This window comes from Gossypium hirsutum, chromosome D10 (assembly GCF_007990345.1).
Source record: "Gossypium hirsutum isolate 1008001.06 chromosome D10, Gossypium_hirsutum_v2.1, whole genome shotgun sequence".
In the NCBI taxonomy this organism is placed as follows: Eukaryota; Viridiplantae; Streptophyta; class Magnoliopsida; order Malvales; family Malvaceae; genus Gossypium; species Gossypium hirsutum.
Genome location: NC_053446.1, coordinates 16408020 through 16480108, shown reverse-complemented (window position 1 = coordinate 16480108; position 72089 = coordinate 16408020). Strand labels below are relative to the sequence as shown.

General features: G+C 32.4%; 2 protein-coding genes and 1 non-coding gene across 3 annotated transcripts; 2 read left to right on the top strand and 1 right to left on the bottom strand.

Annotated features, from left to right (window-relative positions):
• Positions 1 to 24148: 24148 nt before the first annotated feature.
• LOC121222916 (small nucleolar RNA R71) lies at positions 24149 to 24255 on the top strand. The gene has a single exon (XR_005920286.1). It is a non-coding gene; the product is annotated as a small nucleolar RNA R71 (small nucleolar RNA).
• An 8607-nt stretch (positions 24256 to 32862) lies between these two features.
• Positions 32863 to 43561, top strand: LOC107915359 (pre-mRNA-splicing factor CWC22 homolog). Its single transcript, XM_016844521.1, has 10 exons — positions 32863 to 32955; positions 33056 to 33190; positions 33305 to 33494; positions 34425 to 34447; positions 41808 to 41910; positions 42140 to 42336; positions 42553 to 42616; positions 42731 to 42822; positions 43215 to 43239; positions 43371 to 43561. Exons 1-10 carry the CDS (start codon positions 32863 to 32865, stop codon positions 43559 to 43561), a joined length of 1113 nt encoding a protein of 370 aa, XP_016700010.1.
• A 20963-nt stretch (positions 43562 to 64524) lies between these two features.
• Positions 64525 to 66379, bottom strand: LOC107914453 (aspartic proteinase nepenthesin-1). Its single transcript, XM_016843373.2, has one exon. It carries the CDS (start codon positions 65983 to 65985, stop codon positions 64651 to 64653), a length of 1335 nt encoding a protein of 444 aa, XP_016698862.1. The 5' UTR covers positions 65986 to 66379; the 3' UTR covers positions 64525 to 64650.
• Between the last annotated feature and the right edge of the window lie 5710 nt (positions 66380 to 72089).

The following is a 72089-nucleotide window of genomic DNA, read 5'->3' as shown; positions in this document are numbered from 1 at the left end:
CATTTACATTATAAGATAATGATCAAATTTCAATTTCAGTTCTTGTAGTATGCATAAACTTGAGATTTAATATATATGCTTTAATTTTTTTATGTAATTTGATTCTTTTACTTTTTAACATCATTAGTTAGTCTAAATAGTTAATATTGTTAATTATTTCAATCGAATATTGATGTCAATTTTTTATAAGAACACTACAAAAAAGTTATCATGATGGATTCAAATAAGTGTTTTTAAGAAAAAAAATTATGATTAATATTTTCAACCTTATTTTTATCATTGCATGACTTACCAAGTGAATATATATATTTTTAATTTTAAAATGTCACTTCAGTAAATTTAATAGAAGAATTTTAATAGTGATAACAGTTGGACTTGAATTTTTAAATTAAAAAAGTAGAGGGATTAAATTCCTGAAAATAAAAGTAAGAATTAAATTCCAAATGTACAAAATGTATAAAGACTTAGGGTGGGTTTGGATTGGCGGTGCGTTACCTGCGGTTAGTGTAAAAACAGCGATGGCAATGAGATTCGATACTGTAGCATAAGACAAAAAATAAACTAAACCCACCACAACGCACCCTACCGCCCATCCAAACCCACTCTTAAATTATATTTTAATCTTTAAAATTTTACTCTATAATTTAACATAAACAAATAATCAACCCAAGGCGAAAGATGAAAAGATGATAATTAATGTGGATGGATTTATCAAACATTATGACTCCACTCTCTAAATGTAAGATTAATTAATTAGAGAATCAATGATATAAACTATTGGTTCATGAATCCAGTTTTTTTTATTTAAAAAAGGATTATTATGTCTATTATATCGGTTGTGAACATGTTAAGGATTATAAGGAATCATAGACGATTAAATTTGGTTGAAATGAAGTGAAATAAAGAATGGGTTTAAGGACCAAACTGAATTAAATTAATTGGATTTGGATTGTAGAAAGACGTACCAAATACAGTTTCATTCATTGAATAATCTTTCATCTTTTGAGAAAGAACAAATTAGAGGGCAATGATTTCGACGGCTGTTTAACTTTTAGAATTTGTTTTTTCGTGTAGGCTACCGTTAACGTGTGGATATTTGAATAACAAGGTTTTCCCATTTTCTTCAAATAAATAGCTTTAAAAGGAAATTATAATATACTTAGGGCTATAAAACAATTTTGGAAGATTTGGATATTATGCAAGTTTAATATATATCATTTTATATATTTATACTATTATTTAAGAGTCTCGCGCAGATAATGTTACTCATCAATAGCATCTAAACTTAGTTTAAGAAAATATCCAAAAAAAAAAATTTCTTTTACAAAGTAATAAATATTATTATGAGAATCATTTTGTTATTTTTTATATTTTATATAAAAATGTACATGGATTTAAATTTAATTTTTCATCATAATCTTTAATATTTTAACATTATCATTTCTAACTTAAACTTTATTTGAATTTTATATTAATTTTTTATAAATATATTTGTTATATAAATTTTATTGTCCAGAATGTACCATAATCTAGAATTTGTATAGTTCATATAAATTATTTGTCGTAATTTTACAAATATGCAAAACAATTATTGCGAACAAAAATGAAGTATTAATGAGTTTTATAGTTTTATTACCTTTAAATTCTTTCCTTTTTTGGTAGTCATCTAATTATTGATAATTTTTTCTGTTACTCAATTATAACTTTCTTTTTTGGTAGTCATCTAATTATTGGTAAATTTTTTCTGTTATTCAATTATAAAGAAAGTTACAAAATGGTCATTCAAATATTTGATTTTATTTATTTATTTATTTGTTACTGAATGGCTAAGGAAAAGATGATGTTACAGCTTTTGAAATTGGCATGATACAACATTAACCCCTAACATTTATGCATTATGTCTATTTAGTCTCTATTCTAAAAAAATTTAGGTTTCTTTTGTGACCTTTCACTTGAAAAGCTTAAAAAGAACAAATTCATCAGTTAAATTTGATTAAAAATATACAAAAAAATAGAAACACCCAAAAATCCAATATAATAAGTTCAAAATTTTCTCATTGTTTTACATTTTATCTTCAATATCACAAAGAAACAAAACTAGAAAAAATACCAAATTTCAAAAGTATAAATGTTGATGGTTAATTTTTTTTAGAATCTAGACTAAATTGACACAATGGACAAATGTTGAGGATTAAAGTTGCTCTTATATCAACTTTAAAAGCTGCCACATTATCTTTTCATTAGCTATTTAACAGCCGACGACCAAAAAAGATAAAATCAAATAGTTGAGTAATCATTTTTGTAATGTTTTATAATTCTGTAACCAAAAAAAATTTACAGATAATTAAATGACTAGTAGTGTAATTTAAGCATTTCTCTTATAATTTTATCTATACTTCTTTCCCTCAAATTCTATCAATATATCAATATTTTATTTTATTTTATTAAAAAAATAATAAAATTTGTTTTATCATATAATTATAGGATAGCAGTTAAAATTGTGGCTTTTTATTTTTTAAATTTAATATTAATTTTAAATGGATAATTCTATTTATTAAAATATTTTGAATATAAATAAACTAAAACAATTTTTTTAGTATAATCAATGTATTAAGGAGATTAATCTTTTTGAGATTTGTGTTTGTCTCTCCTAAAAATGTCGTCTTTAAAATTTTAATTTAAATTTTATAAAAAGCAAATTTGATAAAGTAAAACTAAAAGTTATTAAAAAATCAAGTTAAAAATATTGTTTAAATTGGAACCAAAGAATGTTGGAAATTGATTAAAAAACAATTAATTAATGATGTTAGGTTTTTATTTTAAAACTAGAATTTTTTGTCAATTTTTTAATTATAATAATGATAATATTATAATCATTTATTAAATGTTTATTAAAATTCTAATATACGTTTATTAAAATAATTAATATAGACTAAATCCTAGGCTTTAGCAAAGTAGAGGGTTCAATATTAAATTTTTACCGTCATCTTATAGGAAAAAAAACACACGTGATTATAGAATCGCTTAGAACTTCTTTTTATATAAATAATTAATGAAATTATAAACATTGAGGTACCAAATAATGTAAAAAAATAAAGTATGAAGATTAAATCTTAAATTCCAGCGTAGTATAGGAACCAAAACTGAAATTTGAACATTTTTATATAATTTAAATAAAATAAAAGGACCAAAATTGAAATTTAACCATTTTATGTTTACAATGAAAAAAAAGAAACGTAAAAAAAGTAGAGGGATCAATATTAAAATTTTACAGTTATCTTATAGGGTAAAAAAAAGGACACGCATTTAGTACCTTCTTTTTATATAAACAATTAACAAAATTATAAACATTGAGGTATTAAATTATGTAAAAAATTAAAGTATAAAGATTAAATCTTAAATTTTAACATAGTATAGGGACCAAAATTGAAATTAGACATTTTTATGTAATCTAAATAAAATAAAAAGACCATAATTGAAATTAACCATTTTATGTTTACAACCAAAAAAAGGAAAGAAAAAGACTTGTACAAGTGGCAAAGAAGAAAGGCCCCCGGACCTTCATTTATATATAGTAGTATAGGGATTGCTCAAAAACAAAAAAAAGTAGTATAGGGGTAAATTACACATAAAAGCCCTATTTTTTAAAAATTTACAGAAATGGGCCTGATATTTTATTATTTACCGGAATGGGCCATTTTTCCCGAAATTGCGTCCACGTAGCGCGATGTCAGGGGATGTGTCAGCAAATCGCGTCCACGTCAGCGCGATTACTTACATAGCAACAAATCGCATCCACGTAAGCGCGATTTGCTGACGTGGAAGCAATAATTCATGAACAGTTTATATTTTTTAGCTTGGAAAACTTTGAAAGGCCATAACTTTTGGCTCGGTTGTCCGATTGAGATGATTTTTTTTGATTTCGAATAAATTTTCGAGATCTACGCGCTGACAAACAGCCGAAGGCGGTTTGCCGCAGTTTTCGTCGAAAAAGATCCTTTTTTGTCTCTAAATTTTGATTTTTTCGGTTTAAAATTGAATTTTGAAACATTCAAATCATTATTTTCCTTATTTATTTGAAGTAAACACCGGATTTTTTTTACAGAATTGTTATATTATTTTTTCTGATTTGACACGTGTATGGAATAGGTCCGATAAATCATTAGAATGTAAGTAATATAATTAAGATAATAACAGTATTTTTATAATATGTCAATTAATTAGTTTAGCTTAGTTGATTATGATGCTTGCTCTTTTCCCTTAATACTTTGGTTCAAATCTTGTTGGTAATAATTTTGAATCTTTTTTGTACTTGTTGCATTTATTTTTTTAATCAATTAACTCTTCAATATTACATTAATATATATTATTAGTACAATAGTATAGACGGATTGACAATTTGAGCTACAATATTATGAATATTAACTACAATACATAATTTGAGCTACATATTACAGTAATACATTAATATGTATTATTAGGGACAAAATACCAAAAAAAGGGGCAAATTACACATAAAAGCCCTATTTTTTTAAAATTTACCAAAATAGGCCCTGTATTTTATTATTTACCGGAATGAGCCATTTTCCTCAAAATCGCGTCCACATCAGCGCGATGTCAGGGGACGTGTCAGCAAATCGCGTCCTCGTAGGCGCGATTTGTGTCCACATAAGCAAATCGCACTGACGTGGACGCGATTTGCTGACACGTCCCCTGACATCGCGCTGATGTGGACGCGATTTTGGGAAAAATGGCCCATTCCGGTAAATAATAAAATACCGGGCCCATTTCGGTAAATTTTTAAAAAATAGGGCTTTTTTTGGTATTTTACTCGTAGTATAGATTTTAAAATTTTAAAATTTGATTGTGTGTATATATAAATGATGTAAAAAATATCTATATTGTGCGTCTCTCTTCAATCAATCAGATCCTAATTTAATTATTAAATTATTTAAAAATTATTATTTTAACAAAACAATAAAAATTAATATTTTGTTTAAATGTTTTTAACGAGATTTGGACTCCAACTTAACCATTTCTTTATATATGGATTTCAAAAACATGATTTGTTAAATCTAAAAATATTTTAAGAATTTTATATTCATCACTAAATAAGTCTCTAACAAAAAAAATTATCCTTCTCAATTTACATTATTTTTTAAATTTATATCTAAATTTTTAAAATGTATAAATAAATAATAAAATAATTTAATTTATACATACCATCAACTCATGGTATATACAAACTAATTTAAATAATAATGTTAAGATTAATGAAGGATAATCATATAAATAAAATCATTCAAAATATTGTTTTAAAATGAAACAATCTGTATATCCACTTTAAAATGATAAAATATATTATATTATATTTCATTTATGAATGATACAAAATATTAATTTATTAATTTATATAATAATGTTAAGATAAATAAAGGATAATCCCCATAAATAAAAATAACTTAAAATATTGATTTAAAATGAAACCAATTATAGATTCACACTAAATTGATAAAAGAAAATTTTATATTATAGTTCACTTTTAAATTTTCAATTTTGATGGTGCTTTTGAAAGATAAATAAAAGAAATTCATTTTTTTAGAATTTTTTATTTTGTTTTTAATTACGTGTCATATCCGCGTAAGCATTTTACTTATTATATAATATATTATCTTATGTAAAACTGAGTTATTTTTTAGAAGGTGTTTGAAATTAATTTTTATTAGAATTCAGTTTTAGAAATATGCTTTTAAGTCTCTCAAAATATAAAATTTAAATTTATTTAGCCCAATCAATTTTGAAATCTTTCATCCTGAAGCCCATATAAACCATCCCAGTTTTAGGCTGAAGCCCAAATGAAACATTAGATTCCTTTTCTTTTTGAAATTGAAAATGACCAAACCTATCATCTTATCCCTTAATCATGTAATCGAGAGTTTAATTATTACTTATAGGAATAAAATATATCTTGTGACCAACCATTTATCTCTCGAAAATCTCTTGCAGTAGAAATATTAGTCATCGTTATTGATAATAAATACTTTATTTTTCTTTTTTAGATTATTTAGAAAATGAGGACACCATTTTTTTTAAAAAATAAATCCATTATGTTGGGAAATGAGTTGAATATTGAAATGAGACCCTCATTTTAGAAATATAAAAATAATATAATTGAAAAGAAAATTAAATTAATCACTTCAAACAATATATTTATTGAACTTACGATATGTGACAAGAATATGCAAATGCTTCACTTTCCCCTCTCACAGTAACACCTCAACCCCCCCTTTATAAAATTTTGAACTCTCTTAATAACATTTTTTAAAATATTCAGTCATATGTCAAGATATTATTGAACACGCCATCTAATACGATAGGTTAAATTTTTTTTTATAAATTAAAAGAGTGTCGCATGCCATTTATACATTAAATCACATAACGTGTTCACTTTTCAGAAATAAAAGATGTTATATTTTTCTAAATAATCTAAAAAAGTAATAAATTTAAAAATAAAATTTTTCTTTAGGTATATATATGTCTAAAAAACCCATTAACATAATTCCCTAATTTTGTTTTGCCAACAAAATATAACTTTTATATTTGTAATGTTAAGCATGACTCTTATTTCAGTCAAATTTGAAAAATAATCTTTTAGTTAAACTCTGTTTATTTGTTTCAATCAAACACTGATTAGTTTAGATTATTTTATTATTATTTAACATATGAATTTAACCTATAAATAGGCTCTTTTACAATCTTAGAAAACACACCCATTAGATATTAGAACTCATAACACATTTAGAGAATTTTGTGTTTACGTTTTGAGGGTTCTTTGTTTTCAGGTTTTCGGGGTTTAATTTTTATCTCCATCTTTTTGTACTATTCGTTTCTTTTGCCATTATAGTAAAATTATCTTTACCCGTGATTTTTCATCCTCTTTGGAGGAGTTTTTCCACGTTAAATTTGTGTGTTCAATTTCTCAATTTCTTCCGCTATTTTTTGTTACTTGTTGCTTAATCGAGTCGATCCCTAACAAGTGGTATCAGAGCTAGTTTAAAGATCAGCCCATTCAGATATGGCAACAATAAGGTTTGAAATTGAGAAGTTCGATGGTGAGACAAATTTCAATCTGTGGCAAGTTCAGATGATGGCAATTTTAGTTCAATCCGGTTTGAAAAAGGTTGTTACCGGGAAAAAGCCTGAGAATCTAAATAAAACAGAATGGGAAGAGCTTGATGAAAAGGCTTTATCTACAATCCAGTTGTGCCTTGCGAATACGGTATTGCAGGAGGTATTGATGAAGAAGACCTCATCCGCCTTGTGGAAAAGGTTAGAAACTCTTTATGCGACTAAGTCTCTGGCTAACAGTTTAGTGTTGAAACAACGTCTATTTACGTTTCGCATGAACGAAAGTGAGCTTCTTAGAGATCACATCAGTCAATTCATTACTCTTTTAAATGATTTAAAGAACGTTGAGGTTCATATTGATGATGAAGATCAAGCTATGCTATTATTGTGCTATTTACCCCATTTATTCAAGTTTTTCAGGGAAACCCTGATTTATGACAGAGACAAACTCTCGTTCGAAGATGTGAAGGGTCATTTGTTGAGTAGAGACAAACTCGACAATGAGCTTCATTTGGATAGCAAGGAAGATAGGCAAGCTTCCGTTTTGATAGCATCAAAGAAACGAGACAAAAGGTGTCGCTATTATAAAAAGTTAGGTCACGTCAAAGCAGGTTGTTATAAATTGCGAAATAAAAGAGTTTGTGATAGTAATGAGAAAGATGTAGCTGGTGCTAATTTGGCCGATAAAAGCGGTGATGATTTCTTGTTAGTGTCAACGAGCGATAAATCTAAGCTCATGTCCAAGTGGATCCTAGATTCAGTATGTTCTTTCCACATGTGTCCCAATAGAGAATGGTTCTCCACATACAGTTTGGTTGAAGGTGGAGTTGTGCGCATGGAAAACGATTCATCTAGTAAGGTAATTGGTATTGGTACTGTTAAAATGAGGACACACGATGGGACGATTAGGACACTCTCAGATGTCAGGTATGTACCTGATTTACGAAAGAATCTCATCTCCTTGAGTATTTTAGACCTGAAAGAAAGTAGAATCAACATCGAGTCGAGCGGAATTAAAGTATCTTATGGAGCTCTCGTTTTGTTAAAAGGTAAAAGAACTGACAGTCTTTATATTCTGGAAGGTTCTACAGTGACTGGTGAAATCGAACGTCCTTCGTCCGTTATAGGGTCGAAGTCAACTCGTTTGGAGCGGAGGCAACTTGATCATAGGAGGGAAAAATGTATGATCGTTTCGTTGAATAAAGGTTCTCTTTTGGATACAGGTTTTGAAAAGTTAGGATACTGTGTTCATGAAAATCAAACTCGGGTTAGTTTTGATTTGGCAGTGTACAAGTCGAAGGCTAGAAGTCTTCCAGTTCTTAAGCACAGATTCGACTCAGTTAATTCCCTGTATAGTTCAAGATAGGCTCGTGGCGAGCTGTGGAAAAGATGGCGTTGTAGAAATATGAGTCAAGGTGGAGATTTGTTAAGTATGACTCCCATTTCAGTCAAATTTGAGAAATAATCTTCTAGTTAAACTCTGTTTATTTGTTTCAATCAAACACTGATTAGTTTAGATTATTTTATTATTATTTGACATATGAATTTAGCCTATAAATAGGCTCTTTTACAACCTTAGAAAACACACCCATTAGATAGTAGAATTCATAACACATTTAGAGAATTTTGTGTTTACGTTTTGAGGGTTTTTTGTTTTCGAGTTTTCGGGGTTTAGTTTTTATCTCCATCTTTTTGTACTCTTTGTTTCTTTTGCCATTATAGTAAAATTATCTTTATCTTTGGTTTTTTATCCTCTTTGGAAGAGTTTTTACACATTAAATTTGCGTGTTCAATTTCTCAATTTCTTCTGCTATTTTTATTTGTTCCTTGCTTAATCGGGTCAATCTCTAACATGTAATTTATTAATCCAATCTTTCTTATATTAATTTTTATATTTTAAAAATGCTACTTTTTAGTATTTAGTGTTTGTATATATTATTTTTATTAAATTCTTAAACATAAACAATTTAATATATTTTTATTATTTATATTATAATATATATTTAATTTTCATATAATATAAATTAAAAAATATATTAAAAATTAAAAAATAAATTAAATAGAGCTAAAGAATATCTAGGGCATAGTACCAAAAAAAGTCCATTTCTGAAATTATTTACAGAAATGGGCCGTTCCAAAAACTAATTACTAGAACGGACCAAAAACATTAAAACACGCTGACGTGGACGCTTTTTAAGGGGAAAACACAGAAAAGCGCATTGATGAGGATGCATTTTTCCTCGTGTCAGCAAAAGCGCGCTGATGTGGACACGCTTTTATAAAAAGCACTGACAGGGACGTGTTTTTCCTGTGTTTTTTATTAGGGTTGTTGGGTTATTTACAAATTAAGGCTTATGTTTAAGGTTTAGGGTTTGTTTAGGGTTTTATAAAAAATAAATTAGGGTTTAGGGTTTATTTTTTTCAATTGCTAAGTATTGTTCTGGAAGAAAAAATTTGACAGGATAGGATATGAAAAAATAAATTTGATGTAATGTGTTCTGAAAAAATTATTTTGACAAGATGAATTTTTTTTACAATCAGTAATCGTACAGAGAAAGCTTCCAGCTAGACTTTTTTTTGTATTGTTGATTCTGAAAAATAATTTTAAGAAGATGGTTCTGAAAAAATATCCTGGGATTCTCGGGAAATCTGATAGTTGAGGTTGAAAAATGCTTCAAGCAGGATGCACTGTCAGCAAAAGTACAGAAAAAGCTCCTAGCTGGACGCTCGTTTCAATAGTGCTAGTAACAGTGCATCCCACTATTCCTTAAGCTATAAATGACCCAAATTTCATTCTTTTGTTGCATAAGTTACAATAAGAGAAATTGAAGAAGTTCAAAAGAATAGAAATTGAAAAAGTTGAGAATGTATAAGTTGATTTATCGTGTTAATATTTATACAAATCATTATATGTTTGCATAATGTTTTTTTGTTTTGAATTTCTTTCGATAGGTAATTTGGTTGAAAATGAGTAGACATATTAATGTTGTTATTTACTATGATGGCGAGGTCCGTGACACTGAAAATGACATTGTTTTTTTATTAGAGAACACAGCGCGACTGGTTTTTAACCAGAACATAGAATTGACAGAACTTCATAAAAGAATTAGGCACAAAATCTTCGGAACGACACCAATGAGAGTTTCGTCTATTAAGTATTGATTTTGTACTTTGCCTGATCTCGTGACATATGATTCATTTGGTATCAAAGGTGCTCATGGCTTGGAGACGATAGTACAAACGCACCTCGCTAGTGGATCACCCTATCTTGAGTTATATGTGGAATTTTCAATGCCAAATGAAGCACTTGCGACTTCAACATATACTACTGTTCGAGAGGAATACACGATCCCTACCTGACACTCTGTTAGTAAGGGGCAGAACACAAAACCGTCTATTTTTTGGTGGTAGGATGGAATACACAACCCTTACACGATACTCTGTTAGTGGATGGGACATGCACATCGGTAGGTCTATGTTCAATGCTGGAAATACTTACTGGGGAATGACATCAACTTCTGGTGGTTGGTAATTCACATATGATTGGGGACATTTTAAAACGTATATGAGAATGGATGATGTACTCCCTACGACGTCCGTCAGCGAAGGGACCTCCTACATTGCATATATTGGTGGGTTGGATGATGACTCCAATGTGGATCCACCTTGGGAGCCTGGTGTCGATGGTGCAGAAGTTGCATTATTTTCTAAACCGGATCCTGTTCCAATCGAACTTGGAGATGGTGATGGGGGTTCAGATGAAGGAGAAAAAGATCCACGATTCACAACGTACTCGCCTCCAGCCCACTTGCATAATATTGATCTATCGGTAGATGATGCGTTGGAGTTTCCATATCTACCACACAGAAAGCGTGGCCACACAAGTTCGTCGTTGGATTTGGGTAAATTAGAAGTTGGTAAAGAGTTTTCCAGTAAGGATGGTTTTCTCGGTGCATTGAAGCAATACAACATTATGAACGGGGTTAACTACCACGTGGTTAAATGTAATTCCAAGAAGTTCGAGGCCAAGTGTACAGTGCGAGATGGTACAAGTTCATGTTCATAGAAAATCATGGCTTCGGTTAAAAATATGATACGGTTGTGGGAGATAAAGAAGTTCACCAATCCGCATACGTGTGTTGCCTTTGGTGCAGTATCACTGGGTGTTTAGGGTTTTTGAATATTACTGTTATTATTTAATGTTGCATTATTTAACTTACTCATGAGTTGACAAGTGTTTCATAAGATCATTCCAAGCTGGATTTAGAGATGATAGCGGGCTTAATACTACCGATGGTGAAAGCGGATCCCAAGACTGCTGTGCCGGTCTTAATTGCCAATATTCGTAGCCAATTCAAGTACACGCCTTCTTACCACAAAGCCTGGATAGCTAAGTAGAAGACGTTGGAGAATATGCACAGTGGGTGGGACGCTTCATACAATGAGGTGTGGCAGTGGTGTCAACTGCTAGAGAGGTACGTCCCAAGTTACGTAACAGACCTTGAAACAATTCCTGCATACTATAATGGCCGCTTGCTACTTGGATGCCAAGCATTTAAGCGTCTGTTTTAGTTCTTTAAGTAATTTCGTAACACATTTCAGTACTACGAGCCATTGGTACAAATTAACGTTACATTTATGTATGGTAGATGTACCCATCGACTATTGCTAGTTGTGGCATAGGATGGTGATAGGAGGATCCTTCCAATTGTGTTTGCAATAACACTGGGGGAGTTAGGTGACAGCTGGGATTTCTTTCTCTATAGGTTGAGGAGGTATGTCCGCCCCCAACCTGATATCTGCGTTATATCGAATCGGGACACTAGAATACTAGCTGCAATTAAACGATAGGGAAGCCTCTAGGTGATATGTGTTTTCCGTACTAACTAAAATTTACGACAAAGACAAGCGCACCTATCAAATAATAGTATAGCTACGGTGAGTAGTATATCGTATCCACGAGAACTAAAAGTTTTAGTAATTACCGTTTCTTATTATTTAGCCGACAATTTAGAGTGATGAGTTTTAGTCTAAAATTACTAAACTAATTTAACTAAGAACGCAACAGAGAATGCATCAGGAAAAGAATTGAAAGATAACCAATGAGAGAGACAATACCCAAGAGAGAATCCACCTAGACTCATTCTATTATTATTAATCTGATTTAAATGATTTATTCACTTGGTGTTTTGATCAGTAGAAATCCTTAAATTATGCTAATATCTCTTTCGAGAGTAGAAGCAACTGACTCTAGGTTGATTAATTGAAATCTCTTTCTAATTAAAACCCCTATTGTCATATTAACTCGATCTATGGATTCCGTTATTAGATTTGACTTTAATCCGATAGATTTATGTCGTCCTATTTCTAGGATTGCATGCAACTTCACTCAATTATGTTAGATCTACTCTTAAAGAGAGACTTTTGTTCCACTGAATTAAGCACATTAAACATGAATTAATATCCCAAAAATATTAAAATAAGAAATAATCACACATAATTGAGAAAAATAATCAAGTATTTATCATGTAAAACAGAAGTTGAATAATAAAATTCGTCAATTATGTGTGTAAAACAGAAGTTAAATAATAGAATTTGTCAATTAGGTTAGACAGTATCGATTGCACTTTGTAGCAGATTTGTCAGCACCTCTATATATCCTCTTCAGCACTGGCGACTCACGATACCGATGCCTTTGACGATGAGGATAATTGAGTTTATTTCTTTTATATTTATATTTATATTTATTTTTAGTTGTTTTATTTTTATGTTCTTAAACTTCTTTCATTTATTATCTTTTGAACTATATTTTTAATCAGTATGGTTGTTTCTAATTGAGTTGTAATCTCTTAATCTTCTTCACTATTTGTGTTTATTTTCTTATTAGTTTTCATAGAATCATGCACTTCACCTTCAATTGCCTACAATTCCAGTTATCACTATTCTGACAATTTCATCCATATTCAAGACAGTTTCAATTTTCTCCCTCTCTTATGATATTCTGCTTATTTTATGTTTATATTTGTTTGTACATTGCGGACAATGTACATCTTAAGTGTCGGGAGATTATTTATATAATTATTAGAAAATCTCTGAATTTCTTATGTTTAAGTAATTTTCTCATATGTCTATTAGAGTGAACTTTTGTCGATTTGGAATTTTTATTGATGTTGTTTTCGATTAATTTGTAGATATTTGTGTATTGGTTGATTTAAACTTTAAGACATGAGAGAATCAAGCATGAAAAGTTATTTTCAGATATTAAAATTTTTTATGTTGTTTCCCTAAATTGAGGTATTATATTGAAGTTTTAAATTTGCAAGTTTGACATCAAAACCATGATTTTTTTTGAGATTTTGATCCTTTAGAGTATACATTTTTCATGCTCATTCTATTGTTGGTTATGAGTGTGTCAACTTGATTTGTTATTCTAGAACTTGCTTTGATTATGCATGTTGATACCTCACATTTGATTTGATAAACTGAGATGATAAAGACACTTAGGTTTTAACTCACTTATCCCATAAAAAAGCCTACCTTTTTAATTAGCCCTTAGTGAACCTCGTTGAGCCTGAAGCAGGTTTTTGTCTGCCTGTCATTTTCTTTTCATTTTTCTTTCTTTTATTTTATATGGCTTTTTCTTTAGGTTTCTTGCAATTTTCATTTTTCCCTGCTCTTGTTTTTTTTGTTTTCCTCTTACTTCGTAAGGCTACGTTTTAGCCTCGACCCCAACCTCTATGTTCTTCTTTCTTGTGTTTTTTTCAGGGTGATATCGCTTTTGCCTTTTGGCGATCTAGGGGGGTTGGTCTCTTGTCGAGACAAGATTCACGATGGTTGAAGAAATTACTGCAATGCTAGAAAGATTGAAATTTTTGGAAGAAGTCCAGGTCATAAGCACCAATGCCGTTAACAATTTTCAAGGCTTCGAAGCATAGGCGGTGGGAAAAATAATGGCAGAGGAAAAATCGAATAGAGAGGCGATGTATAGGGTATTCAGGTTGTTATGGTTCACGAAAGAGGAGGTAAATTTTGTAGCCCTGAAAGAAGGTGCGATAATTGTAAAATTTGGATACTTGGAAGACAAAAGCAGAATCCTCAACCTTATGCCTTGGCTATTTGACAACTGCTTATTCGCTATGATGTCATTCATTAAGGGTAAAGACATAGACACATACGAGTTCAATCTATCTCCTTTTTGGCTGTGGGTTTACAACATTCCTTTGGAATACTGGATCGACAAACTGCGTTGGATGTCGGCAATGTTATAGGAGAGCTGGTGGCGATCGACTGGAAAGATAGAAATAGAGGCTGGACTAAATTCTTAAGGTTGAAAATAAAAATTAATGTGTCAAACCCCCTGCGAAGGGTTGTGAAGCTAGTGGGAAAAATGGGGTTGAAATCATATGCGTGCTCAAGTACGAGAGATTACTAGATTTTTGCTTCTACCGTGGATTAATTATTCATACAACAAAAAGTTCAAAAACATGGATGGTGCCTTGGAATCTAATGTTTTAAACTTCCAATATGGAAACTGGCTAAGGCTAATATAATGGCTTCAAACCAAGACAGAGGCATATGGTGAAACGATATTGAGATAATGGCAAACAAAGAGCCCCTAAATGAGGACAAAGAGGAGAGTAAAATAGATACAAGGGACGACAGTGGGAAAATGATTCAAAAAGGAAAAGAAAATGGGTGTGAAGAAAATTCAGTATCTAACTCCACTTTGGAAAAGAGAAGTCATAAATCAATGTGTGATGGACTGGGAAGGTTTAAAAGCAAAAGAAAGAGACATAGGGGATCAAACGGAGATAACACAAATGAGAGTCCATCTAAGATTATGAGGAGGAGATTGTTGGAAAATGTTTCACACTGTAAGGCGGCGGCTGACGACCAACCCCGCCAAGAGCAATAAGGATTTTTTGCTGGAACTGTCGTGGGATTGAGAGCCCTGCGATGGTTTGTGAGCTTAAACAACTTCTTGTTGTGAATGATCCTAAGGTTATCTTTCTTTGTGAAACTAAAGTTCATACTAATAAGTTTGTCTCTATTCATAGCAAATGCAGGATGGATGGGTGCTTGGCTGTTAATGCAATTGGCAAAAGTGGAGGTCTGGTCATGATGTGGAAAGAAGGCACAAAGGTCGAGATAAAAAATTATTCTGACCATATTGGTTATCTGATTCACCTAGATAATAACAAGTTCATCCGTTTCACGGGCTTCTATGGGAACGTTGATCCTAATAAAAGACAGAGTTCGTGGGATATGTTAAGGAAGGTGGAAAAGCCCGTAAAGAAAAAATGGATCATCGGAGGAGACTTCAATGCGATTCTCGATAATATGGAAAAATAGGGAGGAAGGAGGAAGCCAAAAGCTTTGATCGATCACTTCCACGTAATTGTGGATGAGCTTTCGTTGGTTGACTTGAAAACGGACAAATGGTAGTATACATGGGTAAAGAACAGAGAGGGTGACACTTTGGTAAATAAGAAACTAGATCGTTTTTTGATTTCTTCAAATGATGTGGCGTGTTTTCCGTTCATGGAGACCAAAGTGATCTGACAATCCACTTCTGACCATGACGCTTTTTTTTAAACACTAAGGGTCGTAAGCCAAGAGAGGACAAGAGACCCCAGGCTCAACTTTAGATACGATGTCTGTGAGGCCAAAGAGAATGAAGCTAAGCATATTATTAAAAATGCTTGGCAGAATGGTGATGTGGATGTTATGGAGAAAATTGAGAAGGTGGATCATGACCTAGGAGTTTGGCAGTACAATAGATAGAAAAATATGCGTAATCAGATTGGAACTTTACAGATGAAAATCAATAGAATCATTGATAGCCTAGGAAGCACGTACACGGGTAACAGGCTTAAGGCTATAAAGTTAAAGCTGGGGAAGCTACTGGACAACGAAGAGAAATATTGAGCCCAATGTTTGAGAGTTAATTGGCTTAAGGAGGGTGATAGAAATACCCGATTTTTCCATGTCAGAGCTACAAATAGAAAGATAAAAAACAACATTGAGAGATTGAAACACATGCATGGCCACTGGAAAGAAAACACCAAAGATATTTGTGAGGCAGCCAGAGAGTATTTTCAAAATTTATTTGAGTCAAATTTACAAAATTTTGAAGTGTTAAATCTTGACTATATTGAGAATTGCATTTCAGGAGAGATGAATGAAAGACTGATGAATGAGTTTACGGATAATGAGATTACAGAAGCTTTCAATCAAATAGACCCTAAGAAAGCCCCGAGAATTGACGATTTGTCGGGGAATTTTTACAAAGAAAATTAGGACATGGTGGGGGAGGATATTATTAATTTGTGTTAGGAGATTCTTAGGGGTGATAGAAATGTGGATAGTCTAAACGAGACTATTATTGTTCTTATCCTTAAAATTAAAGAGCCTATTGATATGACTAATTTCCGGCCGATTAGTCTGTGCAGGGTGGTCTACAAAATAGTAGCCAAGGTGCTTGCAAACCGATTGAAAGATACTCTCCCAAAGTGCATTAGCCAAAATCAAAGTGCCTTTGTTCCCAGAAGAATGATCCACGACAACATACTGATTGCCCATGAGCTAGTCCATTGCCTTCAAAGTGCTAAGAACGGGCCCAACAAGGGTTTCATGATCAAGCTCGATATGAGCAAAGCATATGATCAGGTAGAGTGGAAATTCATTGAAGAGATTATGTACAATATGGGCTACGCCGGTGCGTGGGTGACAAATATAGGAAGACAAGTGTGGAGGCTCATAAACTTCAAGGACACTTTATGTTTTAAGGTGCTGAATGCTAAATAATTTCCTGAAGGGGACGTGTTCAGACCCAAGCTATGTGATAAACTGTTGTTTACCTGGACTAGCATATCAAAAGCGGTGAAAAAATTAAAGGATGGTTTTATTTGGCAAGTTGGGGACGGTAACATGATCGACATTTGGTGGGACCATTGGGGTATTGAGGGGCTTATTGGGGACTCTATTTGTTGGCCATTATTGACTAACGACAAAAGAAAGGTTAATGATTTGTGGGACCAAGATCAAAAGCGGTGGAAAAGGGATAGGGTCATCGAGCTTTTTGGCAGAGTGATGGGGGAGTGTATTTGCAATTTACCCATTCCTCCTAGTGATGTTAAAGATAGTAGAACGTGGTTATAAAACCCTCATAGGGTTTATATGTCGAAGTCTGCCTACTCTTGGCTATCTCTAAAGAGAATTAGTTTTGGCCCTCACAGGCTTTTCTGGAGAATTATTTGGAAGCTCAAAATGCTTCCCAAGATTAAAGTTTTCAGCTGGATAATTGGCCATGATATTTTACCCACATACACTAACATTGCTCACATCCATCAAAACTTCTCTACAACCTGTCCGAGATGTAAAAACAGTGAGGAGACGCTTCTCCATGCTCTAAACGCGTGCCCGAAGGTTTGTGAAACCCTCATAATTGGGGGTTTAAATGGTAGGCTTCTTGACGAAAACTATGTTTGTTGTATTGACTGGTTGAAAGATATTATGTGCGAGCTTTACTCCAAGGCTACTCCTGACTTTTTTACTCTCCTCTGGAATTGCTGGAACAACAAAAATAAGATGGTTTTCCAGGGCAATGATGATCCAGCTATGGTGGTGTGGGAAAGGGCGTAGACCATTAGTAAAAATTTTAGAATTTTTGACTTGAACGACCCTCATGTGATTCCCCTTACCCCGAAGTGTAAAGGCTAGAAGAAACCCCCTAAACATTTTATTAAAATCAACGTTGATGCTGCGACATTAAATGGGTGTGTCGATTATGGGGATATTGCGAGAGACGTTGATGGTTTTGTTCTTACTGGTAGCTATAGTTTTGCAATAAAGGCCCTAGATGCTGCTTGGGCGGAGCTTGAGGCGTTGACTATGGGCTTGAATTTGGCTTCAAAATTAAAGGTGTCCAAGCTAATAATGGAATTTGACAACGCTAATTTAATAGTTATGGTAAAAAATTGTGATAAGGATGTTACTATTTTGGTCCGTTGTGTGAAAAAAAGAGTGCATGACTCTTAGGAATTTTGAGTCGGTCCATTTTAATTGGATTGATCAGAGCAGTAATGAAGTTGCTGATTTACTTTGTAAGCTTCTTATTAATAACAGATGTAATTTGCATTTTAACTTGGATTATCAGTTGGAAATCCACAATGTTATAATTCGTGATGCAATAAAATGAGGTTGACTTTAGGATTGTTTTTTTTATAAAAGAAAAGAAAAGAAATAAGCACACATAATTGAAAACAAAAATCAAGTATTTATCATGTAAAACAAAAATTAAATAATAGAATTTGTCATAGGTTTCATCCTCCCTAGGTATCTAGGGAATAAGTTCATAAATTTGAATAAAAACATCTCAAAGTAAGAAAAACCACAAGAAACAAAGAAAGTCATAAAAACTTCAGAAGAAATACAAAGAAGGTCTTCAATCTTGATGGAAATCTGCTTTAGAAGTGGCTCCAATGGTGTTCTTTGAGTGTTTTCTTCGATCTTCTTTGATGACTCTCCCATCTCTTCTTCTATTTGGTATTAATAGACTTTAGAATGCTTAGAAAGCCTAAAAATTATGTTTTTCCGCGTGTTTAGGAAGCAAGGTGCAAAATCAACACTGGCTATCACATTGGCATGTGTCCAGCCCGTGTGTCTCACATGGGCATGTGCCCAGCCCGTGTGGCTCTTGAAATCTATTCTTTTTCTCTGATTTTTGCTCCTTTTGCTCCCAAATGCTCACCTAAGTATAAGAATATAAATTAAAGGGATTAGGAGCATCAAATTCACCAATTTGCATAAATAATCATCCAAAAACGCATTAAGAATGAGATTAAAATATGTTAGTTTTATCATTTATCAAATATCCCCACACTTAAGCTTTTGCTTGTTCTCAAGCAAAATCCTCAACTCACATTAAAGTTAATCTATCTCAACTTGTAATTCCAATCAATAATGTCTCAAAATAATTCACAAATAATCATGCATTGACAATTCAACTAAAAGGACACTAAAGACTCAAACAATTCAAGCTAACAATTTTTTTAAGCAAGAAAACATAGGTGTCTCCCCTTATTTAAGTGATTACCTTTAATTAAAAACTAGCAAGAATTGACATCTTTACTAAAGATTCACTCAAGCACTCAAAGTGTTTAAGGTTCAACAATATGCACTCAAAAGTCAAACAAGAAATGTCATTACCATAGGTTTGCATGAAAATCAAATCTCCACCACTATAAAATGATATAATATACAAGTCAAAAAGTCTTGAAGAGTTTGTAATGGGGCTTAGGTTAAGGGTGTGGAGAAAAGCTAGAAAAGTTGGTTGTAATCGAGATTAAGTTGATAAATTACCAAACTAGAAAAAAGATAAACAAATGCTAAATTAAAGACAAGTGCATCAATCAAGAACTATTCAAGAATAAAAACGAGTTTATTCTCAAAATATGAATTAAACCGTTCAAGCTCAACCAACATAGAGCTAAATGATAGTCGATAAATAAATATTTTTTTTTGATTTTTTTGATTTTTTTTCTGAACAATCAGAAATAATTCAGCAAGTCATACATAAGAGCATAATTAGACAACTAACCAAATCAAATCTTCACAAAAAAGGGAGTAAATAAAACGGGAAAAAGTCACAATGAACAAAAATGGGTTATGGATTAATATTAATGGGTTAATCAAGAAAAGGTGTTTTAGGCTCAATGGGGTTCACTAAGGGTTAATTACAAAGGTAGGATTTTTATGGGATAAGTGAGTTAAAACCTAAGTGCCTTTATCATCTCAATTTATCAAATCAAATGTATGGTTTCGACATGCATAATCGAAGCAAGTTCTAGAATAAGAAATCAAGTTGACACACTCATAACCAACAATAGAATTAGCATGAAAAATGTATGCTCTAAAGGCTCAAAATCTCACAAAAAAATCATGGTTTTGATGTAAAACTTGCAAATTTAAAACTTCAAGATAGTACCTCAATTTAGGGAAACAATCTAAAAATTTTTAATATTTGAAAAATAAATTATCATCGTCATCGTCAGAGGCATTGGCATCGCGAGTCGTTGTTGTTGAAGAGGATATATGGAGGTGTTGACAGATCTACTGCAAATTCGCATCTATACTGTCGAACCACTTAAAGCAGTGTTGCTCGAATCGAGTGAACCGCTTGGAAAGGTCTACTAAGGTAGCAGCAGAAGTAGTATGGGGACTCGAAGGCGGAACCTTGTGGTGGACAGGGACATCATCAGCAAAGTCCTCATGCTCATCGTGAGGGTCAAAATGAGATAATCGGTATTGAGGAGGATCCACTCCACGAAGTCGCTCGATCATCCTTATGTGAGTCATACTCGAGAATCCTTGCGGAGACATCTGTCCAACTAGTGTAAGAGATGATGACTGCTCCAGTGTGTCGAGGAGACCGAAGTGACATGCGAATTGAGTCATGTAAGGGCCTAAACAGATAGGGTCCCTCCTACTGCGCCCTGTTTGATGGCGGACAACTACGGTGATAAAATAGGCGAGATCAAAGGTGCGCCCTGTGGCCATGCTCCATAAAAAATATGCATCGGTTGTACCGACGAATCCGGTGCTCTCACTCTTACTAGTCAAAGTATGAGCCAAGATGGTATGAATGAAGCACAGGTCCGGAGGAAGGGAAGTTACCTTCGACTGGCTCGGTTTATAAGGTGTTGTACTCATCGTGAGGTATACCCAGTAAAGAGATAGCGAGTAGTAGATGTACCGGTATAATCAGAGAAACCCCTCGGCACTCATGAATTCTATAGTGTAGAGTCCCAATGCAACTCTGAACTCTAGGACACTCATATGTCATGCCGTATCGCCGAGTCTGAAGGCGATAGTACGCGGCTCGTCATAGGTCGACATCAATTACTGTAAGAGAAACAACAAAAAAAACTTCAAGGTCAGCTTTGAGTATGTGGGCTCGATGATAGAAAAGAACCGGTCTCAAGAAGCTGTAGCAATGATGGCGCGGACATGATCAGCTAACTGGACATTATATAAAGCGGCCCAATCAATACATCAGCCAAATTTGAATGACCTAAGTCGAAGATGCTAATATAGGTCCTCCCAGAGTCTTCTGCTTTTTCGAAGCGGGGACGGCGACCTTGGATTTCCTTCTAGTATTCCTCATGGAAAATCTTCAATGAAATAACTAAATATCAGCATCACATGAAGTAAATTGACGAATCAACATAGGAGGGGCAATCCAATAACTCAAGCCATAATCGTCAACATTGACAACTCGACGAATAAAAATAAATCGATAACAAAAATAAAATAAACAATAATCCTAAAAGAATACCGTAAGAAATAGGACTTAGTATTAAACAATCAAGAATAAACAGTACTAAAATTAATAATATGATTGGAATAATCAAACGAAATTGATAAATTTCATAACAATAAATGATAGTGCAAAAATAAAAATCATAAATAACTATTTAAACAGACTTTACCAAACTAAAAAGAAAAGTAATAATCATAGACACAATACAACCAAAGGTAACAGGAAGAATATGAGTAAAAGAATACTAAAGATAATAATAATATAACTAAATAGCATAAATAAATTAAAATAAAAATAAAATCTAAGCATAAGAATAATAAAACAAACAAAGGGAAAGACAAACAAGGGGAAGGTTGTCGGGGTCTGGGGTAAGGGCCATGTGGAGCGGGAAAAAGGAAAGAGAGGCTAGGGCGTGAGTCAAAAAGGGGGTTGTAAGTGGCGTTTCGGCTATGGTGAAAGGGGCGAGGGTGGTGGTGCGATGAAGGGGAAAGAGGTGGTCATGATGGTTTGGTGAGGCGAAGCCTGGGACACGCCCGTGTGTCCAGGCTGTGTGTGTCAAAAACACACATCTTTTTTAATTTGAGATTTTAAATTAGCATGCAATGGAATTAAAAGAATTAACAAAATTTAAACACTCGGGTTGTTTCCCGATAAGAGCTTATTTAGAGTCTAAGCTCGATTTGCCTTGTATTCACGCGGTTACAGTAGTTCACGGAGCTGAAGCTTCTCTTTCTTAGTATCAATTCTATTACCAAAATAAGGTTTGAGTCGAGTATTGTTTACCTTAAACATACCAAATTCAGAATGAGTTACCTTGATTGTACCATATGGAAAGACGTTCAGTACCGTAAATAGGGTTGATCCATTTGAATCAAGCTCCGAATGGGAGATTCGTGAACCCGTTTTGTCTATCAGTACTTTTTCTTAACCTTAAATTGGTTTATTCTATCCACATGCTCCTCTTGGGGTCACTTCGGCTCTTCTTTGTGCTTTTTTGGTTTCTCCTTGACATGTGTTCGCCATTCATCTAGTTCATCGAGGTGTAGCATTCGCTCTTCGTATATTGTGCGGTTTCTGTCACCTTAATTGTAACTTGGCTCCATCATGTTTTCTTGTGGGATTTCCTGCAAAAAAGGTTGAGCCACATGGTTACTCACATTAATAGAATATTTAAAATCATCTCGATCACTAGTTGTTCTCACAGAATCATGTGCTTGGAGAGTAATTGTTTCGTCACCTAAATAGAGTACGAGTTCACCCGTACCAACATCAATAATAGTCCTGGCAGTGGCTAAAAAGGGGCGACCTAACATTAAAGGTATCTCACTATCCTCATCTATGTCTAATACAACAAAGTTAACGAGAAATATAAATTTATCGATTTTAACAAGCACATCTTCAATAACACCCCTAGGATATCTAATGGTTCTATCCGCTAATTGAATACTTATCCTAATTTGTTTGGGTTTCCCAAGACCTAGTTGTTTAAACATTTTATAAGGCATGGCATTAATACTAGCCCCTAAATCAGTCAAAGCATTATCAACATTTAAACTACCAATTAAACAAGGAATAGTAAAACTTCCTGGATCTTTCAGTTTGTTGGGTAGTTTATTTTGTAAGATGGTCGAGCAAACTGCATTGAGCTCCACAGTCGATGAATCGCCTAACTTCTATTTGTTTGCCAATAGCTCCTTTAAAAATTTGACATAATTGGGCATCTGTGAAAGAACTTCAATAAACGGTAAGTTAATATTAATTTTTTAAAGAGTTTAAGAAATTTACCAAATTGTTCATTCGTGTGGTCTCTCTTCGTCGCGTAAGAATATGACACTTGAGGTTTATGTTCTTTGGCAACCAGCTTTTGCTCTTTCTAGCTTACCTCAACCTTATCGTTATTTACCATAATTTCTTGTGTTGGTTCTTGTTCAGATTCAACTAACCCTTTTTCATCTTGAACAGTAATTGCATGAAGCTACTTCCTTGGGTTAGTTTCATTATTGTTAGGCAAACTACCTTGTGGTCTTTTCGAGATTAATTTAGCAAATTGACTGATTTGATTTTTGAGCCCTTGAATTGATGCTTGTTGATTCTTCAATACCGCTTCAGTGTTTTGAAAATGTGTTTTCGACACTGAGATAAACTTTTTCAACATCTCTTCAAGGTTCGACTTCTTCTCTTGCTGATAAGGTGGTTGTTGGAAGCTTGGATGGGGTTGTGCGTTCTGATTTCCTTGACCACCCCAAGAGAAATTGAGATGGTTCCTCTAATCTGCATTATAGTTGTTATTATAAGGGTTATTTTGAGGCTTAGAATTATTACCCATATAATTGATTTTCCCATTCTCTGTGCTAGAGGCGAAGGGTAAACATTCTGGATTATTTATTCCACCTAAATTTATGTAGTATTGCATCACGGATGCACATGCGTAGAAAGGTATAAACCATTTTCTTATTAACCAAATCTACTTAGTTTGATAACATGGTGACAACATCTAAATTAAAAACACTACCTGCTTTCATCGGCTTTGTCCTCATGACTTGCCACTGATAATTATTCAGCACCATTTCCTTAATAAATTCATAAGCCGCTTCGGGTGTTTTGTTGTTTAATGTTCCATCAGCTGCTGCATCGATTAGTTGCCTAGTTGAAGGATTCAAACCGTTGTAGAAGGTTTGAACCTGTAACCATAAGGGTAATCTATGGTGAAAATGCCATCTCAATAAGTCCTTGTACCTCTCCCATGCATCATATAAAGTCTCTAAATCGATCTGCACAAAGGAGGAGATATCATTCCTCAACTTGGTTGTCTTAGCTGGTGAGAAGTTCTTTAGAAGGAACTTTTCGGTCATTTGAGCCCATATAGTGATGGAACCTCGTGGTAAAGAATTTAACCACTGTTTAGCTTTGTTCCTCAATGAGAAAGGAAATAACCGTAAATGAATGGTGTCGTCATTGGCCCTATTTATCTTAAAAGTGTCACAGATTTTCAGGAAATTGGCCAAATGAGTATTTGGATCTTCATCTTGCAAACCATCGAACTGACCAAATTGTTGTACCATCTGAATTGTGTTCGACTTAAGTTCAAAATTATTTATAGCAATGGTGGGTTGCACAATACTCGATTCAACCCCATTTAGAGTGGGCTTGGCATAATTGTACATAGTACGTGGAACATGAGCTACTGCAGGAGGTAACTGAATATTCTGATTATCATCCATCTCCTCAATAATAATAATGTTCTCTTGTTCGTCAACTAAATTATTTCGACTCTGCCTTGCTTCTCTACAATTTTTGTGAGTTATACTTTCAATTTCACTGTTAAATAACAATGGTCTCGACAGGTTTCTTCTAGTCATAAACCAAAAGAACCTGCCAGAAGCTAATAAAAAGAAAAAAAATTAGAATGTAAAAATTTAAACTAAAAACAAAAATATAAAATAAAATAAAAATGGCTAAATTAATAAAATAAAGTGTTCTTAATATTTTAGTCCTCGGCAATAGCGCCAAAAACTTGATGTGTGTTTTCCGCACTAACTAAAATTTATGACAAAGGCATGCGCACCTATCGAATAATAGTATAGCTATGATGAGTAGAGAAATCGTATTTATAAGGACTAAAAGTATTAGTAATTACTGTTTTCTTATTATTTAGCTGACAATTTGGAGTGATGAGTTTTAATCTAAAATTACTAAACTAATTTAACTAAGAACATAACAAAGAATGAATCAGAAAAATAATCGAAAGATAACCAATGAGAGAGACAATACCCAGGAAAGAATCAACCTAGATTTCTTCTATTATTATTAATCTAATTTAAATGATTCAATCACTTGGTGTGTGATCATTTGAAATCCCTAAATTATGCTAATATCTCTTCCGAGAGTAGAAGCAACTAACTTTAGGTTGATTAATTGAAATATTTTTCTAATTAAAACCCCTATTGTCGCATTAACTAGATCTATGGATTCCCCTATTAGATTTGACTTTAATCCGATAGATTTATGTCGTCCTATTTCTGGGATTGCATGCATCTCCACTCAATTATGCTAGACCTACTCTTAAACAGGAACTTTTCCTCCACTGAATTAAGTACATTAAACATGAATTAATATCTCAAAAATATTAAAATAATAAATAAGCACACATAATTGAAAACAATAATCAAGTATTTATCATGTAAAACAGAAGTTAAATAATATAATTCATTGTAAGTTTCATCCTCCCTAGGTTTCTAGGGAATTAGTTCATAATTCTAAATAAAAACATCTCAAAGTCAGAAAAACAACAAGAAACAAAGAAACTTATAAAAACTTCAGAAGAAATTAAAAGGAGGTCTTCGATCTTGATGGAAATCTGCTTCGAAAGTGGCTTCAATGGTGTTCCTTGAGTGTTTTCTTCGATCTTCTCTGATGACTCTTCTATCTCTTCTTCCATTCGGTATTTATAGACTTTAGAATGCTCAGAAAGCCTAAAACTTGTGTTTTTCCACGTATTTGGGAAGCAAGGTGCGAATCAAAAAGGGTTGGCACATGGGCATGTGCTCAGCCCATGAGGCTCACATGGGTGTGTGCCCAGCCCGTGTGGCTCCTAAAATCTGCTATTTTTCTCTGATTTTTGCTCTTTTTGCTCCCAAATGCACACTTAAGTATAAGAACATGAATTAAAGGGATTAAGAGCATCAAATTCACCAATTTGCATAAATAATCATCCAAAAATGCATTAAGAATGAGATTAAAATATGTTAATTTTATCATTTATCACTGGGACCGCACACAGTATCGGTTTTGTCTAAGGCATGTTGTGTCCAACTATTATGGGCAATATTGGTCTACCGCTGAATGACGACCAGTGTCCAACATGGGTATTTAATCGCCACCAATATTTTTTGGTTTGTAATATTCAATTTGTTCTGAATGGAAGAGTGGTATGTAATTATTGCTATCCACTTATATTGACAGGGTACTAGATCAATAAGGACCATTTATATGATATGTTGGCAATTTTGCTGTCAACTAACGATCAAGGTGCAAACTACCTCTGTAACATACATTTCGATCAGCTAAATGTATCAATTCTGTTTTAAAAGGAACGCATCATTTGCCAATAACCTCGGTTGTATGGGAGACATAGTTCTGTTTGGCGGCATTATTTCAAAAGCGAGCTGCGAGTTATAAAGGCCAAATGTAGGGAGGCCATGTATGGTATCGGAAGGTAGTGCAATAAATTAATAAGGCCAAGGCGCGGGCCAACTCCATGCACACAGTGTGTCACGATAGAGACAACCTATGGTTTCGTGCGACGGAGTTCTATATATCAAACTAAGGTATTCTCCGTGGATGATATCGTGTACATCTGGGAAATATGACTTGCGACTATGGGAGGTTTGACACAATTTGTTAACCATGTGCTTATGTAATTGCAACTTGTCAGAATCTCCATTTGGATTCCATGAGCTATGGTGATGAAGTGTACAAATTAGAATACATGTACAATGTGTGGAGACACTTATTCCTACTAGTCCTAGATGAACGTAAGTGGTTGTCTGTATTGCCTGCTTCGTTTAAGCTGTTATCGGATAGAGAATTGTGTTGTAAACCAAAAGGTTGATCGTGCTCGACTAGAATACGTGATAATATGGATATCCGAGATAGAACGAACCAATAGAAGTTATGCGGGTGGTGTAGAAACTGGGGTCATACAATGCCAACATGTCCACATCGAAATAACTCATAATTTATTAAATAAAACAATATAAAAATAAATTGAACAAACATATTCAAAATAACTTCTATTTTATTAAATGAAACAATATAAAAATAGTTTGTACAAAAATATTCAAAAATAAATCAATGCATGTGCCAGTCGGAATCAGTGCCACATAGGGGTGGTCGACGGTTACGTGTTCGATTCCTTTTTGATTCAGCTTAAGGCCAATTTATGGTTGTTTGGGATTAGTTCTTAGTTGTGGGTGTTGGGAAGATGACCCACATTGATAGAACAAAAATTGCAGAGGTGTTTGCATCACCCACGACGAATGAACGTAATCGGCTTGAATCCCATAAGGCGACGGGGATTGGAAATGAGTTAAGCTCCTCGATGGTGCCTCGAGCAATCCCTCCTGCGACGATGGCCTATATATCATCGGTTGAGTCAAGTCATCGGAAAATGAGATACACCGAGCCATGCATTCCAACCTTGCATAGGAGTGAATAAAGGAAACATATAAGGGTTAGGATACACATAAGAGTTAGGATACGCACCTGGTATAATTTAGAGGGCTATAGTGTGGGCATCGTCGCTTGCTCCATTAAGGCTGATGATTGTATGGGCACTGTTGATGGGCCCAGCTTTCCATCTATTCTTCTTGGATTTAAAGGGCCCCGTCATTCCCTTTCGACACGGATTTGCCGACAACTCTCCTCTTCCGAGAGCAAATATGGCTTGCTATGGATCTTAAACCATGACATGTAATCCGGATCGCACGCTAACTCTAGAACGATAACCGATTCGTGAGTAGGTATATTATCATATCAGTTTTCCCATATTTTGATATATTCTGAGTGGAAGACCGGTCAATGCGTATTTGGTCGCTGTAAGTCGATTTTATACTTTTTATTGAGCACTTCAGTTGCCACGGGAATCGATTGTTGGAATCCAAATTGCTGCAACACTCTATCCATCTGGTGCATCTCGATGGTAGCGTGGTTGGCCAATGGGACCAAAATGTGCTAGATGTTCAGATTCTATAGGAATTCATCTTGAATTACTGCCAAAATTGTTGGATCATCGTATGGTGTCCATTGAAACTATATGAACGTGATAAAAATATTAGTTATATACATAATACTAAATACTAAATATGAAATCGACTATGTTATGTATATATAGTTCAAAATGAAATAAATACTTACATGCGCTTCGGACTGTTGGTCTAATAGAAGTCGTATATCTTCAAGAGCGGTAGGTATTCCCCCGTAACTCGGCGAATGGTTCCACCTATTTAAATAAAATTTTAGCATAATATTTTATTTTAAATCTATTTAATAATTGTAAAATCTAATATAGATTTTACCTTGTTTAGAGTTGGAATGCATATGGGTGGTCCACTCAAGGACGTAAAAATGGAAAACAAATCAAGCCCATGATTGTAGTAGTGAGAGGCAACCTCCTATTTTGATTTTATTTGGTTGCATTGCCTGACACATCTTCCAGTATAATGTCGACAACTCGGTAGACCCCCAACTGAGTTCGCCATTTGCTCTAGAATCGATGAGTTTCAACAGCCACCTTAGATGTACGAGGTTTCATGACTTGTCCGGCATTAGATAACCTCCGAAGATCAGAAGGATGTACACCCAAGCGTATTGTACTCTTTGTACTTCAGTCGAATCATCCCTCGGCACCGGGAATGTATCTTCTAACTTACCTATATCGATCCGACCTCCGTAAATAATATCCGGAATCGCACCTAAAAAATTGTAACATATGGCTCTTCAATTAGTAGATTGAGCAGACCCGGTGAGTACGAACCCATCTACCGATAACCCCAACTGTAACTACACGTCCTCCAAAGTAATGGTACACTCCCCAAATGGAAGATAGAATGTGCACGTCTCGGGTCTCCACATTTCCACAAACGCGCTGATGAGTTTCTGGTCCAACTTGCACCCGTAGCCTATATTGACCATGTGCCAAAAACCCGTTTCCCCTTAAGTGATTTTCAATCAACGGTCATGGATGATCATGTATATTACAAATAAAACATTGGAACACTCGATCTACCGACTGTTATAAAAAAATATAAAAAATTATTAATTAAATTACAAAAATAAAATAAAAATAAAATAAAATTAAAAAATGAAATTAACCCTTACCATTTTCATTTGGTCGACGGAGATATGTTTATCATCGAAACGAATTAATTGTCGGGCCATCGCTAACATGATCAAATTTCTTAGCAATTATAAAAGAAATAATACAAATTTAGACAAAATTTTTAATTTTAGAGAGCTTTCAGAGGTTTTTTGAGAAATTTAAAGAGAAATTTGGAAGAATTATAATCTAGAAGGAATTTGGTGTGAAAAAAATGGGTAGGGGGTTTATAATTTTTTTTTCTTATGGTCAAATTTTTAAATGGCCATTGGAGGTAGACCTGTCCATGGGCCGGGCGGCCCGGCCCGGCCCGACGGTCCGCCCGAAATATGGGAGGGTTTGGGTAAAAATATAGGCCCAAAATATGGGCTTGGGCAAAATTTTAGGCCCATTTAAAAAATGGGCCGGGCCTCGGGCAAGATTTTTTTGGCCCGACCCGGCCCGACCCGAAAAATATTAAATATATATTTTTTATTTTTAAAATATAATAGTTTTTCATTTTAAGTTTATTTACTTTCATTTCCTTGACTAGTGTTACAAAATAATAATAATAAAACATCAAGTTTGTTTTACTAATCAAATGTTAGATTTTGTTACAACAATTAATACAATTAATAATTTGATAAATTTACTAATCAAATGTTAGATTTTATTACAACAATTAATACAATTAATAATTTGATAAATTTACTAATCAAATGTTAGATTTTATTACAACAATTAATACAATTAACAATTAATAATTTGATAATTTTACTAACAATTAATTTTAATAACAATTAGTTTTAATTTTATTAAAAAATAATTTTAATTTTAATTTTAATTAAAACGGGCCGGGCCGGGCCGGACCAGGCTCGGGCCCATATTTTTTCTTCGGGCCGGGCCTGGGCAAAATCTCAAGCCCATATTTTGGGCCGGACCGGGCCCGGGCCTAGTAAACGGGCTGAAAATTTTTTGTGGGCCCGGCCCGAACCGGCCCATGGACAGGTCTAATTGGAGGTGACCGCTGGGGGAAAACACGGGGAAAAGCGCATCCCTGTCAATGCTTTATACAAAAGCGCGTCCATGTCAGCGCGCTTTTACTGACACGAGGAAAAACGTGTCCTCATCAGCGCACTTTTCTTTGTTCCCCCTTAAAACGCATCCATGTTAGTGCGTATTAATATTTTTGGTCTATTCCAGTGATTATTTTTTGGAGCGGCATATTTCTATAAATAATTTCAAAAATGGGCCTTTTTTTGTTACTATGCCTAATATCTAATCAACGCAAAAAATAAAAATCTTAAAACAAAACTTTTCTCCCATGTGCCGCTGAAACAAAAACTCTTTATTTCTCTCTAAGATTGTTTACCATCAGTTGCTGGCCTTCAATCTCCCTCCCTCTTTTATTCCTTCATTTCTTTCTTCTTCAAAGATAACCTTCTCGTGATTGTTGTGGTGGTCTAGTAGGCTCCCATTAGCAGATCCAATGATGGTAGTATTGGGTTATTATGGGGATCTCTTATCACTCGTCTATCGTCAAAGGAATTGGTTTTAAGTTCTTTCTAGTTCGTTTCTCTATTCTTGAAGTGGATTTTTTTACAAGGGCCGATGTTGGTTTGGTCCTACTATGGGTTGAGTTTTGGTGTTGGCAGTGCAGGGTGGTGGTGGGCTAGGTGGCGACTCTACGCTCATAGCTACTAAGGTTTTTGTGTTTTATATTTTCCTTTGTTTTTTATACCTATGTTTCTTGACCATCTGCTTCACCTTGACTATGTTGAAGGTTGTCGTCATCTGTCTCGATCTACCTTCACCCTTAGTGCTTATAAGTCGACTTCAACCTTTGTTTGCCTTTTAAGTTCTTCTTCGCCTTTGGGCACTCTCGAGGATTACAAATGAATTGTATTATCTTGTTATTTGGCCTCCTCATTTGGAGATTAATGAACAAACCTTGTTTTATTATTATTATTTAAATCTATATTCAAATTATATCATGTGTAGATAGCTTTTTTTTACCGAATCAATATTATAAAGATAATTTTTTTCAAAAGGGAGCAACATTTAGTCTTAAATTTGGAAACTTTTTTTCAAATTACTTCATGGGCCTTTTTAGTTCACATTAATTTATTTTAGAACTTGACAACCTAAAATTATAATACTTAATAAACAAATTTAGGTGATATGTGTCATAATATCGGAGTAACATGTCATGACAAGGATCAAAATTGGAAAAAGTTTCCAAGTTACAGGACTAATGTAAACAAAGAAAAGTTCAGAAACTAAATTTGAAAAATATTGACAAGTTCAAGCACTAAATGTTACATTATCCCTTTAAAAACCACTTCCGTGCCTTGGTTGGGCCGAGTAGCCTGTCATATAGTTCTATTTGAAATGCAGCACCTCCTCTCTGCCGCGCTTATTTGAGTTTGAGCCGTTTCGAGTTTCAACTCTAACTCAAGTCATATTTCTCTGCTCAAGCCTTTTCCTTCTTTCTTTCTTTCTTTCTTTTTTTTTGAAATTTTCCTTCTCCTTTCTTTGTTTCGTTATTGTTATTGAAGGTCACTTCGTCGAGGTGCTGAAGGTTGCGGTTCTTTTCCTCGTAAATGATTTTAATTTTTTTAACAATGGCTAGAAAATATAGTGAACCGAGCAACGATCATTTGAGAGTTAAGAGCGACGGTAATCGTAGTCGTCGCAAAAGGCATTCTAGGTTAGATAGAGATAGGGAAAAAGGAGAGAGAGGAAGAAATCATGGTGATAATGGATCTTCTGATGAATAAGACGACAAGCGTGCTATTAGGAATAGAAAGCGTCCAGGAGAAAGAATTCGTGACGACGACAACGATAAGAGTAGGCGGAGAGCTACAGTGGATGAAAATTCTGAACCGTCTGATCAATCAGAAGAAGACAAACGAACCAATAGAGATAAGGGGGGGGGGGAAGGGATAGAAGTAATAGGCACGACATTGGACATAGGGATAGGCGTAATGATAGACGGCTGGAGTCTGAAAATGATAGACATAGAAATAGGGATCGACGGTGTCGTTCACGGCATGATTCGGATGATGATCAGGAGGAGGATCACATAAGGAGAGATGATAGACGACCGGAATCTAGAAATGATAGGTATAGAAATAGGGATCACTGCCGTCGAGCACGGCATGATTAGGATGATGATGATGATGAGAAGCGAAAAGGAAGGTCCAACAGAAATACCGAAGGTGAGAATAGAAGTGATTATAGACGGCCGGAATCTGAAAATGATAGGTATGGATATAGTGATCAACGCCGTCATTCACGGCATGTTTCGGATGATGGTGATGAAGATCACGGAAGAAGGTCCGGCAGAAGTACCGAAGGCTAGAATGGAAGTGATAGGAGAGACAATAATAACCAGCCAAGCAGTAGAAACAGAGATGATAATAGTTTTAAGGAGAAAGTAAAAGGAGAAATCAAGCAGAAACAATCAGCTCCGCAAGAAACTAACTTGAATGGTGATACGGCGAATTTAGGTAGGAGTGGAGGGATTTATATTCCTCCATTTAAATTAGTAAGAATGATGAAAGAGACACAGGATAAGAGCAGCGATGAGTATCAGCGATTAACGTGGGATGCCCTTAGAAAAAGCATCAAAGGGCTTGTTAACAAAGTCAATGCTACTAACATAAAAAAATATCGTTCCGGAACTCTTTGGTGAGAATCTTATTCGAGGAAGGGGTCTATTTTGTCGTTCGTGTATGAAATCTCAGATGGCATCCCCAAGTTTCACTGATGTTTTCGCTGCATTGGTGACTGTTGTTAATACCAAGTTTCCCGAAGTGGGGGATTTATTGTTGAGAAAGATTGTTTTACAGCTGAAAAGAGCATATAAGCGAAATGACAAGGTTAGGAATTGCCCCTTTTTTCACTCATTCTACTGCTTTATTTATGATTCGCTAAAGGTTACCTCTCTTTTTGTTTGGTTGGATGCATTACTGACTATTTCTTTTGTCGGGCAGCATCAATTATTAGCTGCTGTTAAATTTATAGCTCATCTTGTAAACCAGCAAGTCGCTCATGAGATTATTGCTTTGGAACTTCTCACTGTTTTGCTGGAGTACCCTACTGATGATAGTGTTGAGGTGGCTGTTGGTTTTGTTACCGAGTGTGGTTCATTACTTCAGGATCTTTCACCAAAATGTCTCCATGGTGAGTGTATCTGTTTGAGTCATGATGTATTGTTCAATCAGTAGTTTTACTTTTCCGCATTATGATTGATACTAGTTTAGATCCCATAATTTTATGATGATGTAGGCATGCTAAGACGTTGAAGTATATAAGCAGTCCCTGTCCTATAGTCAGGGACTATAGTCAAAAGTGTAATTTATTCTTAGTTCCATAAAACTGAGTATTTAATCCTTGTACATTTTATTAATAAAAACCTAAATGCTGATGTAGACAGAGCATACGTTCTTAATAGAAGAATTCTTTTGCTGTTTTTAGTTCTGTGATCCATCTATAGGTTTGTATCGTCAGATTAAAGAGTTTAGGTCAGTAGTTCGACGGTTTTCCAATAACACTATTATCAATTTTACGAGCAAAGATTAAATTACTCGGTTCGATAGTATATGACTAAATTGCACTTTTGCTATGGTACAACGACTGCCTAGATACTGTAGCATGCTGGGCTACATTCTCTTGCATTTGGTAATCAAGCATGTAATGCTTGGCAATTCGTTGTCCCTTGTCTATGCCTGTTTATCTTGCTTCAGCTTCTAAAACCTTCTGAGATGAACTTCATTTAGTTGATAACCTGAAGTGTGGTTTTAATTCTGGTCATTTATATGATATTGGTCTAGAGAAAGTCAATGTTTTTTATTTGAAAAATATTATGTCCACAATGGTTGAAACTATATTTGGGTCTCTCATTCTTTATGTTTATGAAGTTTGTTACTGGAAGCTTTTGAAAGTGAATAATAGAAAATTTGTTTAGTGTTCATATCATTTTTCTGATATGAAGTAGAGAAAGAAAGTTTTGATTGTTTCTTCTCCCTCTGTTTCTCTCTCTCTTCCCTTTGGTGATTCTGGTCTAGTGATATCTTACTATCTTATATGTCTCTTATTTGTTTCCCTTTTCAGTTAGCGTTGGCTGTTGTTTACAGGTATATTTGAGCGTTTTCGATTTTTTAGGTTGAAAATTCGAAAAAGTAATAATATCCTTTTCCCCTATTTTCATTTGTTGAATAATAGTTTTTACTTTTTCAATTCTAATATTTTTAGAATTTTCTAATAGAAATATATTGTCATCAGTATCATGTTTTGATTCTGATAATATTTTATAAGGATTTGTTCCCTTTTGAAAATATACTTCTAAATCTTGTTTTTCAAGACTATTAATTCTTTTTCTAACTTCTTTTCTTTTGTTAGAAAAGCTTTTGACTATATAATCTATCTTAATATTTAAAATATCTTTAAGTTTTTTAGAAGTTTTTCTTCTAGAAAATTGACTCTTAATATGACCAGAAATTTTTTTATTTTCTAGTTTTCCTTTGACTTGTTTATTATATTTTTTTTTTATGCCTATGATGAGTATTAGGTTTTACACTTAACCGTCCTAGTAAAGTTATATTTTTAAATTCTCTTATATTTTTAGGATTTTTCTCATCAATAATTAAATTTTTTATATTACTTGTCAACATCTCATCTCTGAGTAAGGGTATAAATAGTCTTGTTGATATGACTTCTTTTTATTTTTCTAAGTTATGTAAAAAAGTTAGTAAAGTAGAAGAAAAGATAGATATTTTAGGAGATATTAAAAATTTAGACCTAAACCATGAGTCTAAAGAAATATTAACTAATATTAATAATAAATTAGAACAATTTTTTAATAATAATATCGAGTCAGATGTAGATTTAGGTCCTTTATATTTTGGTAATGGTAAGGATAATATTTTAGTTTTATCTGAAGAAGAAAACATTTCTTCTGATGAGTCATCATCTCTTTTAAAAAATTATAAAAAACATAAAAAACGTAAAAAAGATGATAAACAAAATGAATATGATTTCTAGTCCTATAAAACCCTTATAGAACATTGGAAAGAAAAATTTACTAAAAGCGAAGATCAACTTGAAAGAGTTGAATATTTAAAATTAATAGAAGAACTTTATGAAAAACATAAAGATCTTTTTAGTATGTTTAATTATCATTATATGTTAAAATATGATGATAACAGTCATTCAAGTAATTCTGAAAAAACAGAATTATTTAAGAAACAATCTGATGAAGAAAAAACTTCAACAGATAATATTCATTGTAAGTTTTCATCTTTGATTTACATTTCTGTTTGTTTCACAGTTGTTTATTTCAAAACCTATATCTGTTAGTCTGTCTTCTTGTTGCCGTTGAGTCCAGGGAGGACGTTAGGCCTTGTGTGAAGACGTTAGGATAACAGGCCGATCTTAGGTACCAGAGACAAACATTATTCAAGATACCCTTCACTCTCCTTCCCCCCAGACTTGGAACTCACCACCAAGACTTTCATCAGATTCTTTACATTTGGATGAGATTGAAGAAATGAATCTCAATAATATGCAAGAAGGTTGAAGTCAACAAAGATAGCAACCTGAAAGGAAGGAAATCCACATACCAACAACAAAGATTGGTAACGTGGAAGTCATCATCAAATCCATGATGAAGACAAAAGAAGAAATCCAAGTGCAGACAAAAAAGTCTTGCAATGTGGAAGCTATCATCAAACCAATAATGATGCAAGCAATGATGGAAGCTATCATGACACAAACAAGTGATGGAAGCTGTCATTAATTCAAGCATGCAACGTGGAAACAACCAAGGCCATGCAATTAAAGTTACAAGAAGACAAATGAGACGTGGAAGCAGCCACATCCATTTAGAGTCGAATCCTTATCAGAAACACTGTTCGAGATTCAAAATACAATTGTATAGAATTTTTAATCTCCTCTATAAATAGAGAGGAAAGATCAATTGTATAGGCATAGTTTGTTTATAGTTTACTCTTTAGTTTTCTTCTAGTTTTCATCTTTGTAAACCTTTACCCTTTTGTAAAAAGAGTCTATATTCCCTTCCGCTCATACTCAAGATACCCTTCACTCTCCTTCCCCCCAGACTTGGTATCAGAGGTGCCGGTGTAACGACTTTCTGGAGTAATAATATCGTAATATTCATTGTAAGTTTTCATCTTTGATATACATTTCTGTTTGTTTCACAATTGTTTGTTTCAAAACCTATATCTATTAGTCTGTCTTCTTGTTGCCGTTGAGTCCAGGGAGGACGTTAGGCGTTGTGTGAAGACGTTAGGATAACAGGCCGGTCTTAGGTACCAGAGACAAACATTATGGAGCAAATCGAGTGTCAGTTTAAAGATAAAACTTGTAATCATATTACGCATATAGACTCTAGAAATGAAAACAACATTAGATTTAGGTCCTTTATATTATGGTAATGGTAAGGATAATATTTTAGTTTTATCTGAAGAAGAAAACACTTCTTCTGATGAGTCATCATCTCTGTTAAAAAATTATAAAAAACATAAAAAACGTAAAAAAAGATTATAAACAAAATGAATATGATTTTCAGTCTTATAAAATCCTCATAGAACATTGAGTATGAGCGGAAGGGAATATAGATTCTTTTTACAAAAGGGTAAAGGTTTACAAAGATGAAAACTAGAAGAAAACTAAAGAGTAAACTATAAACAAATGATGCCTATACATATAAAAAACTTCAAAATTAAAAGTACATAAGTCATTATACCACCTAATTCTTCTAGGTACAGTTTCCAAACTATTGTTAGTTAAAAATTGTTTAATTGCTTTGATTGATACTGGAGCTACAATCTGTAGTTGTAGAGAAAATGCGATTCCTGTAGAAAAATGGGAATTAATGAAAAAACCCATAAAAATAATGGGAATAGATGATAGTAAAACTATTATAAAACATAAAGCTAATAATATACCAATCTACATAAACAATGTTAGATTTGTGATTCCTAAAATAGTATGTTTTCCTGACAAATGTTCTTTGTCTTCATTAACAACAGATAATTGAAGGGTTCCAATCATCTTTTTAATAATCCAAATTTGATATGGCTGATAAAATTTATCTTGTTCAGCTATACCAATTAGACTACTAATTTCAATATAAAAATAGTAATAAAAATCATCATTGTTTAGATGTTTTGCAAAACTGACTTTACAAGAGCCAATTTCAGAAGAGCTCTTACCAGATTTTCATTATTTTTAGTTGAAAAAACAACTAAAGAAAATGAAACTGAAGATTTATTATTAAAATCTATTTTATACAGAGATTGAGATGAATTCCAACTCTTTGTTATGGATATTAAGGAGATAAACAATCTTCTTGATATTATTCATTTTCCTAGCATTTTTCCTTTTATTAGGATAGTTGCTAGCAATATGACCTTCTTCGTCACAAATGAAATCATCAAAATTTTGGAAAATTTGTTGAAAAAACAACAAATTGAAGAAGAAAAAAAGTTAGAAAAAGAATTAATAGTCTTGAAAAACAAGATTTAGAAGTATGTTTTCAGAAGGAAACAAATCCTTATAAAATATTATAAGAATCAAAACATGATACTGATGACAATATATTTCTATTAGAAAATTCTAAAAACATTAGAATTGTTTCTTAGGATTATTAGAGGTTTTTCTTCTAACAACCTTTTGATTTTTACCAGAGAATTTTTTATTACCTGGTTTCCATTTTCTTAATTTATATTTTTTACGCTTTTTATAAATATTTGGAAATATTTGTTTACAACTAAATTCCCATTCATTTTCTAATATTTTACTACAATGCCTATCACTTAATTTATGCTTAACTTGTTTAGCAGCTTTACTTTGCAAACAATGTAAAGTTATTCTTTCACGTGCAAAGTTTATCCTATTACCTATAGTATCTAAATTTTCTGTTGGAAGTCCAGATGTTTTACTGTGCTTTTCTAAATAAGACACATATTTGTTTATACATATCTCATCCCAGGGTGGGGGTAGTTTATGAAAATATTGGTTTTTCCAAAAGTCTATATTTTCATTTTTTAACTTTTAATATTCATGAAGAAATTTTTTAGAAAAATCTTCTAAATATCTAATATCACATAATTTAATCTTAGAAAGGATATAACTAGATGTGCTATCTTGATCCTTTTTATCATAATATCCACAAAATTTTGTTTTTAGAATTAAGGTTAATCCTTTTAAAAGATCCTTAGGGGTTCCTATCTGGTTGATTAATTGCTCCTTTTGTTCTTTACCTTTCTCAAATTCTTCCCATCGTCTGAGAAATTGTAGAACATCTCCTTGAAATGTTCCAACAAAGTAATTTAAAAATTTTTCTTTTGACCATGTGTTGTTGTTTACAACAATAGTCATTAACTGTGCCCAATCATCTATAATTTTTTCATAGTTTGAAATAGGAGTATTAGTCAAATCTAAATAAATTCCTCCTTTGGCCACATTTCTTTTATTTAAATCATCTAATCTTTGTTGAATAGGTTGATTAGAAGTTTCTCCTGGATATTCAGGTTTTACTTCAGTGGTTGCAATATTTTCGGTGTTATTACCAAAAATTCTTATAGTATCATTATCAATTTTAAAATTTTTGTTTAAAGACCTAAGATAATCATCTGTTTGACTATCTGACTCTATTTTTCTTTTTCTACGAGGATCTGTTGGTTCAGTATCCATTGGTTCAGGAATATTTATTTCTTCGTCTACATCTTCAGATGAAGTGGTTTCTTCATCAGAATTATAAGTTGAGACTTTTATAACTTCATCCTGATCTGTTGAAGTTTTTTCTTCATCAGATTGTTTCTTAAATAATTCTGTTTTTTCAGAATTACTTGAACTGCTACTATCATCATATTTTAACATATAATGATAATTAAACATACTAAAAAGATCTTTATGTTTTTCATAAATATACAAATATATAGCTGGAAAATCTTTTAAAAGATGAAAAGAGAGATTTTGCACAACTATTTCTTTAGTAAAACCCCATTCAATATTGGTTATATCAAATGGTTCAATGATCTAATCTGTATTTTAAAGTAAGAAATTCATTATCTAAATAATCATTAAAAACATATGCTTGTAGAAAATATTCTGAAAAAGCTTTTTGAAATTGAATTTGTTGTCTGCAAATTATTTCATTTATTTTTGTGAATATTTTTACCGGTAAAAATTTCCTAGCTTTATTAAACATACATATTCTAAATACTTTATTCATAATAGAATTGTTTTTCCTTTTATGAATAAAATATTGAATAATATCAAGAAGATTGTTTATCTCCTTAATATCCATAACAAAGAGTTGGAATTCATCCCAATCTCTGTATAAAATAGATTTTAATAATAAATCTTTAGCTTCATTTTCTTTAGTTATTTTTTCAACTAAAAATAATGAAAATTTGGTAAGAGCTCTTCTGAAATTGGCTCTTTGATTAGAAATATGGGTTTTCCATATCTCGTTTATAAAATCATAATTTTTCTAGTGATAAACCAGGATTATAAAAATCTTTTATTTTTGAAAGATCTTTTTCTTCTTCAATTTGTTATTTTTTCAACAAATTTTGATGATTTCAGCATAACTGGTTTGTGATGCCAAATTCATATCTTGAGACATTGGTGATTGATACACCATGTTTGAAAAAGAGGTTCCAACTTGTTGGTTTCCCATTGGATATTTTAAAACATTTGGTCCAAGTGGTTGGTTTACCATTGGATAAGGCACATAATATCCCTGGTTAGGATAAAATGGTATTTGTGCAGGTATAAATCCTTTTTTGGAGTTTGATTCTGCTTTCCCTTTGTTGGGTTTTTTGTGAACAGTAGTCCATTCACCGACTATTTCTTTTAGAGGCTGTTTACCTCTATCCATAGAACCTGCTAAAATAATCAACAATCATTAGTAACAATTATTAATTATCTAATAGTTTAATTGGTGTAAAATTTTTATTACACACAATATTATTATTATTATCAAGAGGTATTTCTAAAAAATCCTTTTTTACTGATAACCAAATAGAATGTTTATCAATAGTAAAAGGTAAATACTTACATATAAAATTATTACCTAATAATATATCTCCCTTCATGTTAGGAAAACATACTATTTTAAGAATCACAAATCTAACATTGTTTGTGTAGATTGGTATATTATTAGCTTTATGTTTTATAATAGTTTTACTACCATCTATTCCCATTATTTTTATGGGTTTTTTCATTAATTCTCATTTTTCTACAGGAATCGCATTTTCTCTACAACTACAGATTGTAGCTCCAGTATCAATCAAAGCATTTAGAGAATATTTTTTATATTTTCTAAACTGAAATGTAACTTTCATATTTATTCCAACTTTTGACTTTTTATCAATTGTTGAAGTTTGAATTTCTTCCATTCTAGTTTTTCTAGAATAATTACTAGGTTCAGTAGGAAATATAGAAATTTGAACAATTTTAATTCCTATTGGTGTACTATCTGAACTAATATTATCCTCTTCTTTTTCTGGTTGAGAACTAGAGGGTAAAACCAAATTTTCATTTGTATGTGTTATACAATTGTTTTTAAAATAAAATTTATTGCCTGATGACATATATTCTATAGTACTAACTGGTTTAGAAGTACTAGAACTATTAATTCTTTCCATCATCCAATCTCTTGGAATTGACAGATCTCTTAAATCTAATAATTTCGACTGAATTTCAGTAGTAAACCTATTTGGTTCAAAGAGTTCAATAATTTTGTTATCAATCTCTTTTATTTCTACTTCTGCCGTATTGGTATATTTATTAATAGAAGTCCAACTGATAATCCATCTTTGAAAGATTTGTGGAGCATTACATAATCCAAATGGCATTACCCTCCATTGATAATGACCATTAGGGGCACTAAAAGCTGTTAAAGGTTTTGACTTATCGGTTAGCATGATTTGCCAGAATCCCGATTTACAATCAAATTTATTAAAATATTTGGCTTGTTTAGCTTGATTGATCAAAACTTCTTTTCTTGGGATAAAATATCCATCAAAAGTAGTGTTTTGATTTAATCTCTTATAATTAATAACCATCCTAGCTTTTCCTCTTTTAATTTCAGCATAATTTCTTACCATAAAAGCAGGACTTGAATGAGGACTATTAATTTTTTTCTATTAATCTTTTTTCTAATAGTTCATTTATTTAAACATCAAACTCGTTTATATCTTGTTTAGTATAGATCATAGGCTTAACTCTAATTATTTTATTAGGATTATTTAATTTTATTTTACAATATCTAGGACTATTTTTCCATAACTTTAGTGGTTATCACTAAAATTGGGCTTATTTGCTATAAGGAAAGCCAAGTTTCAGGTGTCTTTTTTTCCCTAACTAACTTTTTCAAAGTCCTGTGAAGCGTGAAGGTCAGATACCTTTGTATCTAACAAAAGGAATAACTTATAATTCTGTTTGCCATGTATACATTTGCAGGGATACCCTGTTGTTTGTCCAGAACTAGACCTTGTTGAGGAAGATGACCAATTAACTCATGAGATATCTCTCCAAGATGAGATCGATCCAGAAATAACCCTTGGTATGTTTCAAGATGCCTCCAGCTACATTTTTTGTTAGTTATATTTTATTGATGAACTCTACATGTTTGGTTAATTCCTTCTGGCATGCATCATGAATGCATTTATTTGTCCTTCTTGTAGACATTTTTAAACCAGATCCTCAATACTTGGAGAATGAAAAGCGATATGAAGAGTTGAAGAAATCCATCCTTGGTGAGGAGTCCGAGGATGAATAGGGTTCAGATGCAGGTTCAAGTGATGAGGAAGAGGATGAGGAGGAGGATGAATGTGATGAGGAAGATAAAGAGCAGATGAAAATAAAGGATGAGACAGAGACAAATCTTGTAAATCTTCGGAGGACTATCTATCTGACAATCATGTCCAGTGTAGATTTTAAGGAGGCTGGCCACAGGCTACTGAAAATTAAGCTTGACCCAGGGCAAGAGGTAAGATGATAAAGTTGGTAGTGTAATTTAATAGACCAATTAGAGGTCGTGCGTCTTTCGTCAAGGAAATTCTCTGCCCCTCACAAAACTTAATAGCCTTCCTTTTCGTTTAGTGGAGTGGCTTTCTTGTTTCAAATCATTGCATTCTAAAAAACTTGTTGCCTTGATTTTGATTTTTCAGATAGAGTTGTGCATTATGCTCCTGGAATGCTGCAGTCAGGAGAGAACATACCTTCGGTATTATGGTCTTCTGGGGTAACGGTTTTGCATGATCAACAAAGTCTATCAGGAGAGTTTTGATAAATGCTTTGTTCAGCAGTATTCTACGATTCATCGTCTTGAAAAAAAAAATTACGCAATGTGGCAAAGTTTTTCGCGCATTTACTTGGAACAGATGCTCTGCCTTGGCATGTTCTCGCCTATATACGCTTAACTGAGGAGGACACAACTTCTTCTTCCCAAATATTCATTAAGATTCTCTTCCAGGTAAGTTAAAAGCATATACATTGATGTTTTACCTGTTTCTTTCCTCTTCTATGCTGCCTAGACTCGGTTTATATGGAACAAAGATGCTAGGTGCTGTAATTGATTGAAAATATGAACTTGGTTATATTGCATTTTGGAAATTGGTACATAGATGATATAAAAGAAAAATTAACATGTTGATTTTTCAGAATGTCTAGATATGAGACATTTCAAGTGATAGATAAACAATCAACCTATACGACATTGAAACTGTTAGGATAAATAAATTAAGTTGGATAGTCAAAGAGAAACATTACAAAGCATAATCTTGTGTCGGAAATAAACTTGAACCTTATTTTCCTCGTAATTGGAAGATTTTGTTATGTTGATTTTGGTACTTGGTAATGGTATAGGAACTGTCAGAGCATCTTGGAATTCGTAGACTGAATGAGTGGCTCTCAGATCTACTATGCAGGACTCATTCGAATCAATTTTCCCAAGGGATAATCCCAAGAATACATGATTTTCCATTAACTTTTTCACTTCCATTGGGCTCGGTGGTATCACAGAGAATTTACGTGAGTACTTGAAGAACATGCCACGACTTAACATGCAACAACAGAAACCGGCATCTGAATCAGAATCTAGTGATGAATCTGGGAGCTTGAGTTCATCCGCTTCCAAAAGTGCTAATTCTGAGTCGGATTCATCAAGTTCAGATGAACATGAAAAGCGCAGAAAGAAGAGGAGAAGACGATGAAGAAGTGGCATTTTAACCAAGTCCCAGGTTTATGCGTCTCTTAATTCGTTCTTCTAACATCACTCGTTCATGATACTTCCAGTATCATAGCTGGGTAGGGCTGTGCATAATTCGGTTAACCCGATTTTTTTTCGGTTAACCGACCGAGTTCGGTTAATCGGTCGGTTAACCAAAAAAATTCTGTCGGGGGTCGGTTAATTTTTTTTGATTTTTTCGGTTAACGGTTAAATCGGTTCGAAACCGGTCGGTTAACCGAAAAAATCGAGTAAATCGAATTTTGCAGGGTAGGGCCTAAAATAGGTCAAATTAAACCTGGCCCAATTTTTTCTCAAGCTCAACACCGAACTTTTTGGGTAATTTTTGGGTAATTCGGGTAATTTTCGGGTAATTCGGTTAATCGGGGATATTTTTAACCAAAAATAAAAAAACACTTAATTTTCAGTTAATTCGGTTAACTGACCTTATTAACCGAAAAAAATTCGGTTCGGTTAATTTTTTTTTTAAAAATTCGATTCGGTTAACGGTTAAAAATTTTGGAAGGTCGGTTAATTCGGTTATAGCAATTTCGAGTCGGTTAACCAGTCGGTTAACCAAATGAACACCCCTATAGCTGGTAGCCTAAAAAGCCCTTAATTCTATACTATTCTTGTTGCAACACTATTGCATTTGCATGATAATTAAAAAAAGAGAGATTTAAAACAGAAAACAAAGCATGTTTGAATAGAATTAGAAAGAAATTTTGAAATATTTTACAAAAGTATGCATTATTTAGATGATAAGATTCTCCTTTTATTATACACTAACAATATTATATTATACGTTATATTTTAATTATTTACTCATTTTAAACCAATACCATAATATATATTTTTATTATTTATTAACACGTCAAAAAAAACAAAACAAAAAAGTTAAATTTCATATTTGGTTTTCGAAAAATGATTTTTGAGAAATAATTACCTCATTTTCAGTATTTATTTGGTAAAAAAGACCTGCAATAGTCAATCCTAAGTTTTTGTTGCAAGACCAAAATACAAAATCAATATATATTTTTGATTAATTTTAATTTTTATATTTGTTTGAATTAGTCAATTTTATTCCTTAATTCAAAAATTTAAGTCTGTATTCAAATAGTAGTAGTTAATCAAGTCATGTACTATGCATACAATTGTAGATTTAGCTCATATTCTCCAATTAGATTGTTTTAAGTTTTTATACTTTTTAAAATTTGAAATTTCAATCTTGACATAAATGACAGTCATTAATCAATTAACTAGATTTTTTTAGGATGAATGATGAATCTATTAATCCAATAAAGTAGTTAAATTGCTACAAAAGAACATTGTACAGTAACTATATTTTAAGCTATACAACAAATTAACCAATAATATCCCAAGAAGCACAAAGTGAAGCATTAACAAAGTTAGCTCTATTGATTGGTCTTCCTCCTAAACGAGTCTAGACAACCTCTTTAATTTGCACCAAGACAAAATCTTCTTGACAAAAGATGCATCAAAATACCTTTTGTTCCTCTGCCTTCAAATCACATACAAATATGCATTCCAAGCAAGCTTGAGTATAACAACAAGCAAGGACTTTCCTTTAAGTTTCAATATCGCCCAAGCTAACTCTTGTCTCTAAGTTCACACAGCCCTATGAATGGAGCAAAGTTGCAAAATCGATTGCCACACATTCCTTGAAAAACTGCACACAAAGAAAATGTGACCACGTGTCTCTGTAGCATCCACATAGAAAAAGCAACAAGTATCAAAAGAAATCCTTAAAGCAAGCAAGCGGTCTCGAGTAGGGAGCTTATTGAGAATGACCATCCAAGCAATAAGAGAATGCTTGGGAATATGCTAAGGGAACCATAGCAAATGCTATCGCTCCACCTTCATACCACGAGTTCTAATTGCCTCTCACAATCGAGAAGTACTCACTTTAGCATTAGCAAACATTGAGAAGTGACAACAACCAAAGGCTTTAACTTAAGCATCCTCCGCCAGTGTGATCACCGCCAAACGTGCGGACGTTTGGGCTGGAGATACTACAACAAAAAAGATATCAAATAAAGCAACGATGTCTGCAAGTATCGGGTCAAATTGTAATAGTTTTTTTTACAACGAAACACTTGGAAAGTATTCTAAGGATTGTACCCAAGGGATTGTGGATTGAGGAAATTTATTATTCAATTAATTACAGAAAATAATTACTAATCTAATTGAGTCACGAATTAATAGTGTTAATGCATAATTAAAATATTAATTAAACTAATTAAATTAACTAACCTAAAATAACCTAGTGGAATTTAACTAACCTAAGAAATCCTAATGGAATTTCCTATTCCTAGTGTCAATGATGCGAGTTCCCAGTCTATGATTGATTAAATCCCTAATTATCATTTAAGTCTCTAATTACCTTCAGTTGAGTTATTTACCACCCTTAGCTAAGAATATCCTTCCGGTCTTATCTTCACTAAGGATTACTACCTAAGTCACCCTTTCGTTCTCTTCCTAGGCATAATGATACCTATTCGGTCTCACCGCTTGGCACAAGTTATACTCGAAAGCATACCTTCTCGATCTCACCTGTCTAGATATTCTACGAGGGGCATCAATCTCTAACATACTAAGTACTCTTGAATAAACACTTAATTTTAGATAAACAATTACTTAATCGATAAATCAGTTTCGTAAATGAAACATGCAATATATAAAATGCGCACAATATTTTATCCCAATATTCATATAAACGTTAGTTGATCAAGCTAAAAAAATATAAATAACGGAATAAAAGAATAAAAGAAAAGAGAATGCTCATTGATAAAAAAACTGAAGCGCGATTTTGGAACAATCTCCACTCGCAATCGTCTTCACATCGAAATAGAAAGATTCCGACTAAGCGAACATAAAAAAACTAAAGAAGACTGAAAGAAAAAAAATTAAAAATATGAAATATTGTTTGACGCTTCCTTAGGGTGAATCCCTAGGTCGACTCCTTAAAAAGACAACTTCATAACTTAGCCTAACTATTGTTATTTATAGGCAATTGTGGCTGCCCTAATTAGGTTAAATACATACCTTAAAACTAATAAAATTACATTGTGCAGATGGAAACACCCCTAGCTTAATTAGGTTAAATACATACCTTAAAACTAAACACGTAATTCTAGCGTGATAGGTAACTAACTCATGATTTTTAGAGTTAGATAGGTTAATTCAATAAATTACAAAGCAAACAAATCAAAGAACATCAAGCATAGTTATCCATCAAAAAAAATACACAAATATACATTTATGCTAAAATAAATATAAGTGGTAAGAATTTTCAAAACCAGTTCAATTTTCATCCATGCAGTGTATCACCTAAGTCATAAGATTTTTAGGGTTGTAATGTTCTGTGGCTTAGGTTGGTTCAGATTTCAAGAATAGGCTGGACAAAAGGAGTTAAGCACGAACATAGTTTGACACATTATATTATTCCTAATACTTCCCCAATGTCCCAATTAAGCTCACCACCTTATATCCACTTCTCTTACATTCCTTTTCTCTTCATTTCCTAAGGCACAATATAGTATTAATGAGTATAATCATCTTAGCGAGTTTTTTGTGCCAAAAATGAGTTTTTTTTTTCACTTTGTTTTTATTTATTCAAGATTTTCTCGATTGACTTTTAGCCTTTTTGAAGCTTTTCTTTCCACTAATTTTTTTCACTACAACACAAGCTTACAAGAATCTGATACTCACTATACTACACTATTCCTTAGCTTTTGCTCTTAATATTTTTTCTTTATTTTGAAACCTTCGTTATGTATCTACCTAACCCTCAATATTGTCTAACGTCTAAATTCGTGTTGGGACCAAGAAAAAAGATAAAGATAATATGAAATAGGCTCATGGTTTCAATTACGGTTCCTCAAGAAAATAGAGTTAGGCTCAAAATAAGGTATTAGGGGATTCATGCATTGGGTCGACTTTTTAGTTCTAATGTGTCTACAAACAATGTCTTAGGTTATCCCTAGGTATTTCAATACATGGATTAAATTAACCGAGTTTATCAATTTTTATAGCCTATTATTCAATTAACATGCATTTTTATATTAATTTATTATGTGGTATGCTTAACATACTTAATCTATTCATAGTGTAATAAATCGAACTAATAAACCTAAAATTAAATACCTTAGAATCAATTAGTATCTGAACGCTATCGAGTGTGCACGTTAAAATAAATGATTTTGGAAAAGTTATTTTGAACAGCAGTTTTAATTGCAAGCGTACAATGTTAGCTGTAATATTTATATTTCTAATGGAACACAAACTATTCCAAGGGGTTGAACCCGAGGGAGGAGGCGATTAAACAATTCCTAACTAGACTAATCGCTAAAAGCTATATTATGACAAATCATAAAATGTGAGATGATTAACCTAAGTTATCGATGAGCTATCTAAAGGACTAAAACATAAATGATGTAAAGTTATAAAATTTAGAGATAACTCACAAATGGTGGTTGGTTGACTTTGATGTGGTTCTCTAATCATTTAATTAAAGTTCTAAATAGCTTAAATTCCTAAATTGGTTTCGTTTTACCTCTCGATCTCAACTTTACCAAATTAGTCCGATTTATCTCTCGATCTCTTCGGCTAACCTGGGACTAAAGAATTGGTGCTTAAGAAGATTACCTCTCGATCTCACTTGCCTAAATCTTCCCTTAGGGTCATCAATCCTAAGTTTTTATGTTTATTCAATTTAATCCAATTTGTTGCAATTGAGTCCCTTAACAAAAAATTAGCTTATCCACATCTCCATCAATCAACCCTTTAGGAGTTTAGTTACTTTTTAAAAAAAACTAAGCTAACAAACATAAAAGAAAGAAGCACAACAACCATGGAAATAAAGCTTAAGAGAAAGATGAAAGATTAGCTTTTTAAGCTATAAACTGGAAGGAAAAGTAAAGATGAGCATTCAATGGTAAAATGAAGACTAAGAAACATAAAAGGTGAAGTCCTTTACAGATTAAACTACAAGAAACTGAAATACATTAAGCTTTGATCTGCCATAATTCGGTATAGCAGATTAAACTAGTTTTCACATTTAAGGAGCTTGAATACAAGCATTTTTGTTAAGTTTTAATTAAGTTTCTTTAATTTTACTTACATTCAATAAAATGTGCACATCGAGTCTTTTATTGACCTTAAGGGCTGAAAGAGGCCAAAGGGAGAGCTAACGTATTTTGTGAATGTGCAGTAGACCATTAGAAGGAATTCCAGGCCAATACTAGACTCTATGTCGTAACATAGAGAGTAGAATAGAGAATGTGAGAAATTGCCTTCAATGTCACGACGTAGGTTGAGGGTGCCACGACCTCTAAAGATGGCTATAAAGGGACATGTTGGTTGCTACGTCACGACACAGGTCCTGGTGTGTCACGACATCGAATCTGTGACGAGATTAAAACATGAAGCAGTGGCATTTTGGTCTGCACAATTGAACCTAAAGCTCAAAAACGTCAGCTATCCTAGGGTTATGGACCATGACTACCTAAAGGCTATAAATAGACCTATCTGGCACACATTATGGGACACCATTCCATTAGCTTAAATTATTTCTTTAGGTTTAGATTTGTTCTCTTACTTTCTTAGGTTTTTATAATTTTAGTTTATTTGTTTTTTTCAAGAGATCTGATTGTAAAGGAGATCACTTTCTGTGGATTCACTCTATTCATCAATATCAATCAGGCTTTCTTAAACTCTCTATTTCAATCACTCCCTATGATTAATTCTTCTACTTTTTTCATGTTGTTTATGAAAGACATGAAGAACTAATCCTTCTATGGGGGATTAGCGAGTGGAGGCATGATCTCTTAACTATTTTGTAGGGTATTTGGAAAAGGAAGAACGTGAAACAAACCCTAGGCCTGACAACCCTGGGAAGTTATCAAGGTGGGAATTAACCCAAAATTTGTATTACCTATTCGTGAACACCTTTCCCTAAGCCAGTCTGGACTGTGAGGTCGAAAGATAAGTAGTCATTGCTGACTCGTTATGTTAGTGGAAGATCAGAAGATCATGCTAGGGTAGTGACTAGTTGGTTGACGAGGAACCCGAGACGACAGTTAATTGGGATTGCCGAAGCGAGTTGATCACCCATACTCAGATTTGATTCATTTTATCTATCTCTATCTCTTACAATTTTAATTCTTTTTTATGTTATTTCATTTTATTATTTTACAAACCCTAAACATATTTCTTATTTTACTCTCGTACTATAACTGATTTAAAGTATTAATTAGATAGTTAATTGTTTAGGTTAAGATTGATTTAGTACTCGTCTTTCTAGGATACGATCCTCAGAGTTTATTGCAGTATTCACACTATAGACGTAAGTACATCCAGAGGCGATCAAGCTTAAAGGTTGAAATGTCATTACAAGTAAAGAAATGGACTAAAAGTGCAAAGAAAACCTTAGCAAAAGTAATAACTAACTTAACCAATAAGAAGAACAACAAGAGCAAGAGTAAAATGCAAGCAAACTAAACACTACACTAAGGATGAATATGAAAATAAGAAACCCTAAAAAATAGGGAAGAAAACCTAAGTATAACCTAAGGAAAAACTAAGGTAAAAAATTAAGCTAATGTGGCCTCCTCTCTCTCAACCAATTTTGGCTTATTTAGCAACAAATTCTGTCCCAATTTATTGACCAAAATTCCTTTGAACAAGCCTCCTTTGATTGGTGCTTCGGTTGGAAAAACATTACCCCTAGCGTAATTTTTTCTCCCCTCACTATTGTGATATCGCGATATCGTCGTCAGTCTTGAAATGGGGTGTTCCTTGTCATATGGATATTGCGATATCTAAGGTGGATATGGCGATACCACTTTAGGATGCCTTAATCTTGGGACTAATTGGGGTATTGCGATTCTCATGCTTCGATGTCGTGATACCCCTTACTTTGGTGATGTTTTTGCACGATTTTGGGCTTCTGTCAAGTACCTACAACACTCAATTGAACGTTAGGGTCCCTAATGGCACAATTGACCATTTTGGGTATAAAAAATGAGTAAAACAAGGCATTTACACTTATTCAATTGAAAGCCTAAGAACTATGGAAAAGACACGAAATTACCCAAAAATAAGCTCTTTAAGTATAACGAGGAAACATAATTTGACATATCAAATTACGATAGATCAATATCAAACTAAATTTACAGTTTATTCACACAATCTTATTTACATGCTCTAACCAATCACTTGTATTTCACAAGCTTGAGCACAAACAAAACACACAATAGAAGAAAAGAAAAAAAATTTTGACTAAAAATATTACGAAAACTAAACAGAACTAACCATGAAAAATTTTAAAATTAAAAATTCTATGCCACCGCCACACTTTATTTAGCATATTGTCCCTAATGTGCTCACATATAAATAAGAGATGAGATTACCCATTTTGTCTTGAAAGGTTTGAAAGGTTAGTTGGGTAATCTCCCATTACTGGTTTAGCTTGAATATGTAGTGCCTTCTAAAATACGGAGTTCCTACACAGAAAGAATACACAATTTTTTTAAATATTAAATAATTGAATAAAACAAATAGAACACAAACTAAAAAAAATAAATCTTATGTACTTCCCCCACATTTTAGAACATACATCACTCTTAATGTAAAAGAACTAAAGTGCAAACAAGAAAACTTCCCTAAAAATGTCGAATTCTCGTTGTTGTATCGATATTGAGATTTGTGTGCTTCAAGCGAACAAAAAAGTACCTATAGGAAAAATAACAAGAAACTATTATATCTAAATAAACTTAAATAAATAAATAAAACTAGAGTTATTGATTTTGTGGAGGGCGGAGAATGGTGGGAAAGAAGAAAAGAGAATTGCATGGGTCGATTGGACAGTTAAGGTATCGGGATGTTGGATAGCAGTCAATTCGTCACAACATGATCCCTTCCTTATTGCAATGTTGTGATAACTTTTTTGCTCCCAGGCTATTTCGTCATGGAATGTCACAACACCCTGTAGTTGTGTTGTGACTTTGAGTTTCCTCGTCGCGACAATACGACTTCTCCCATCGCGAAGTGACGATTTTTTTTCCAAGTCTTTTCGTGTGATATATCGATGTCTTTGATTCATTGATTTTTTTTTCCACCTCACGAGCTCCTCAACTATTGTGAATAAATAAATAAAACACATAATTAAGGAATTAAAATAAACTAAATAAAAATAAACAAATAAAAAACAAACTAAATTTAAAGAAAAAGCCTTTTTTTTAGATTCGGGACAATCCGTATCGCCATCAATGACCTTCCAGTTGGTTTTTGAAACTTTGATTCTTCATTTGTTTCACTATTGATGTATCTAAACCAACATCCTCAGTTGCCTTATCTTCGATTGTCGTGACATCCATATTACGAGCCACTTAGTGTCAAATTTGAGCCAACTCAAAATTATTTTTCGAGGTATTATTACCTCGAGCCTCTTCACCTCCATGTCACGTGAGGCTCTGTTAACCAAAGCTTTACCTTCAACATCAAACGAGAACAATATGAACTCGTCAAGTTCTTCTGTTGGCACCTCCTCGGTTTTGGCTAGAAAATGTATTGGCTTATCGATACTTTCATTCAAACTTAGTTTAAACTTAACGTCAGTGGTCAATTCTACTTCTACATCTACTGCTATGTCTACTTTTACATTTACCACTATGTTTACAGCTAAGTCAATTGGATCAGAGATTTCTTCGGTCATGTTCAATGTTGGAAAAATGGGTTCGGAAAAACAAAGCGAAAAATAAATTTAGGGAAAAAAACAGTTTTAAAATTTTTTTCCAAAACAAGATCTTGGTTGTGATATCTAAAGTAATAAACACTTAATCAAAATTGTACATTTTCGATTCATCTAAGATGAGCGCTTCGACCGAGTAGTCTTCTCCGCTATCCTCAAGCTCACATCAGCCAAGTTTGGGCTCGCTTAGAATTAGAAATTTTTTCACAAAAATTACCAGTGGGGTAATTTTAAAATTTTTCTAAACTTTTGGGTCAAGTTGTAAATTAGAAAAATATCTCTAGAAATTTTCTAGACTAATCTCTTCAGAGAATTTTCTTCTACAACTTTCTCTTGAATTCAAGTGTGTGTAAATAATGACCCAATGCTTACTTTATATAGGGAGAGTTTAGAGAGTTCAACTATGATTAAACTTAATCACTTTAATATTAAATTTAATTAGATTAAATTTAAATTTAATTAGATTAAATTTAATATTAAATCTTATTAAAATAATAGAATATTTATCTACAAGATAAACATTAAATTAATTTTAATATTAAGATAATCACTTTAATATTAGATTAAATTTAGTATTAAATCTTATTAAAGTAATCGGTGCATTCTTTCTGCGTGTAGCCTTTTCCTACAAGTCTAGCTTTGTATGTTTCCACTTTCCCTTTCGCATTTCTCTTCTTTTTGTAGATCCACTTATACCTTATGGGTTTAATCCCAATCAGTATGTCTATGAGTTCCCGCACCATATTGGATTTCATAGAATCCATCTCGGCATCCATGACCTATTTCTAGAGCTTGAAATCAACGTCCTACATAGCCTCATCGTAAGTGAGGGGATCATCATTCTCATGATTGGCTTCCTTATTATAAATACTACAATCATAGATGAAGAAGTATTGTCTTTTAGAAACTCTACCAGTACGATGAATTCCCCTATGCTGTTGATCGTTTGTAGGTCTTTCTACAACTTTCTCAAGAATTGAACTCGGTTATTATTCTACCACTCCCGAAAGTTCCTCGAGTACCACTTTACTTTGAGGCTTAAAGTTATCCATGTAGCTTTCCTTGAAAAAAGTAACATGAGTAGAAATTTTAATCGTATTATCTTTCGTATTGTAGAATAATCTCTTTTTTATTTATTTATTTTGGATATCCTATAAACATGCACAATTCTGTTCGCGCATCCAACTTCTTTGCATCCTTACCCAGAATGTGTGCTAGACAACCCCATATTCTAAAGTGATTTAGAGCGGGTTTATTTCCATGCCACAGTTCATAAGGTGTCTTACAAGAAGACTTGATTGGCATATCATTCAGAATATAGCAAGTCGTTTGTATTGCATATCCCTAAAAGGAAGTAGGAAGTTGTGAATAGCTTAACATTGAACAAATCATGTCAAGCAAGGTTCTATTCATTTGCTCAGCTATGCCATTCTGCTGTGGAGTATGCGGCGTAGTTAATTAAGATAAAATCTCATACTCTATGAGGTATCCTAAGAGCTCATCAGAAAAATATTCCCTACCTTGGTCAAATCAAAGACTCTTTATGAATAAACCTAATTGCTTTTCCACTTTTGTACGAAACTCTCAAAATTTATCAAATTTTTTGCTTTTGTGGTGCATTAGATACACATATCCATATTGAGAATAGTCGTCGATAAACATCACGCAATAATCGTAACTTCCTCATGCACTGATGCTCATGGGACCATATACATCAGTGTGCACAAGTTCTAAAGGTTGGTTGGCCCATTGTACCTTTCACATTAAAAGACCTCTTAGTCATTTTACCTTTCAAACAAGATTCACATTGTGGATGACTAACTTTCTTAAGCATACTTAAGGGACCATCTTTCACAAGTCTAGTGATTCTTTCTTGGTTAATATGACCAAGTCTTAAGTGCCATAGGTATCCCTCATTAGAGTGAGAAGTTTTAAGCTTTTTATTCACTATTTCAATTTGAAGCATCGAGTAGTTATTTGGTTTGATAAAATAGAGATTATTTTTCATCCATCCATTACAGATTAAAGAATGATTTCAAAGAATAGCAATCCCTTTATTGAATGTCATGGTAACTGTCATAAAATAAACATGCTACAGAAATTAAATTCCTTTAAAATGAGGTACATAAAACACATTCTTTAAAAAAAATCTTCCTAAAATTATCGAAGTGTAAAATAACTTCTCACACTACTTCAGTTGAAACATAACTCCCCTCTCCAATCCGTAACGAGAGGCTTTTGTCACATAGACTTCTCATTTTGTTGAACCCCTATAAAGAAACACACACATGGTTAGTGGTGCAGAATCAATAACCCAATTGTCAATTGATTCTTTCATTAAGCAAGCTTTAACCATAAAGATTCCATACTTTTTCCATTTTCGGCTAGGTAATTTCAAATACTCTTTGCAGTTTAATTTGAAATGCCCTTTCCTGTTGTAGAAGAAATATTTGATCTTTTTAGGATCTTTTGATTTCTTAGCCTTCTTCCTATCCACACGAGGTGGAATTGAAGACTTATTTGGTTTCTTCTTTCCCTTAGCTTTCTGTTTCCTTTTAGAGGACGAGGGGCCCATAGCTAAGTTTGCCTCAGGTTTCTCTTGAACTAGCTTACCACCATTTAGCATCAACTAATAGGATTGTAATTCTTTGATGAGCTAAGTCAATGTAAGTGCCTTATTCCCCAAGTTTTAAGTGACCCTAAAACTAGCAAATTCCTTGGTTATGGATTTGAACACTATTTCAATTTGTGTGTTCACATCTAGTTTAGACCCATTGTCCTCCGCTTTTGCAAAATATCCCATAAGCTTAAGCATATGTTCTTTGACTGGAGTGCCAATTATCTGTTGAGGATTCATCAAATTTGTATTAGCGGATTGTCGAGCCTACGTGACTTGGCCTCCGAGCAAATCCTCTAAATTTTTAATGATCTCTTTAGCAGTACGAAAATTCTCGTGTTGTTTTTGTGACACACTACTCATGCTTGCTAACATATAACATCGAGCAATCAAGTCAAAATCTCTCCAGTGATTTCTCACTTTAGGCTGAGCTTTAGGAGGGCACGTTTCGTCAAGAACGAATTTGTGTTTCTCATAGTTGAGAACTATCAGCAAGTTCCATTTCCATTCTCGAAAGTTACACCCATTTAAGTTATTCTCAGTAAGAATGCTAATAAGAGAAGTAGGAGACATATTTGAACTGAAAAAAAATAAAGATCCACTAATTACTATCTTTGTATTAAGCAAATATTTTTCATTTCAGCAACATATCAAGAATGAAGTATGATGCATGCGTCCTGTATTAAAACCTTAAAAAAAATTCATTTCTATGATCATTCTCACACCCGTTAACCATGTCGACTTGGGGTCTCATGATTAACTAGCAAGAACATGGATTACATCCAATCAGTTCGTAAATCTTAATTCTTAAAACTCTATACGAACTAATGACCGTTTAATGTTTAACCATCATCTCTAGCTTAAATATCGTTTCTTGGGAAACTATTTAATTAGAGATGATATTGAGTATGTAACCATTGACTCAACACCCATCATGAATATGATTTCATTTGTGAGTCATATTGGGACAATCTCTCTGAAAGTCATGTATGACTAGTTGTCCTTAAAAGGAAATCTCATCTAGTGAACCCACATGACAAAGTTTACCTTGGGGTGCAGCCAAGGTAGGAACCGACTCGAAACTTTATCATGTTATCACATAGGGACCATCAATGGAGGCCGTAGGTCTTGTTCAATGACCTTCTCCCACTCAATATTTTAAAAACATGTAAGGTTTTTTCATCCCAAATTTCAAGAATGATCATACAATAGTCCTAGTGGCATTCTTACCTAATTTAAATGACATGTTTCCAAAAAATGCATAGCATGTTATGACAATTTTATAATATCCATTCATAAGTATCAATCTTAAAACAAATAATTTTGATTTTTCATAGTTTTTCTTTTAAAGGAAAAATCGAAGAAGTAAATGAGAACCATGCACCAAGTAGGGTCCCAAGAAAAGGAGGTGAGTCAAATTTGACCACTTAAAAACCAAGCCTTTCCTAGTCAGAGCCAATCCTAGGCATGCACCTTCTCATTACCATACTTCTCACAATTATCAAATAACCTAAAGAAGTAAATATAACAATACAACACATGTATTTTCTCATTACCACACTTCTTATTTTTAATCGATCAACTGTAGATTATCTCATATATATATCACAATTATAACATTACATAATATTATAAACAATTATAAAACATATATATAATGAGATAGGTAATTAAAATAAAATTGCCAGCCAAGGTTTCCATGGTTTTATTTCTAAAAAATAAATGAAAAAATAAATTTACACAATTACGTAATTTTTCACTACAAGGCATTCCTTGGGTCTTCAACTGCCAACGTATCTTTTACTCGACATGGACTCCTTTTGGAAAAATTATATTTAAGTCCTATGTCCGTTTCTGGATCACAATAATTTTATGATTTTTTTAAAATAATAGTACGTAGAGATGATATTCCACAGTCTATTTCCTAAAAACCACAACCTTAACAAAAAAAATATATATAATACCGCATCCATTCCCATTTATAACTCAAAACATGCATAAGACCTAAAGAATGACACTTTCTATGTAATCAAATCATTCAAGATGTAACGCCCCAAAATTTCTAATTTCGTTATTGTGAAAATATGACACAAATATCTGTCAGCTTTAGTGGTTATGTGTTCTGAGAGTGTTTGGGAGGTCCCAAGTTCAAGCCTTCGCTTGAGCAAATTTTGGTATTTTCAATAAATTAGGTTTTACTCTTGTTTAGTAGGCTTTTATTTGATTGTTGGGTAAATTACATCAGAATGGGCCTGCTGGTCTGGTGGTTAAATGGTGTGTTATTATGGTGGAGGTCTTGTGTTTGAATCCCTATGCAGGCAAGGGTATTATTTTTTGCTCAGATTTCAGGATAGAGTTGTGTAATAGGGGGATTCTGAGTAGTGGATGTGTAGTGGGAATTAGGGGAGAAGATCAAGGGATTTTGGGGGTTATCAGGATTTTGTTTTATTTTTTTCCCATAACCGAATTTTGACTCTCTTTTCCAAAAAAAAAAAGAAATTATGCCGTCTATTCTTCTCCCTTTTCTTTTTCTTCTTCTTGATTTTTCCCTAATCCATTTATTTTCCATCGTTTTCGCACGCGGTTAGTGCTCGCTTAGTTTCAGTAAGTGTTTCTCTTCGTTTCTATCATGAATCTCTTAATGACTGAAGTGATAATGTTTTTTCTCTGCGATTTGGGCGTAGAGGGAGGCTCGGACTGGTGAATTCAGTGTTCTCATCTTAACAATAGTTAAACGGAGGGTTATCGTTGGTGGTAAGTTGGGTTTCTGTTCGTTCTTGGTTGTCAATTCGCTTGTAAATCCATTAAATTGATGTTGAGTGTTTTGAAAATAGGCTTTGGAGTGCTCAGGGACTGTTTTAGCATCAAACAAAACCAGGTGTGTACCCGAAACGAAAAAAAAAGATTCGGCAAAAAGCCAAAATTGCTTGCTGTTTGGACAGTAGTAGTAGGATAACTTTGAAAAATCGCCATAAATTGTGGAAATCAAATTAGAGGATGAAAAAATATGGAATTAAAGCTTACTGAGTCTAGTTTCTCATAGAAGAAACGGTGTAAGTAACAGAATTGTAAATCGTGAGGTATAATAAACTTTGTAAGACAATGTTAGATTGAATTTGGGTTCCCCTATTCTGACTTTGGAAAATCATCAAAATTGGAGAAAAATAATTTTGGGTTAAAATTTACATGTTTAAATTATTAATGAGTCTATTTTCAATAGAAACAAATGGAAACATCATCCAAATTTTGTACTAAGAGATAATTAATTTTTAGTAAAGAAGGGATGAAGCTGTCAAACAACAGAACATGAGTAAGTTTGAAGATTTTACTATACTTATTGGCTGATCAAAAAATTCTGAAAATTTTATGTTAGAAAGGTATTTGAGTCTAGTTTCAAAGAAATCAAACGGATCTTAATTCGGAATTCTGTAGCTCAAGATATAAATAATTTAGTAACAGTGAGTCAAGTAGACAACTTTGAAAGAACATATAAGTAAATAGTGAAAACATATATGAATAATTAACTAGCACGTGTTACATTAAAAATGGATCACGTGGCCAAGGCCAATTTGGGCCAAGTGGGCCATATGGGCGTGTGAGCCCATTTTTCTGAAAAGTTCTGTAAGGTTGCATGGGTCACCTAAGTCAACTATGGACCTACTGTAGGGTCGGTAAGCTTTACTTAGACCCCTATATGTGTGATCTGTCTATCTGATTTCTATACCGAGCGTGACTTATGATATCTAAATGTATGTACTATTAATTCAATAATGGCATGACATATTTTGTATGTTGCATTGCATCGGCGTAGGTTGATGATATTTGGAGGAAGTGTCTGAAAGGCTATTAAGCCTGTTATCTGGCAGCTCAGCTGCAACCTTTTGATTATGTGCCGCATTTCGGTACAGCATGGTGTGTAAGGATGGGTGGGTTGATTTAATCCCCACATGGTGTGTAAGGTTGGACGGAGATGGTGTGTAAAGGCTGGTGGGTAGGATTGTGATTTACTGTATCTATATTCTGTATCTGATATGAGCCAAGGCCCTAATGTATTTCTGAGACTGTATTTGAATGGGCTAAGGCTCAAACTGATTCTGTTATGGGCACGGGCCCCAGACTATATCTAACTGAATTCTGTGATTATTTGTATGTATGTTTTCTGTGGGGATTATACACTGAGTTTGTGAAAACTCACACTTTCTCTGTTTAATCTGTACAGGTAATCCCCAGACTTGACGGGTCAGTGCAGTAGAGGACTCGACAGTGGCCACACGTAAATTTTAGATTTTTTCCGTTAATGCCTAGAATTTATTACTTATTTGGGGTTTTTGATGTATCTTCTAGACTATGGACTGGTTGGCTTTAAATTTGGGACTTTATACTATTTTTTTATGGATTTTTTTAAAATTGCAACTCCATAAAACACGATTTTTTTTCCTAAAAACTAAGGTTTTTCATAAATAGAAACGATTTTCCCTAAATTAATTGGTTACAAAAGCTTCCGCTAAGAGACAAGTTTTAAAGCAAATCAACTAGTTTTTTTTAATTAAATAAAATCTAACTTACTGTAACAGTTTTTAAACTCGACAATTTTGTCTTCAAATCCCTTTCCATGTGACATCGCCAGATTTGGCCATAACGTTTAGGTCGGGTTTGGGGTGTTACACAAGAAGAAGTGAAATTTATTTTGATTATCTATGTATACTTATAACTAGAACACAAACTGGCTCATGATACCAATTGTTGGAAAAACTGGTTTCTAAAAACGCAATGAAAAATAAATTTAGGGAAAAACAGAGTTTTAAAATTTTTTCCAGAACAAGATTTTGGTTATGATATCTAAAGTAATAAACACTTAATCAAAATTGTACCTTTTCGATTCATCTAGGATGAGCGCTTCGACCGAGTAGTCTTCTCCGCTTTCCTCAAGCTCACATCTGCCAAGTGTGGGCTCGCTTCGAATCAAAAAAAATTTCATAAAAATTACCAATGGGGTAATTTTGTAATTTTTCTAAATTTTTGGGTCAAGTTGTAAATCAAAAAAATATCTCTAAAAATTTTCTGGAATAATCTCTTCAGAGGATTTTCTCTCTACAACTTTCTCTTGAATTCAAGTGTGTGTAAATAATGACCCAAGCTCTTTTTATATAGGGAGAGTTTAGAAAGTTCAACTATGATTAAACTATCACTTTAATATTAAATTAATATAATATTTATCTTAATAAATATTAAATTAAATTTAATATTAAATCTTATTAAAATAATAGAATATTTATCTACAAGATAAACATTAAATTAATTTTAATATTAAGATAATCATTTTAATATTAAATTAATAAAATACTATTAAGATAAGTATTAAATTAAAATTAATATTAAACTATTAAAATAATATTTTTTTTTGGAATAATTAATCTAAAATTAAATTCTCTGGTAGAGTCTCAATAAAAGTGTAACTCTTCCAGTACTCAACCACTGACGACCAACCGCCGCTGGCCACTGAGATGCCGCTGTCACAGCCACCAGTACCACCGTATTCGGTGATGCAGGTGCGACACCCTTACAGCACCCCAAGTCGGTTCGGTCCAGGTCAATGACGATCCAACCGGTCTTATTTAGCCATCGATTGGACTGCTGACCCAGTTTCACATACCAGTCCAGATTTGACCAATTTTTGGATCTTGGTCTCGGATTTGGGCTCTCGAGCCCAATTTATAATCTTAGGTCCAATTTTCAAGTTCAATTACTCATTGGGCCAATTGTCTGACTTGAAAATTAACTTCCAAAAATATTATATTAATTTTAATTGATTTGATTAATTTAATTTAATTTTACTTGATCAAAATTAATTTTTCCAAAAATCACTTAGATTTTCCAAATTAATTTTTAAAGAAAGTTCTTTAATCAATTTCTCTAGTTGAAAAATTCTTACTACCACCTAATTTAATTTCACATCGAATAAATCGACTCAATTAAATTATTCCCAAAGTCATAGAATTTTCTTCTGATTCAAATGTAGAAGCATCGAATATAAAATTAGGCCTTAGTGATTGCAATTATGTCTAGAAGCATTGTTCCGATAATTCGCAATTACTTAATCATGGAGTCAGTCCACAAGAAGTAACATGATTGAAAACTCCTTATTATATACTCTTTACAAAAGCAATTCATCCAATTGCTTTATCCAATGATCTCGTCATGTGTGTGTTACATTTACATGATATCCTTGATTCCTCTGAATTAAATCTGTTCACTCAATACAATCCTATTTTATCTCATTATCACTATTGTGTCTTCTTAATGATTAATATGGTCACTGTCAACAAATGACTGTGATAAATTGATCGTTCAAGAACAAGCAACCCATGGCCACGTTCTATATTATTAATCCACACAATGTCAATGAGAGGATATCATTAACTCTTTAATTGAGCTATGAATTCCATTTTTGCTAGTAAAGCCATGCCATATACAAGTCATGTACCCAACATACCGGCTATGGGCTTGAGTATTTTTAGAGCATAAGCCTCCACTTATATCAAAGCACATGAGTTACATACGCATGGTTAGCGACTAACTCAGGATTTAGGTAAACCACACCATAAACGTCACAAGTGAATTAATTTACAAATGGATTCAAAATTAATTCATCTTGGGTCTAGTCTAACGTATCATGCTACCCATGAATACATCTATGTCTCTACTCGTGGAGTCAACTGCTCCGGTAGCCAAGACTAGCCATCTCCCCAATTGGAATTATAGACGACATAATAATCATTCTCAGTATTTGAATTAAATGCTCACTTTGATTCTTTTACGGGATTACGTAATCATTTAGATTATCTACTAAAGTAAGTTGTCTTTCTTGCAATGTAAACGTTCTTTATAATGCCACTTATCTTCAGTTTGAACTTTAGACAATCAATGAGCTAATATTTGCTTGTCACAATTCCTCTATGCATGCAAAATATAAAAGACATAAATACAAAAGAAATAATAGTGAAATGTGAAATTAAATTTATTTATTTATTCATCGTTCAAATAAATAGAAAACAATTACATGTTTACTATAATATGGGCACATTTCCCAATATTCAATTCTTCCTCATCTTTGATTTCAAGCTCTTGTTGACTTCCATAATCTAATTTCACAAGATGAGTAAACCGCACTCGAAGGCACTTAGGATGATACTTGAAGAGAGCATTTGTGGCAGCGACATATAATAACCTGTATAACACATCTATTGCAAGCACAAAAAGGTAGGGAGAGAGAGAATGTCCTTGCCTAGTACCTATCCTCCTACGAAAGAACCCCACAAGACTTTCATTAGGGGAGACAAAGAACTGAGGAGTAGTTAAGCAAACTTCAATCCACTTTAAAAACTTTTCAGGGAACCCTTGAGCTCTACGCATTGAAAGAAAAAAAAACCCCAGTGTAAAGAATCAAAAGCCTTTTGAAGATCAACTTTCAAGGCACATCTAGGAGAAATATGCTTTCTACCTTACCCTCACATTAGCTCATGAGCCAACATGTTACTATCAGTGATACTATGACCCTTAACAAAGGCACTCTAACTATTAAAGATCAAAACAAGCAAAAAAGAGTCATTCTATGAACCAACACCTTGGTTATCCACTTATAAACTGAATTGCAACAACAAATTGACCGAAAATCTTTCACATAACCAAGATTATCACACTTGGGAACCAAGGAAATTGAAGTAGCATTAAAGAAAACTAATAAAGTGGAGGATGCAAAAAAAAAATACTAAACAATCTCAAGAAAACCAAACCCCACTATACCCCATGCTGATTTGAAGAAGAAAGCTGTGAAACCGTCAAGACTAGGGGATTTCTCATCCCCTACCCAAAAATAGTTGTCTTTATCTCCTCATTGGTAATAAAACTAGTCAACATATAATGAGCGTCATCAGTCAGTTTAGGCAGTAATTCTTGAAGCAAAGAATCTAGGCACTCAACAACATTGAAATCAACTGCACTTAGAAGATTTTGATAAAACATCAAAATCTTTATAGAAATTTGATCAAAAGATTCCAACTGATTACCAGCTGCATCAAAAAGAGAAGTAACAATGTGCTTTCCTCTTAACTGTAATAGTACTATGCAAAAAAGTAGTGTTTTGATTCCCCTTTCTAATCCACTGCACTCGAGCTTTTTTCTGAAAAAAACATGCTTCAACTTCTTACAAAACTAAAAGATCAGCTTTCACCTGATCAATATGACCAGCTCTAGCTAGATCACCCTGCAACAAAGCAAGCTACAAGCTTTCCAACTCCATAGCCTTAGACTTACCTCAAGCAAAAATATTACCAAAAGCCTCAGTATTGAGCATATTCAAGACAGACTTAAGTCTCTTAAGCTTGGTAAATAACTTCAACATTAACTGGTTTTTTAGTGAGTAATATGTAGAATAAATAAGCTGACATGACATTCCACATTTGATAATATGTTTTTTTTGCATCAGATTTTGAAAATAGCATAACTTAATGAATTTAATTGTTATCATTTGATAAGGATTGAAATTTTAAAATTTAATAAATACAAAGATTAAAAATGACCAAACTAAAATATAAAGATTGAATAGCAACTTCTATAAAATATAAGGACTAATAGTAGAATTTAACCTTATATTTATTATATAGAATAAGTAATGGGATGAGAAAAAAAATAATATGAATTTGGTAGTACTAGTATAATTATTTTCTTGTCATCATTTATCATATAGGAACATGAACTAATGATTTAGATTTAGTATTACTTTTTGCAATTGTCATTTTTATTGCCATGGGATAAACTGAGTTTTTTAACCTTTTTATGCTTTAATTTAATATAAGACTGTAATTAAGACTGGCATTCTAGAACATGTCAGTTTAATATACACAAAAAAACATGAGAAAATTTTTAAAACGTAAAATAAGTGCATACTCACTTTTCAATTCTTCTATCCCTACCCCTACCCTCTCCAAGCCGTTTCATATTATAATATAATAAATCAAATTTACTTTAATCAAAGGAGATTGTTTAAATACTTGCACACCTTTATTTTTATTCGTTTGGAGTTATTTTAATGACTACTGTTTTCTGGCAAAAAATAAGAAATATTATTCCAAAAATTTCCATCATCATCACCCTACAACTCTTTTCTCTGATTCAAAATTAGAATAGATAAATAAAAATATCGAAATGCAAAATTTAGAAATTTAATAAAATTTTAATGTTGTTTGGATTAAGCTTTAAAATTTTATTTTTGAATAATTTTATTATAATTTTTGATTCTATTGATTTTTTTTACATAATATTTATAAATATCATAACTTTTTCCTAATCAATAAATAGGTGTATAATGCGCTTCAGTGCACTCGAATCCATATGTCAATAAAATTAAGAGTCGATCGACTTAAGCTTTAAAATTATTTATTGTATTCATATTTTAGATATTTATAACTTAGATTTATATTTGTTAGACCAAAATTTTATGATTTTTGTAAGTATCCAACGAAATTTGTTTATCATCTAATCGATGACTAAAATAAGCAAATTCAAACAAGAACCATTGAATTTATTTTTAACATTAATCTACATCTGTATAGATGAAATTGTAACAAATTATAAGAAAAAAAAAGTTACAATTTAACACAAACGAAAATTAATGCCATGAATAAGTTCATATATTTTGGCATTGTGTTTCAATGAAGGACACAGTTTCCTTCTCCAGATCGTGAACAACCAACATATTCTGCTGTTGAACGTTGCCAAAGATTGACATCCCACTCGAGCCTCCCATCGCCAAACAAATTACCCCCGAGCTCGAGTCCGCGATCATATAATTCTCTGCCGGTAAATCCAAATCCGCTCCGTCGAAATGGAATACAAGTTTAGGTACTTCAACTTGGGTTGAACCTGATGGCAAGGTGAAGCAAAGGTCAAGCCCCGTTGAACTCAAAGTGTCGACGGGAAGCTTCATTTCCAAGATGAATGCCTTTTTCAGCACGCTGAAAGCAGCTTGTTCGAGATACGTGATAGTGGTGCCGGAGTCGATGATTACACCGCCGCTGCCATTGTCTTCTAGTGCAAAAGTTGATTCCTTGATAGGCAAGCGAGTGCTTCCCACAGTGATTCCTTGGAGTGAAAGATAGTAAAAAGATGGTTGGGATGGGTTACGTATCAATGGAGTGGTCCGCATTTCACCTAATGATTCATTTGCACTTGCTATTGACCCCATCAAAAGTAGGCTTTTCTGGGTCTCATCCATGGCGGTTAAGCAATATGAAAACTTGGGTTCTTTTAGTTGTGAAACTAATGATAAGGGTCCACGCCCCAGCCCTACGAGGCCTGCGCCTTGAGAAAATCCGTCCCCCTCATTGTCTTCTCCGCACCCGAATCCAATATTCGGAACCGAAACACTGTCAAATTTGAATGTTTCGGTTGCCATGACCCCTTGCGTCGAGGAGTAATCGCCGTATGTGTAGAGATACTCACATGATCCATCGCTGCATGTTGATTGCGGAAGTGCTTCACATAGGTCGCTCGAGCATGACAACTTGGTGAACGTCGAAGATTTTTGCGGGTCGAAAATCGGGGTAGATTGATCGAAACATTGGGTACAAGGCTTGCATTGAGTCCATATTAAATCACTCCCGGTGTCCAAGATCGCAGAGTAACTATTCGGTGGAGTCCCGATCGATAAGTCCATTAGAAACTCGCCGTTCCCAGCAACGATAGGCGCTTGAACCTCAGCCGAATCACCGCTGGCTGCTAAAACCATGGCGTTCAACCTCTGCAGCCTGTGATTCCCACGCTTTATCCCACGTTGGATCCGCTCCCATTTGGTTAAATTCTTGCTTGAATCAACATGCTTGAGCGTGATCCTGAACCCGTTTTCGAGTTTACCGTAATCTCCTAACACTCGCCTCGACGTCGAAACCACCGGCGAGACGTACAATGCGACTATCACCAGTGCCGAAAATGAGACACAACATAAAGAATAGAGTAAAGCCATGGAAATCCAGAAGGGGTTGATGACAAAGTGGGGTTGGTAAGATGAAGGAAACTTATATAAGATTGGAAAGTGGGGAATGGTGTTTTAGATCATTATTAAGATTAAAACACAGTGAAAGCAAAGTAGCTTGAGAGACAATAATGGAGGAGTAGATATGGGGGAAAATGGAAAAAGACTAGGATTAATAGCTTAGAAGAGAAGATGTAGGCTAAAGTGAGAGGTGAGACATGCCAACTTGTTTGTACATAGAGGTTGAGATTTCACCACTTTTACAATCACTTTTCTTGGTGGTTGAGGGGATTTGAGGGTTCTAATCATCAATATATATATACAAAGAGTTTATAAATATGATAAGTGTGAAACATAGAAAAAATCTCATAGGCATTCTTAAAATGATGAGTGCTTTTCTAGTAGGTTAATTAAAAATATAAAATTTTTAAGATTTATTTAGAGTAAGGATTAAAATAACATTTAAAAACACAAATTCAAAGTACGTCATTTTCTTTCCTCACCCAATATTATAATGATAGAGAAAATTCTATTTGTAATTTTTTTTAAAAACTTAAAATACATTGAATGAATGTAAAATATATTATATAGTATGTAAAGTAGCAACAATATTGTGAGGAAGGGAATTGTCAGAATATATGGGCCTTGCTTATTGTGATTCAGGAGTTTGGTTAGCAATCTCAGATAGGAGTTGGTTGCCTCACCATTTTGACAAATAACCATAATTCTACTAAATTAATTAACCTATATGAAATTACTAATTTTATAAATCAAATTTATTGGATAATGCAATGCCAGCCTAACTTAAATCATAAACACCTCTTAAATTTACTACTTAATCAAAGCTTATTTGTATCCACTTATACTTTTTTTAATTTTATTATATATGCACACTCTATTACCTCCATCAATTGTATATCTTTACTATTATTTAAGCCCCTAATCGAGTTGGTGGTACGAGTCAACTGAGCAGACTCAATTAGGAAAATTATAGAAACATCTTTTTATGATTAAAATAAGTTATATTATTTAAGGGTATTTTAGCATTTTTATTTACAAAAAAAACTAATAAAATTATAGGTAAAGTGAGATTTGAGTCGATGCCAACTAGGTTAATAAAACATTGTTTTCTATGTTATTATTAGTTAGTTTCAAACTATACATTTCATTATTATTTTATGTTATTTTAAAACACACATCTATATTGTAAATAATGATTTTCACACACGAGTATCAGTTTATTTCTTTTTTAAATTAATTTAAATACTAAACTTTTAAATTTGGTTGGTATCGTAATACTATTACTCGGTGATAATATGAAAATTGATATAAATTAGGAATAAAAATGAGAGTAAATATTGAAAATTTAATGTTAAATAAAAATTGAAAGTTTAATGATTGATATTGATTGGAATGAGAGAGTGTTGTAAGTTTGGTGGGCTAACTTTCTATACTAATAGCGTATTGGTGAAACAAATTTGGTTGGATGGTCCTACCATTGTTAGGTAACACAAAATTGCTACTTTCATTTATATTATGTATTTGGTTTGGTTAGAATTTGTTTCATTTTGCTTTGTAATTTGTATGAATAAAATGTTTTATATTTTATCAACTTTAATTGTATAAATTAATACAATTTCGTTGCCATATTAGATGAAACTATGACCTATCAATGTTATGTATATTTATATTTTAAAACAATATATAAATATCTATAAACTAATCATCTATGACCTATCAATATAGCTCTATATAAAACAATGGTCCAAAGGGCATTGCCATTTATGAACTATATAAAAATGGGTAAAATTTCAGTTTTGCTCCTTCTATTATACTTAGAGTTTATATTTAATCCTTATACTATATTATTAATTAGCCCAAATAGTTACTACCATTAACTTTTCAATTAAAATGTTACGCGATTATATATAACTTGAAAGTGGATTTTAAATACAAAAAATAGAGGAGCTAAATTCTTTAAAATAAAAGTAGGGGATTAAATTCTAAATGTATGAAGTATATAGGGACTTAGAATATATTTTAATCTCTAAATTTTTACTCTATAATTTGACACAAATAAATAGCTAACTCAACATGAAGCATGGGTGGGACCATACTAGTTTATATAAAAGGAAGGTCCTTAGACATGTGTTCCGCCATTTTCTTTTCTTTTCTTTTTTTCTAGCATTTTATAGAAAACTGGTCAAATATCACTTTTGCTCCCTCTACTAGACTTAAATTAAGAATTAATTTTTACACTTGAATTTCTACAATAATTCGTTCCTTATTTTTTTTTTATAATGTTTAGTTCAAATGGTTAATATTATTGACTAGTTTGGTAAAAAAATTTACATGATTTTTTTTAAAAAAAATACTATTCTAACAAAAAAATTATTTTAAGATGATGAGTTAGAATACTTTTTTTTTTAAATCTAAATCAACTACGAAGATTATTAATAGTGCTAATTATTTAGACTACTAATGATATTTTTTTCCCTTTTTTAATCATTATAAAATAATGGTGAAGTAAAGTTACAATTGCACTTTCATTAATATGCTCACATTTAATATTTAATATTTATATTCAAATTTGACATAATTTAATCCTTTAATTTTAAAATGGAATTAATTTTTCCAAATAATTTATATACTTATGTAATAGTTATCTTATTATTTTATTATCATATCATTTCTATCCGAACAAGTCTTCAAGAATAAAATAGTTTACTTGTAATTGAAAGGTTAAAAATGAATTTTTTTTCAACTATATATAATGGCAAAGTGGCAAGACAATCTTTTCTGTAAATTATATAATAATTGTCAAGTTTCATTTTTGGTTCCTATACTATGTTCAAATTCAAAATTATTTATTAAATTCACATCTATTGCAATATCTTTTTATTTTTGTTACATGGTTACTATATGAGTATTTTTAAAAAAAATCTAAAATGTCAGTCTAGTGAATTTAGCAGAAAATTTTAATTGTATTAACAATTGAATTTTGGATTTTTAAATTTGAAAACTAGAGAACTAAAGTCTTAAAAATAAAAATATAAAGACTAAATTCTAAATACACGAAGTATGCAGGAACTTGAAGTATATTTTAAATTTCAAATTTTACTTTATAATTTAATTAAAAATTAATTCAATGTGAAGAGTGATAGTCAACTTATAAAAAAAAGTAATAGATGTAAAGGTTCGAGCGTTTAACAAGTTGTATATTTCTTTTACCTGAGAGTGAGAGGAAGGGGCTGATAAAGAAGAAAATTAGGGAGGATGTGAAGAGAAAGAAGAAACGATTGTGTTATTTTTAGGTTAATAATTGGTGATGTATAATTTAAATATTAATTTTTTTATGTGGTTTTTATTTTATTTTTCATGTTACATTTTAAGAGTTTTTTTTATCCATTTCATTTAATTACTTATTTATATTTAAAAAATTGGTCAACAATATATTTAAAAAGATTGGTCAATTATATTTGATGGCTTGATGGTTAAGAATGTTCATTATTTCAGATATGACTTGAATTCGAGTTACGCTAATTGTATTTATTATTTAGATTTTACCTTATTATTATAATTCAAAAAAATTAATTAATTTTAATTTAAACTGTGTATTTGAAAAGGTTGTATGTTACCTTTACTCGCACGTTAATTTAAAATTGAAATTTTACTCATACAACTTATATATAAAAGGTTCTTGACACGTGTTTAGCTTTTTTCCTTTTGCATTTATAAAAAAACTTGGGGAAATATCACCTTTAGTCTCTCTATTAAGTCTAAAATCAAGATTTAATTTTTATACTTGAATTTCTATAATAATGTGATCCCTACTTTTATGATGTTTAGTCAAAATAATTAATATTATTGGCTGCTCTAATAAAGTTTTTTATGTGAATTTTTTTAAAAAAATACTATTCCAACAACAAAATATTTTGGCGTGATGTGTTGGAATGAATCATTTAAAAAAAAATCCACATTAGCTACAAAAATAATTAAAAGTGTTAATTATTTGGATTAAATAATGACATGGTTTCCTCATATTTAGTCATTATAAGATAATGATAAAATTGTAATTTTGACTTCTCTACTATGCTCACATTTAATATTTAATCTTTATATTAACATGATTTGCTCTTTTACTTTTACAATGAAATTAGTTAACACAAATAATTTACGTACTTATATGTGATAGTTAACTTATCATTTTACTGTCGTATCCTTTATATGTTGATAAGTGTCCAATAATAATAATGTTATTTTTAGTTGAAAGGTTAAAAGAGATTTTTTTTTAATTATATATAAACATCTTGGAAAAAAAATAAAGATCATGAACGTACCAAAGTTGCATGACATTGTATTTTTTCTATAGATGATATAATAATGGTCAAGTTTCAATTTTGGCCCTTATATTACGCTTAAATTTAAGATTTAATCTTTATGCTTCAACTTCTTAACATAATTTGGTATCTCAAATTTTACAATGTCATTAATTAGCCTAAATATTTTACTTTGATTAAAATGATGATGTAGTTTTTAAGAATTATTAACGCCATTAAAATTAGAGAAATTATTTGGTACACTGTTAGTGAAATTTTAGACTTCACAAGTAAGGTTAGGGGTTAACAAGTGTCTTATAAGATATAGTAAAATATTAAAAAATAAATATTTTTTAAAAAGAGACACATGTCAATTTCTCTTTTTTAAAAATGCTTGTGGAATAAAAAAGTATACTGCAATGTACCAAATACTCACATTTACTATTACCAATTAAATTCACATCAACTATAATGTCATTCCAACAAATTTATCAGAAAAATTTAATGGTATTAACAATTAAACTTAAGTTTTTACATTTAAAAAGTAGAGAAATTAAATTATTAAAAATAAAAATATAAAAATTAATTAAAATCCCATTCATCCAAAAATTTTACTTTATAATTTAATTAAAAATTTATTAATCCAAAAAATTTACTTTATAATTTAATTAAAAATTTATTAATTCAATGCGAAGCGTGGTATAGCATCCATACTTATATAAATAAAGGAACACATTGTAGATGTTGGTGTTTGAGCATTTGACGAGGGGGTTCTCTTTTAGAAGAGGTGACTGATAAAGAAGAAAAATAGGAAGAATGTGAAGAAAAAGAAGAAATGACAATAAAAAAAGAAAAAGTTTTGTGTTATTTTTAATTTAATGATTAGTGCAATGTATATTTTAAATATGTATTTTTATACGATGTTTATTTTATTTTTAATGGTACATTTGAAGTTTTTTAAATTTATTTGGTTTAATTACTTATATATATAAAGATGGGTCAACAGCACATTTAAAATATTTTAATTAATTATTTAATTTTAATTTTAATTTTAAATTATGCATTTAAAAAAATTAGTTCTTATTTTGACTTACATGTTAATTTAGTATCTTATTGATATAAGTTATATATAATATATAAAAGAAGGTCCCCATCTTGAGACGTGTTTGGTCTTGCTCTTCATTTTTTGCATTTTAAAGAAAATTGGTCAAATATAACTTTTGGTCCCTCTACTAAGCCTAAATTTAAGATTTAATCTTTGTATTTGAATTTTTATAATAATTTTGTCCCTATTTTTAATAATTTTTAGTCTAAATAGTTAATATTATTGACTACTCTGATAAAAAAATTGCAATCTTTAAAAAAAATATTTTTAAAAATTATTTTGACATGATGAGTTGGAATAAGTCTTTTTAAAAAAGCCACATCAACTATGAAAATTATTAGTAGTGTTAATTATTTGGACTAATTAACGACATGATTCTCCCTTTTAGCCATTATTAGATAATGGTAAAATTTTTTGTCAAAAAAGAAAAAAGATAATGGTAAAATTACAATTTTGATTTCTCTACGTTGCTCACATTTGATATTTAACCTTTATATTTTAATTTGACATAACTTGGCCCTTTACTTTTATAATGAAATTTGTTAGTCCAAATAATTTACATACTTATATGTTATAGCTAATTATTTCACTATCATATCCTTTGTATGCAGGCAAATGTCCAAGAATAAAAAAGTTATTTGTAGTTGAAAGGTTAAAATTAAAAAGTTTTT

Excerpts from the sequence above, each read along its gene's own strand:
- LOC107915359 (XM_016844521.1), top strand. The coding sequence starts at position 32,863 with ATGATGAAAGAGACACAGGATAAGAGCAGCGATGAGTATCAGCGATTA. Across the intron at positions 42,617-42,730 it reads GGTTTTGCATGATCAACAAA|ATGCTCTGCCTTGGCATGTT; the intron begins GTCTATCAGGAG and ends TACTTGGAACAG. Across the intron at positions 42,823-43,214 it reads TCATTAAGATTCTCTTCCAG|GAACTGTCAGAGCATCTTGG; the intron begins GTAAGTTAAAAG and ends GTAATGGTATAG.
- LOC107914453 (XM_016843373.2), bottom strand. The coding sequence starts at position 65,985 with ATGGCTTTACTCTATTCTTTATGTTGTGTCTCATTTTCGGCACTGGTG.